Here is a 72089-nt window from a genome sequence, read left to right as displayed (position 1 = left end):
CTTTTGCTTTGTTTTATACTTTAATAGTTAATGCGTTTAGCTATTTCAATTGTTTTGTAATAATTAGTTAACTAGGATTAGTTAATTAATTTGTTGTGTAATAATTAGTTTAATTAGCTTAGATTAGCTAGTTAGCTTCTTATTCGGTCCCTCCGTCGAGAGAGCATAATGTTGTAATAAGCGTGTGTGTGTGTGATGCATCTCTTCCAACCCCCATTTCTTTCTCCCTTTTACTTAACTGCTTACGATGGTTAGTTTTAGGGCATATTTCATTTAGCATACCTTATGCTTGCATGCGTGCATCCATTCATCTATATTGCATGCATCGGGCTCGGCTCATCATACAAACCAGCATTGTATTTTCAATACCTATTTGAATACATGTACCAAGTTGCATTTCACATGACACTCTTAGGATAGCCGAGCCTATCTTAGTCGCATTTTCGCATGTGTTGCATTAGCCATCTTAACATGAACTAGGATCATGCATGATTTCTAACTAGTTCCTTGTTTTGGCTCGGAGTACACTGTGAGTGTTTATGCTTTAGCATACTGCATGTGTGTTATCGATTACCATGAAAGCATGCTTGCCATGAGGCTAATTGCTTATTTGCTATAACTGCCTGAATGCCTGTGGGTGAAGGTTGGATTGCTTGAATTGGAATAATTCATTGAAATCCTCGATTTAGCCTACTTGCGAGTAGCAAACTTCAAACCATTTCCAAACAAACGGATATGCAATGTTTTGTTCCAAATTAGGCGATCTAGTCTATACTTGTATGCTGTGCGTATCACATAGTAATTCTAGCTAATTAACCGGAATAAGAACACATGTGTTTTCAAAAACAAAATATCATGTTTAGTACAGGCCGATCTTTGATCAGGCGAGCGGGGGTGCTCATTACATGACCTTCCCCTCTCGTACCCAAGTTCCCAAGCCGAGGCAACTTTGGTGATGACGGACACGTGGCCTTAGGCACGAGTCAGGGTTTCCTAAATTCTCCCAAAATAAAATATTTAGGTGGTGACTCTGTATCTGGCAAAGCAGTCCATGTTTGGCACTTCTTTATAAAAATCAGTTTTCCAAAACGATTTGCCGGATTTGGACTCTTTGGTGATTTATCGGTCTTACATCGCACATTATAAGATTAGATTCAGAACCGTGACATTTGAGTCCGAACTGTAGTAGCTCAGAGAACAAAACGAGATTCGCGCCGCCTCGTCGCACGCGTGGATGTCGAGGAGTTCCTGAGAGTGCGTCTACAATGGTATGCTATGCATGTGGAATCCACAAATTTTTGAGCTAAGTGTTGTAGTAACAGAAACTTCATACTATTATCAGGTATGGCGCATCATTCTTTTAGTTGTGTTATCATAAATGCATATGCACCCAAAGAAGTTTTGAAAAGAAGACATATATGGGAGTCCTTAACTAAGCTTAAACCCTTATTTTCAAGTCCATGGTGTATAGTAAGAGACTTTAATGAAATAAGATTCATGAGTGAAAGAAAATGGTGCTCTTGAAAGGAAAGAATAATGAAGGACTTTAATGAATTGATTGAAAATCAAAAGTTGATAGATATACCAATGTTAGATAGAACTTTCACTTGGTGTAATCCGATGGATGGAGATAGATGGAGTAGGATTTATAGATTCCTAATCGATCCTAGGTGGTTAGAAGTATTCAAGTTTAAACAGTGAGGGCTGCCAAGAAGCATTTCTAATCACTACCCAATACTTCTTACGGAATATGAGAGGGATTGGAGCCCAAAACCATTTAGATTCATCAATGTGTGGTGCTTGCATCCTAAATTCAAAGCAGAAGTAAAGAAATGTTGAGAAAGATCACAGTTTAGTGGTTGGGCCAGCTACAGGTTATTGAAAAAGCTAGGAAAACTGAGAGCACATCTGAGAAGGTGGAATTGAGAAGTTTTTGGAAACATTGATGAGCGGTTGAAAAAATCAGAGGATGAACTTCATGAATGGGACTTAAAGTTGCAGAAAGGATTCTACAGGATTCTGAGATTAAAAGAAGGGCAAAGGTTAGAAGTTTAGCTTGGGATTTGAGCAAGAAGAAGGAATGATTGTGGCATCAAAAGTCTAGAATGGTATGGGCTGAAAATGGGGATAAAAATACCAGGTTCTTTCATATAATGGCAAGTAAAAGGCAAAGGAAAAACTTATTGAACTCAATTAATGAGAATGGAGTTCTTCATGATCAGCCTGGAATGATTAAATAGGTAGTGGTAAATCATTTCAGTCAGGTGTTTGCTGAAGGAAGGAGGTGTAGACCAAAGTTGTCAAGTGTTTTTGCCTCAATTAGTCATACTGAATCAACTGAATTGCTGGAGGCAAAGTTTCTAGAGGATGAAATTTGGAAAGCTGTTAAAGACTATGAAGGTAACAAAGCTCCAGGGCTGAATGGTTTTAATCTAAAACATATTCAAAAATGCCGGGACATCATGAAAAGGGAGATTGTGCAGATGATGAATGAGTTCCACTCTAATGGTAAGTTAGCCAAAGGAATGAGTAGTTCCTTTATTACCTTAATTCCCAAGAAGGAAAATCCTATGAGGTTGAGTGACTATAGGCCAATCAGTTTGGTTAGCTCAATGTACAAAATAATAGCCAAAGTCTTATCAAGAAGGTTGAGGCAGGTTTTACCCAAGATCATTAGTGAAGTACAAACAACATTTCTAAGTGGAAGATATATTTTAGATGGGGTACTAATTGCTAATAAGGTGGTGGATTGGTGGAGAACATCAAAAAAGAAAAGAATCATCCTAAAGTTGGACTTTGAAAAGGCATACGACTCAGTAAACTAGGAGTTCTTGTATTCGATGATGACCAACTTTGGTTTTGATAAGAAATGGGTGAGGAAGACTTGTACTTCTACAGCTAGAATACCAGTGCTAGTGAATAGATCACCTACATTAGAGTTTTCTCCAATGAAAGGCCTTAGGCAAGGTGACCCATTTTCACCTTTCCTCTTTAACATTGTAGCAGAGGGACTTAATATTCTAATGGAAAGAGCAAAAGATGTGGCCCTAATTGGAGAACTTGAAGCTATCACACCTTCAGTTTGCTAATAATACTATTATATTTTGTGAAGCTAATTAGGAGGAAATTGTTGCTATGAAAAGAATATTAAGATGCTTTAAGTTGATGTCAGGACTCAAAATAAATTTTCATAAAAGTAAAGTGTGTGGGGTAGGTGTCCAAGATGATCTAGTGAAGGTTAAAAAAAAAAATCTAAATTGCCTCAGTCAAAAGTTGCCTATGAACTATCTGGGGTTCCCATTAGGAGCAAACCCAAGGAGGATGAATACACGGAAACCAATGGTGGATAAGTTCAAGAGCCAGTTAGCTTCATAGAAGAGAAGGTATTTGTCTTTTGCAGGAATATTAATTCTAATAAAGTCAGTATTGGCAAGTTCGCCAGTCTATTTCCTATCCATCTTCAAGATGTCAGTGGGTATTGCAAAATCATTAGACAGAATTCAAGCTAATTTTCTTTGGGGAGGATCTAAACTCAAAAGAAAAGTGCACTTAGTTAGTTAGAAAGAGATTTGTTTAAGCAAATATCAAGATGGGCTAGGTGTGAGGAATCTAAATGAGGTTAATGATTGCCTATTCATTAAGTGGTGGTGGGGGTATGGCAAAGAGGAGACAACTTTGTGAAAACCAGTGGTATGCAGTAAGTATGGAGGGTTGGGTGGCAGTCAGAGTTGATGTCTACTCTATGGCAGGACATCCTATCAGTGGCTTATCAAGTCTTACTTCGAGAGATTTCTTTCTGCAAAACTTCAAGTTAGTTATTGGAAACGGCAGAAGAATGCAGTTCTGGGTTGATAGGTGGTTTAACAATCAGAATCTTAGTGTGGTATTCTCCAGATTATTCACTTTGTCAATTGGAAAAGATGGCAATTTGTTTGATTTCTTCCATAGAAGAGGAGTGGATAGAGATTGGAATCTAACTTTTAGAAGGCCTCTCTTTGCTTGGGAAGAAGAGGAAGTGCTGAAATTACAAAACCTATTATAGAATGCACCTAGGCTAACTGACGGGGTTGACGACTCTTGTTCTTGGCTAGCCCATTCCTCTGGAGATTTTACTGTGGCATCAATCTAGAAGTGGGTGAAAGCATGTAAAAGGCCAGCTATTACAGTCACTAAGAGTATTTGGAATAATATAGCCCCTCCCAAAGTACAATTTCTGACTTGGCTAGCTTAGAGAGGTAAGATTAAGTCCTCTGAATTTTTGCAAATGATAGGAGTGTTGAATTCAAATGTGAGTGCACTCTGTGTGTTTTGTAAATCTAAGGTGGAGTCTTTGAACCATGTTCTACTTCACTGTTCTATGATCTGGAGAATCTGGGCCACTATTGTGAATTGGTGGAATTTGAGTTGGGTTATTCTTGGTTCAATGGAGACACTATTACATTGGTGGTCAGGTATAAAAGTGAAGAAAAAGGTGAAGGAGATTTGGAAGACAATCCCATTAGAAATAATGTGGTTAGTGTGGAAACTTAGGAATCAGTGCTTGTTCAATGAGGCACAACTAGATTTGGCTAGTCTAGATGAGCTAGTAAAGGTTAGAGTTGCAATGTGGGCTACTTTATTTTTGAAAGAGTTTAAGTACTCATTGGATGATGTTGTTTATAACCTGAAGTAGGTCTATTACTGTGTATAGCAAGGAGTGACACAGGGGAGTTAGTTCTACATGCAGAGTTATTTCTTGGCTTTGGGTGTGATATTGTTTATTCTTTTTACCTGCTACTGTGATGTTGCCTTGCTGACGTAATGTTGTTGTTTGTTTTTTCTTTCCTTGGTTGCTCTTGATTGGTCTCTCACCAATGTTGGGTCAAGTGCTAACATATGATTGTGTTTGTTTTGTTGGAAATGGTAGAAAAATTCTGGGTAAAACCAGAATTTTTTCTCAAGTTTGGTCTATTTTTAGGTGGGCCCCGAGCGTCGATTTACTCGGGTCAAAGTGGTAACGCGTTCTATGCCACGTTGTGATTCACGTGGTATATTTGGTTGCTCAAAACCATTACTGAGTGAATGGGAAATTGAAGCCAAAGTGTGCTCCATGGAAATGGAGTTTTGGTGGAAATTCCTTAAGGTTATAAATTGGCTTGTCCCACATTGATTTGGTGGGAAGTTTTCAAAGGGTTTATAAGGCTTGGGTGAGATACTTGGGGTGTGCCCCAAGGGGTACCCAAGTGTTTTAGAGGGAGAGGTTATGGGCAAAATGGGCTAGACCCATTGGACCCAAAAATCACCACACACGCGCGCGCTGCCGCCGCCGGCCGTCCGGTCCGGCGGGCGGGCTGGGCTGGGCCTGGGCTTGGGCATGGTGTGTGGTTTTGTTGGGCTTCTAATCTTTTTGGGCCAAAAACATTTAAATTTTATTTTATTTTTTGGTAAAATAAAATCCAGAATTCAAATTAAACTGATTTGGATTTATTGTTCATCCAAACAGGGCCGTTCCCGTTTTCAAACAAAATTAAACTGGTTTGGATTTACTGTTCATCCAAACAGAGCCCTTCCCATTTTTATCTATTTGATTTATTAACCCAACATATTCAAATCTGTTTAAATTTGAAACTAACAGGTTTCATACCTGTTCAATTCAAAACCAAGAGCCACCTTTACATCTATAAATAGACTAGCCTCCCATTTGGATTTCACTCCAATTTTCATACTCCATCCTCTGCTTTAAATCTCTGCATTTTGCTGCATTTTATTTCTGAAAGAAAGAGTGTAAACACTTTGTGTATTCGACGAACGATTAAATTGTAGTGCTGCTTTTATTCGTTGATAAGATCATTTTATCCTGGGAGATAGACGTCCAAATTCTGAAAGCACCGTGGAGAGGACGAATCTGTCTTAAGGACACAGTGTTAAACACTGGACTTAATCAGAAAAGTTATTCAGATAAATTAACCAAGTAAGTTGTTTAATTTTATTCAGTTTTTATTTGTTTATTTAATCAGATTTTATTTTTATTTTTTGTAACAAAATAAAATCTGTGGTTTTATTATTTATTTATTATTTCAAGTTTGATTTTTGTAATCAAACAATTTCTCTCCTTTTCTTTATTTCTTTAAATTCTAATTGTTGTTGTGTACACAATAGAATTAAATCTTTTAAATACAGTGAAGATTGTCCAACAATCTTAAGACAGAATCCTTTTTGGTATCTTCATTGTATTTAATTTTCTGTGTTTTCAAACTAATATTCTGGTTGGAAAAACAAATAATGATTTATGCTATTTGACAGATAGTAGTAATATACTGTCTCTTTTCTTTGACAACTAGTAGTAATATACTGGTGTCATTAACAATTGCATAATATTATTTGGTGTTACAGAAAATTATTTTGGTATTTTATTTTTCTAGTTTTAGTAACAAAGAAAAAAAAATTATATTATTTTCTAGTTTTAGTAACAAAGAAAATAAAATTATTTTGTGTTTTAATTTATTTTCTGGTTTTGGTAACTAGAAAATTATTTTGTGTTTGTTCTAATTTTTGTAATCAGATAGTTTTGTGGTATTTTATTTTCTAGTTTCAGTAACAAGGAAAATAAAATTACAGTATTTTTCTAGTTTTAGTAACACGAAAAATAAAATGATTTTGTGTTATAATTTATTTTCTGGTTTAAGTAACTAGAAAATTAAGTTGTGGTTTGGTTTTCTGATTTTTGTAATCAGATATTATTTTGGTATTTTATTTTACTAGTTTTAGTAACAAGGAAAATAAAATTATTTTGTTTTGTAATTTATTTTCTGATTTTAGTAACTAGAAAATTAATTTTGTTAATCAATTATGTAACTTTGTGACTCGGTCACAATCTATTAATTTTGTAAGTAACTTATGATTTCATTTGGTAGACCACTTATTTTTTAACCCTTTGTGAAAAGGTGTTAATTATTTTAACTTTATCATAGTTCATCGTGAGTGTGCATGGAAGAATTTGTTTCTAGAGTAAAATATTAGTTTTACAAACTAATTTTATTTTTATTACAATGTGGATTCATAGTCTTGAATTGTTTCTGCACTTGAGTTGGAAAATATATATATATATATATATTCACAAGAACATTTTAATGCATATTTAATTTGTTTATTTATGTACAAATCAAACTTATTAAATGAAGGTATGTTTTGTCATTTTGAAGTTTAAAGTTTAAATGCGTTGGATTTTATTTATGAGTTGAGAATCCTTTTATTTCATGATGCAAGTGATGGGATCGTGCATGATTAATTTATTTTGTTAATTCATTATTTTTAGTTGATGCGTTTGATATGCATGTATGATATCAACTCAAGTTATTTCTTAACAATAATTTCAAGTGATTTGGAATGATAAATTGTTATGTCGACTTTGGACATAAGCATGTTAATTTGAATATTTCTAATCAATTTTGAATGGGTGTTTAAACACCAGAGAAATTTAAACATAAAGATGTATGTAATTATATCGGTCCGTTTAATTGGCAAGTAATTTAAGAAATCTTTTATGTTGATTATTGAATTATGTGACATGAGATGTCATTAATAATTATTTTACTTACGTAGTAAAATTTGTTAAACCATGAACCATTTTATTAATATGGAGGTGTATCTCTTGCATTGTTTGAGATAATTTAATTTTCTTCTGTCACAAATATTTTTATGACAGTGACATTTATTTGTTATTGAGTTGCAAGAATGTATACAATCAAATGGGTTTTTGAATTGTTTGATTCTTAGGCAAAATTTTTTGTGAGAATATGATTTTGTCAAAACATTAATTCTGACTTGAGTAGTCATAATTATTTTGGTTTTTTCTTGAATTTGTTTTAAAATTCATTGATTTATATTAGAAGTGATAGGGTGGTGAATATGATGCACCATTAAATGAATTTTGTGCACAACATGGCATTATTCACCAAACTACAACCCCTTATTCTCCACAGCAAAATGGAATTGCTGAAAGGAAGAATAGAACCCTCAAAGAAATGATGAATGCCATGTTACTAAGTTCAGGTTTACCACAGAACTTGTGGGGGGAAGCAATATTGTCTGCTAATTATGTTCTTAATAGAATACCCCACAAGAAAACCAACAGCACTCCTTATGAATTGTGGAAAGGTCGACCACCTTCCTACAAATACTTAAAAGTGTGGGGGTGTTTGGCAAAAGTTGAAGTTCCTGTTCCTAAAAAGACTAAGATTGGACCAAAAACAGTAGACTGTGTGTTTATTGGTTATGCTCAGAATAGTAGTGCATATCGGTTTCTGACTTATAAATCAGAAATACCTGATATAAATGTGAACACTATTATAGAGTCAAGGAATGCTGTGTTTTTTGAACATGTCTTTCCTTACAAGAAAGGACAGGAATTAAGTTCACAGAAAAGAATTTATGATTGTGCACCAAGTCAAGAGACTAATGACAATCAAACACAAGAGACTAGTAATAGTCTCGACCAACAGGATTGAACTAATGATGAACCAAGACGAAGTAAGAGAGCGAGAACATCAAAAACCTTTGGTCCAGATTTTCTGACATACTTGTTAGAAAATGAACCTCAAAGCTTTAAGATAGCAATGACAGGTCCTGAAGCACCTTTGTGAAAAGAGGCTGTTAATAATGAAATTGAATCCATTATGCAAAATCATACTTGGGAATTGGTGGATCTTCCACCAGGTTCTAAACCTCTTTGATATAAATGGATATTCAAGAGAAAAATGAAAGCAGATGGTTTAATTGACAAGTATAAAACAAGACTTGTTGTTAAAGGTTACAGACAAAAGGAAGGTCTGGACTATTTTGACACATATTCCCCTGTGACAAGAATAACATTCATTCGCATGCTTATTTCTATAGCAGCGTTGTTTAATTTAGAAATATATCAAATGGATGTTAAGACAGCTTTCTTAAACGGTGATCTAAATGAAGAGATCTATATGGAGCAACCCGAAGGGTTTGTAGTATCAGGACAAGAAAAGAAAGTTTGTCGACTTGTAAAATCCCTTTATGGATTAAAACAAGCACCTAAGCAATGGCATGAAAAATTTGATCATGCAATGCTTACTAATGGGTTTAAGATAAACGAATGTGACAAATGCGTCTATGTTAAAAACACTGACCAAGGATATGTCATAGTTTGTCTTTATGTGGATGACATGCTTATCATTGGAAGCAGTCAAGACATGATCAAATCAACTAAGCAAATGCTTAACAACAGATTTGATATGAAAGATATGGGGGTCGCAGATGTTATATTAGGAATGAAAATTACTAAAACATCTGACGGATATGCATTATCTCAATCTCATTATATTGAGAAAATTCTTGATAAATTTATCAAAGATGATTTGAATTTAGCTAGAACACCTGTAGACATCAGTCTTTATTTATCAAAAAATAAAGGTGATGCAGTGTCTCAGTTAAAATACTCCCAAATCATTGGAAGCCTAATGTACCTAATGAATTGTACTCGTCCTGATATAGCTTATGCTATCAGTAAATTGAGTAGGTACACTAGTAACCCTGGAGAAGACCATTGGAAAGCGATCATTCGGGTTCTTAGATATCTAAGATTTACTCGTGATCATGGTTTGAACTTTACTCGATATCCAGCAGTACTCGAAAGTTATTGTGATGCCAATTGGATATCGGATACTAAAGATTCAAAATCCACTAGTGGATATGTCTTTACTCTAGGAGGCGCTGCTGTTCCTTGGAAGTCCACGAAACAAACTTGCATCGCACGATCCATAATGGAATCTGAGTTCATTGCTTTAGACAAAGCAGGTGAAGAAGCAGAATGGCTTCGTCACTTCTTAGAAGACATTCCAATGTGGCCAAAACCTGTGCCAGCTATTTGCATTCATTGTGATAGTCAATCTGCAATAGGCAGGGCACAGAATCACATGTATAACGGTAAGTCACGACATATTCGTCGTCGACATAATACCGTAAGGCAATTGTTGTCAAACGGAATAATCTCAATAGATTATATAAAATCTAAAGAGAATATTGTGGATCCGTTAACAAAAGGTTGACAAAAGAGCTAGTGTATAGTTCATCAAAGGGGATGGGATTAAAGCCTATTACATAAGAGTCGTCATAATGGTAACCCTACTTATATGACTGGAGATCCCAAGAACTAAGTTCAAAGGGACAACTAAGTTATGTATGGCACCCCAGAAATCACCAAGGGATTAAAAACTCCCTACCCATTCCTATGGTGAGAGTGATATCTGCAACATATGTTGTCTGCAGGGGTATAAGGATAAGCTTTGCTTTTAATGATTACTTATATCTTGATTAAGGCATAAAATCAAGATGAGTATAAGGGGATACTCACAATAAGAATCACCTATATGAGTGTTGAACTGGGGCCGGTTCTATGAGAATGAAGAGGCTAAATTCTCTAGAAACACTTATGAAAACCAGGCGCGTTTAAGGCCAAAATGAACACAACAGTGAGAACCATGATGTGTTAGAAGATATTTTGTGTGAAATCTATTGTCTTGGCTTACACAAACGGCTGAACAATTCAAGGCATCGCGTCCATTGGTTAGCTAGTAAGTCTGATAGGTTATCACTAGGGAAGGTTCAAGGCCGAAAACTACCTATCCTGATGCAAGATATTTTTGACTTATACACTTTCGTTAAAGTCTGCATATTGTTGCATTTCCGTTGTCATCAAATTCCATTCATGTGGGGGATTGTTGTAAATGGTAAAAAAATTCTGGGTAAAACCAGAATTTTTTTTCAAGTTTGGTCTATTTTTAGGTGGGCCCCGAGTGTCGATTTACTCGGGTCAAAGTGGTAACGCGTTCTATGCCGCGTTGTGATTCACGTTGTATATTTGGTTGCTCAAAACCATTACCGAGTGAATGGGAAATTGAAGCCAAAGTGTGCTCCGTGGAAATGGAGTTTTGGTGGAAATTCCTTAAGGTTGTAAATTGGCTTGTCCCACATTGATTTGGTGGGAAGTTTTCAAAGGGTTTATAAGGCTTGGGTGAGATAGTTGGGGTGTGCCCCAAGGGGTATCCAAGTGTTTTAGAGGGAGAGGTTATGGGCAAAATGGGCTAAACCCATTGGACCCAAAAATTACCACACACGCGCGCGCCGCAGCCGCCGTCCGGTCGGGCGGGCTGGGCCTGGGCTTGGGCGTGGTGTGTGGTTGGGTTGGGCTTCTAATCTTTTTGGGCCAAAAACATTTGAATTTAATTTTATTTTTTGGTAAAATAAAATCCAGAATTCAAATTAAACTGGTTTGGATTTATTGTTCATCCAAACAGAGCCGTTCCCGTTTTCAAACAGAATTAAACTGGTTTGGATTTACTGTTCATCCAAACAGAGCCCTTCCCATTTTTATCTGTTTGATTTATTAACCCAACATATTCAAATCTGTTTAAATTTGAAACTAACAGGTTTCATACCTGTTCAATTCAAAACCAAGAGCCACCTTTACATCTATAAATAGACTAGCCTCCCATTTGGATTTCACTCCAATTTTCGTACTCCATCCTCTGCTTTAAATCTCTGCATTTTGCTGCATTTTATTTCTGAAAGAAAGAGTGTAAACACTTTGTGTGTTCGACGAACGATTAAATTGTAGTGCTGCTTTTATTCGTTGATAAGATCATTTTATCCTGGGAGATAGACGTCCAAATTCTGAAAGCACCGTGGAGAGGACGAATCTGTCTTAAGGACACAGTGTTAAACACTGGACTTGATCAGAAAAGTTATTCAGATAAATTAACCAAGTAAGTTGTTTAATTTTATTCAGTTTTTATTTGTTTATTTAATCAGATTTTATTTTTGTTTTTTGTAACAAAATAAAATCTGTGGTTTTATTATTTATTTATTATTTCGAGTTTGATTTTTGTAATCAAACAATTTCTCTCATTTTCTTTATTTCTTTAAATTCTAATTGTTGTTGTGTACACAATAGAATTAAATCTTTTAAATACAGTGAAGATTGTCCAACATGTTTTGCGGTGCCAACCTAATTGGGATTATTGAGGTTAGCTATGATACTCATTGCACTTTCCTGCTTTGTTGATGTAAATCTTGCATGTATGTTGCTTTTTTCATCAATAAAGCTTTATTTTTGTTGATCAAAAAAATGAAGATAAAAGTGCTTATGGGCAACAAAATGGACACCAAATGTGCTAGTTATTTATTTATACTAATACAAAAATATTAATGACAAAATATATCAAAAACACACTACAACAAAATGCATGTTTGGCGACTAAAATTGGCGACCAAACCAATTTTAGTCGCCAAAAAGACCACATTCATCGACCAAATATCGGCTTCGGTCGGCATTCATTGAAACCTTTTGCCGACTAACGTATTTTCGTCGCCATATAGTATCATTGGCGACCAACTTTCCATTTAGTCGCTGTTGTTACCCACTTAGGCTACCAATATTTTATTTTGTCGCCGTATGGTTTAATTTGGCGACTAAACATTTTTGTCGCCAAAAAAAGGGTATTTTTGTTATCACTTTTTGACGACCAAATCTGTATTAGTCGTTGTATATTCAGTATTGGCGACGAATTTTTGAATTTAGTAGCCAAAAAGGAATCTTTAGCCGACCAATTTTTTGTCGCCAAACATGAATTTTGGCGACAAATTGTCGTTTAGTCGCTAAATGTTCGAATTTTTTTTTTAGAGGGAAAATAAATAATTTTCGCGCCCAGTACATATATATTGCACACAGTGTTTTGTTCTCTTTTGTCTCCCTCTCACACACCGACATCAACATACCAAACCCGTCCCTACCAAACCCGTCGCTCACCACCTGCGAGCATCACCATCGCAGGCCACCGGCGCTCGCCACCAGCACCACTGCAAATCGGCGATCATCACCATCGCAGGTATGTTTCTGTCGTCTCTCTCCCTCTCTGTCGAGCCGGTTCTATCTGGTTGTCGATGTCTCTCCCATCCCCTTCTCTGACGATTACTTTTAGGGTTTGACATGTTTTTGTCCTTTCATTTTCCATTTATTTCGTACACAAATTTTTAGGGCTTTTCCTGACTTCGTGAATGGGTGTGGTTGACATTGTAGATTGTCCATTTTGATTTTGGATTTGGATTCTTTTTGTATCGTTTAAATGTGCCTCCGTTTTGGAGAAATGTTCCAAATCGGTTCGAAATGTGCCTCTGTTTTTTTAACACACTTGTTGATTTTGGATGCTTTTCCTGATTTACTCTTATCATTATAACTGTGCCTCTGTTTTTTGTATCGAAAATGTTCGAAATGTGCCTCTTTTTTTTGTATCGAAAATGTTCGAAATGTGCATCTGTTTTTTGAACACACTTGTTGATTTTGGATGCTTTTCCTGAGTTAGTCTTATCATTATAAATGTGCCTCTGTTTTTTGTATCAAACATGTTTCAAACGTTCCGATGGTGTGACTCAAATTCGAATTAAGTAAAAGAAATTGTTTTTTTAAAAAAACCACAAATCGGTTCGATTCAATCCTAATTATTGACAGTTAGGTCCATGATTTTATAGTTATGATTTTTATTTGAAATTTAGTTCCATTTATGTAAATATATTTATAGAAATCGTAGTTCCAAATTGAAATGAATCTCATTTTCATAGTTTGGTTGAAAACTTTCAATATTTTCAAGATTCAGTTTCATTCCAAATTTCATAAAACCATAGCTAATAATTCGATGTTAGTTTACTTCAAAACCAAACCAAATTCAACCTTGCTCTCCCCTAACTCGAATCGTAACCACCAAATCAGTTGAGAATAAGCCTGATGATCATAGTATGAGATCATCTATCCCAATTCCTATCCACCAAAACACTTCAGAATAAGCCCCTGACCACTTTATTCAAGAGACGAAAGACAAGTGATATACTCCAGCTCCGCATCTACAATGGGTTAGGTAGTTGTTGTTTGGAACACCTCAATTCAATATATATTTCTTGGACCTTAAAGAATTGCAAGTTTAACATTATAAACTATTTGCATTCTCCTCTTCAAACAATTAGACACATCCACATTCGTTTGTTTTTGTAGTCTATACTCTTCATGACCCTTAGATTATTGTCTGACTTAAAACTCAGATATTTCAGTACTTCTCTCTACACATTTCAAGAAGAGTAAGACAAAGATAGTTCAAAAAATATGGAACTACCTTTGATGACCGCAACGGAGAAACATATACATTATGAACACATACCCCATCACGGCGTGTTGATGACCAATCAAGAAACACACTACGAAAAACTTGAGGTTTACACTGTCGTCCATTTTTATAGTTGAAAATTATTTCTTTAAAAGTCAATTTTAGTTCAGAAATATGTGGCCGTCACATAAGAAATTAGGATTACAAAGTGTGATTACTCAATATCCTAATTACTCTCACATTTTTGCACTGCAAACCTTTGGAACTCCATAGAAACAATAGACGATAATCTGGTCAATATGACGATTACAGAACATGGTCGTCCTTTCACTCATAATTTGTTGAAAACAGATGACAAAAAATCTCTCGGATCTCCCGAGATATCTGTACCCTTTCAACCATACCGTTGATTCTGGAAGCACCTAACTTCACAATCTAAGTTGCACAAGAAGTTGCACTATCTTACTATAGAATGGGAACAATAATAGAATGGCAATGGCCAATGTAAGGCACCAAACCATATTCTAACTACATTTCATTTGTCTAGGCCCTCAATAGGCTTGGGCCATCTCTACTTCTTGAGTGCTCTTGTGATATTGTTTAATGTCAAAATTAGAGTGAAAAATGCTAAACTCTAGTTGTTGACATATTGTTTCATATCAAAATCAAAGTCAAAATGTTTTGAAAAAATGTGACAAAGAGTTTTCAAAGTTAAAGACAAAGTGTTTATGAGATTGATGAAATATGTTGTTTTTTCTCTTTTTGTAATTTTTTTGTGGCAATCTAAATTGAGAATATGAGCTATGCCATAATAAATAAACCCATTTTATAATGAGAAGAGAGTGACAGTGGCCATTGTTGGTGTTCCTATCTAAATGTATCAAGGGTTCAAGCCTTCTTTTTGCAAGATACACCTCAAATGTACTTGACATTAGTGCATTATTGTTTCTTTAAAGAAAAATCTTGATGGTTCAGATTAAAGTTGTGTACATTTGGTTTGTCTGAAAGGGATAAAAGGTTACATTTTACAAGCTTCCAGAGAAAAGGAGCCACAGATTTGAAAAAGCTAAAGTGAGCAGAAAAATTGAAAAAGATTAATGATTTCTTATGATCATCCATGAGACCGATCTGTTATTACTATTTTCTTCACTTCAAAAAGCAATGCTAATCGAGCCCCTAAACTTACTTAAGCTCTCTTCCATTACAGAGTATTTTTCCAATTCCCTGTCGATTCCCAGGTTCATCTTCGCTTGATGGGTACTGTTCCAAGAATGGACAAGAGTTGGATGATGATAACAGATAGGCTAAAAAGCAAAGAGTATGTACAAGGTGTTCAATCATTTTTGGAGTTCGCTACGAAGAATTTAGGGCCGCAGGATGAAATCCGTTGTCCTTGTGTTGATTGCTTGAACGGCACGAAATTACCTCGACATGTTGTACGGTTGCACTTGCTTCGAAGAGGAATCGCATGTTCTTATTGCACTTGGGTCCACCACGGGGAACGTGTCCCCCTATTTCGTGGTCATCCTACTATGCGAAACGATGACACTCAAACCGACCGAGCTGGAATGACAACCAATCACGAAAATGTGGATGAACTTCCAACCATGTTACAAGAGATTTACATGAGTGGTCTCATGGATGATCCTATCGACGGAGAATGTACTAGTTCGGAGAGGCACAATTTGTTTAAGTTCATGAAGTTGTTCGATGATGCTCAACGTAAAGTATATCCAGAGTGTGAAAAGTTTTCCATCTTGTCCTTCGTAATTAAGATGCTTCACGTGAAGGTGTACAATAAATGGAGCAACAAATCTTTCGATATGGTTATGCAAGTTTTCAAAGTCATTCTTCCAAAGTGTCATGAAAATGTTCCATGGACCCTTTATGAAGCGAAAAAGTTCTTACGTGAGTTGGGTTTGGGATATGAGCCCATTCATGCATGCAAGAATGATTGTACTTTATTTTGGAAGGACAACGCCACATTGGAGAATTGTTCTACATGTACGGAGTCTAGATACAAGTTGAACGACAAGACGGGTAAAAAAATTCCACAGAAAATACTGAGGTACTTTCCTTTGACACCGAGGTTGAAGAGATTTTACATGTCGAAAAAAACAGCTGTAGATATGAGATGGCACAAAGATAAGCGTGTGGATGATGGAGTACTGCGACATCTAGCTGATGGTGAGGCATGGAAGGACTTTGATAGGTTGCATCCTACGTTCTCTGCGGATCCTCGGAATGTACGACTAGGGCTTGCGACGGATGGTTTCAATCCATTCGGACATATGAGTACATCGTACAGCATGTGGCCCGTAATCTTAATGCCTTACAATCTACCCCCATGGAAGTGTATGAAAGATCCATTTCTCATGATGTCATTGCTTATTCCCGGACGATCCGCACCCGGCAGGGACATCGATGTTTACTTGCAACCATTAGTAGAAGAGTTAACTAATCTGTGGGAGCATGGTGTGGAAACATATGATGCCTCTACCGGCCAAATATTTACAATGCATGCAGCAGTCATGTGGACCATCAATGATTTCCCTGCATATGGTTCGTTGTCTGGTTGGAGTACAAAAGGTTACTTGGCCTGCCCTAATTGTAACGTGGATGCATCATCTCAGCGTTTGCGCAATAAGATAGGGTTTATGGGTGCTCGACGGTACTTACCTGAGAACCATAATTGGCGTAGAAGTAAGCTATTCAACGGTGACATTGAGAATCGGTCCAAACCTGTCGAGTTATCGGGAGAACAAATACTGGAGCAAGTTAATTTGGGTACGTACAGGCCATATGGAAAGCATCCAACCAACCAAAAAAGACAAATGACTGAAAATCCAACTCCGAACTGGACAAAAAAAAGCATTCTTTTCGACCTACCCTATTGGAAAACACTTAAGCTTCGACATAACCTTGATGTCATGCACATAGAGAAGACTATATGTGACAATCTGCTTGGGACACTATTGAGCATTGATGGCAAGAACAAGGACACCGACAAAGCACGTTTGGATCTAGAGGACATGCGAATACGAAAGGACTTACACTTGATAAGGCATGCGAATGGCTCTTTCCTAAAGCCTTCGGCATCGTACACATTGTCCCCAGCAGAACGAATAGGGTTTTATGATTTCTTGAAATCAATTAAGTTTCCTGATGGCTATGCGGCAAATGTATCCAATTGTGTCACCGCGAATGGTTGTAAGTTAGTTGGCCTCAAGAGTCATGACTGTCATGTCCTTCTACAACGACTTCTTCCCACTGGGATGCGAGGATACCTTCCTACCGAGATTGGGACCACATTGTTTGAGTTTGGAACTTTTTTTAAACAGTTGTGCTCGAAGACATTGAGGGTGACTGATTTGGAGAAATTGCAAGAACAAATCGTACTTATACTTTGTAAGCTTGAAAAGATTTTTCCTCCAGCTTTTTTCGATGTGATGGTCCACTTGGCAATTCATTTGCCTTACGAGGCTAGGCTTGGAGGGCCTGTCCAATTTCGATGGATGTATCCTATTGAGAGGTATAACAACGAGTCAGGAATTTTTTCTTGTAATTATAGTTCAATATGAACATACTGACGATCACGCCGATGTTTATGTGTAGGATGCTTGGACTTCTTAAACGATTTGTGGGCAATAAAGCTCGTCCAGAAGGATCCATTGCGGAGGCCTACATATCCAAAGAGTGTACGATGTTTTGTTCAATGTATTTGCATGGAGTTGAAACGGTGTTCAACCGGGAAGAAAGGAACTACGATGGGGGTGCCAATGGCCCGGGGTTGGCGATCTTCACTCAAATTCTTCGTCCTTTTGGTCAACTCCCCAGGGCTGTTGATGTGTCCGTAGCTGACCGTGAATTGGCTCATTGGTTTGTCCTACACAATAGTTTGGAAGTGGATGAATATCTAGAGTATGCTTCTTCATCATATATGCAACATACCTTTCCTTCATGGTTTTTATTTTTTAAAGTCTTCATTATTCTAATTACTTATCATGTACTTCGTATTAACTAGGGAACACAAGCTCGTGTTGCAACAAAAATATGGAAGTTCATGCAACATTGCAACGCGACAATGCAAAGAATTTCCTAAATGGTTCAAAGCTCGCGTAAGATTATGTAACGTGTTACTCTAAAGTGTGGACCTAACGTTGAATTATTCTAACTTTGAATTGACATGACATACTTTCTTCTGTAGATGAACCAGTTGCGAAATGAAAACTCACCCGAAGCAACCGATGAGATGTGGGCATTAGCCAATGGACCTAATGCATTAGTCAATACATATTCGGGATGCATTTGTAATGGCGTCCGATTCCATACTATCGACCGTGATAACCGTCGTAAATGTCAAAATAGTGGGTTGGTAGTGGAAGGCGACCACCAAGGCCAGTTGATCAAGTTCTACGGCTACCTTTGTAAAGTGTGGGAACTGACATATTTGTTTGGACACCGGGTTGTTTTGTTCCAATGTGAATGGTATAACACCGGTAGTACTCGAACTTTGCGTGTCGAACCACATGTGACAACTGTTGATGTAAGAAGTCGATGGTATAAAGATGACTCCTTTGTGTTCCCAGGCCAAGTTCAACAAGTTTTCTACGTTCCTGATACGAAGTTAGGGCCGAATTGGCGAGTCGTAGAAAAGTTTCAACATCGACGAATTTGGGATGTGCCAGAGTTGGATGTGCCAGAATTTGATGAAGTGTTGCAAGATGATGAAAATAGTACTGTTGTACCAACTGAGCCTATTGATGATGTTGTTTTACGTCGGGATGACATTGAACCGCAAATTATTTCAATGGAAGTTTCTCAGTCCAATAAGCGTGTACAACTGGAGGGTGTTATGGACAATGATTTCATCTGCGATGACGACGATGACCTAACAATCTCGGGTGATGACGAAGAACATGAGATGGAAAGTGATTTTGATGCAGATACGGACCTAGAATTTTAACTCAGTTTGTTTCTTTGTTTGGCTTGTTTTGTTGATGTCATGAGGGCAATTAAGAATATTGAAGAAATTGTAATTTGAATTTCATGCCTACTCTTGAATTTCATGTAATTTGAACCTTCTAATTTTAATTTCCTCTACACTTTGTATGAACTGTTAGAGCAAATTGAGGATCAAATTCATACTCAGTTCAGTTTTTCCAGTCGGACACCTGTGCTGTTTGGCTGCTTTTCCCACAATTTGTGCTGGTTTGCACATCTGCTCTGTCTCTGTTTGCTGAGTTTGACAGTTCGCCGCTGTCTTTGTCCACTTTGGCTGCTTCATGCTTCACTGATATGCTTAGGTGCTAGGTCCCTTATATAGAATGTAAGTTCTTTATATTGTTACTACATACTAGCCATAATGGAAATTATGAACCATATACTATCTCAATGGTAAATCACAAGTTATAGTAAATCATGTGTTCTTAAGACTAATTGCTTCATGCTTGTTTAATCTGTGATAATTGCGTTTGCAGGGTTACAAACTTCCATTTCTTTTAAGTTGCCCACCAAGTAGTAAATGTGTTTTTGCAAACATCACATTTGTTCCCATCTATGAATTTTCTAATGAATTGGTTTAAGTGTGAGGATCTACTGACATCATATGCAAATAGTGAGAGAGAGGTTTTCCCTTTGATATTAGTATAATAATAATTATACTAATAATTACTATTATGTAAAATTCTGTGTGGTGCTCTAGTCAACAAGCCTTCAAAGGATGGCTTAGGAAACCAGAACTGTACATAAAGCTGAAAATGCAGCCTTCATGTGAAGAACCAGTGGTCTGTCAATGGTGCTGCATAATTATGTGTGGTGCTCTAATACAGTTCAGAACATCACATGCACACAAACTCTCACGGCTGCAGCTATTACTCTCAGTCGGGAAGGTCCAGAGTTGTCGTCCAGTCCAGCAATTGCTCAGTATGGGTGTCTGAAAGTCAGTCATGTCGTCGTCTTCATGTTGCAGCGGTTTGTCGAGTTACTTACTGTTGCCTTATCACGATCTGTGTGTCAAGTTGTATTAACTGGGATGGTATTTTTGTGGTCTTTATGGATCCCCTATTCAGCTGCATTATTGTGTCTGCCAGCTTTGTCTGGCAAGATTTTTATGGTAGGTTATGGTTACATTTAGATAGGATTTTGTTCTATGTTAAAATATGCATTTGACCTATGGTTTAAGTTGTGGAAGGTCCTACTGCAGCCCTCTGTTTATTTTGAGTAGTAGTCTCTGCTCTAGCATCTCTAGCAGCAGATGCTTCTCTCCAGGATGATAATTAGATTTATGTGTCCCAAAATTGCGCGGGGCTGCAGTCACAACTTCATATAAATGTCAAGGCTAATGACTGAGAATTTGTGCTAGGTGTAGGCCACCGCCAAGTTTGAACCAGGTAAACAGGAGGGGAATCGAACCCTTATTGGTAGCGTGGGAGCATACCCACTTTTGCTTTGATTGTAGTTGAACTCTCCATGTTTGAGGATCTGCTATGCTGGCTGGGAAAGTGATTGCTTGAGCCAAAGAAGTTTAGCCCACTGCACCTTAGGGTGCTGGGTTCTCCACAAATTCGAAGCAGATTGAATAGAGAAGCACCCATCAGAGGATGCCAGCCAAATAGCTTTATCCTCCATATTAGTTGGGTTACCCTGAACATTAGCCTTAATGTCATCTAATTCCCAAGTCTGGCACACAGGCCATCTCCATCTCCCATCATCTATAATGGAAGCAACCTTAGCCTAAGCTAGAGAGCCTACATCATAAATAACTCAATCTGCAAATCGTTCCTTCAAAGGACCAAGAGGATGCCAATTATGAAGACAAAGAAAAGTGTTCTGCCCGTTACCCACTTTAAACCAATATGCTGGATGAGATCATTTGTAAGGGGAGTATGTTGCTCATGTTTGTTCTTGTTTTTGTTCGTATTTGACATGATCACAAACCATTAAAAAAACTAGGAAGACAACACTCTATGAATGCTGCTGGAGCAGATTTAGGCTCAATGAAAGGTGTATGACCTGATTTTGGGGTGTATTGTGATTGTATAGTTGCATGTTTTGGGATGTGATTTATGGAATGTTGTATTTTGGGGAGTATGTTGCTCATGTTTGTTCTTCCTTATTATGTCTCAGTTTGTTAGTTACCATTGATCGTATCTGACGAGTTCCATTTCTTCCAATGCAAGGAAGTTTCCTACCCTTGTCACGCATCAAGAACCTGTCGCGTCTAAAGTTAATGAGACAAAAGTGACAGTCAAATTCCAACTGAAGAAGGTTCTCTGCATGGGAGTTGCTGTTTTCCAACTGTGCAATTCAGTGTTAATTTTCTGGTTTCATTGTTGAAGAAGAACTGGCAAAATGTGAGTTTCGTGTCTTTTCAAAAGTAAAAGAAGTAAGTTGCCATGAATTCATGATTAATTTTACTCAACTGTTACTAGGGGCTGTGCAGCAAATCTGGCACTGCTGTTACTTTTCTGTGATCCTTTCTTCATAAATAATGTTCATTTGTTTACTGCTGTGCGTAAATTTACATAAATAACGTACATTTGTTTTGGTATGTATTGCTTGGTTCATTTTAATTTCATTAGATGAACAAAATGTGCACTTCAAAACCATCAGTTGAAGGTTTAGGTCTATATATTACTTATCTCTTCACTGTGCACCTCTTCACTACTTTGCCGGCTACCACTTATCTCGGAGCCGCAGTCATCCTTATCTTTCCCCACATTACCTATCTTCTCCAACAACTTGGTCATACAATTGCACGGAGCCTGCTCTGTTACTGCTGTAGAATCAAAATTCTCGCAGACTCTTACTGGATACACTTTTTCCTTGCAAAATAGCTTCACCGTCTGGTGAATGAAGTCTAGACTCTTGGTTATAATTGTAACTTTGCCACAGTGGAATGAGACATTATTAATAGTATAATCATCAAATTGCATGACTTCTCCCCATATCACACCAATGCTTCGAAATGTATCCACACTCCACAAATTAAAGGGTATACCATAACAGGTTACCCATACACATCTTTCATAATCAACTATGTACCCCGGATGCCACTCCTCCATTGAACTACACCATTTAAAGATCCATTCCTTTAAACTCTCCTTACTACTCTTCAATTCCTGAACTGATTGAAATGATAACACTGCTATCCTTCATTCCTTTGCTCTGACTTGCACCTTCATCAAGCCTCACTTCTTGCATTCCTCCTTGAAAGCTGGGAATGAGAAAAATTTGTGGAGTTTGACAACTAGGCTTTTATACAGCCACCTATTTCCTACTTCTCTAACCTGAACAATTGCTTCCTCCTTCCCATAGCTGCTGCCATTTCTAACGACCTCAACATAGGACTTACTCCCTCCATAATCTCGCCATCTCAGTATGCCAACCTTTTGGACGCCTATATTGACAGTCTCACTGTCCTTCAGCATTCCTTGAGGATTTCCTCCTGGTTGATGGCTCACTTTATCCCCCCTTGTAATACTTCTCTCCTCTTTGGTAAACTTTACTCGTTTGACCTTTATCTCTTTGTCATCACACCATAACCCATCTGCTCTTTGCACTGCTACCTCAGCAGCTACTGGACAATCGTACCGAACAAAACCGAATCTCAAACCTGTTAGCTTCCTCATTTTCACTGGTATAAACATGTCCTTAACAACACCAAACTTGGAGAATAAGCCAAATAGACCTTTGGGGTTCATGGACTCACGGATGTTGTCTACAAAAATTGTAAATAGACCCCCTCCCCTACGATCCCCTGAATACCTTACCGGTCCTTTTCTTCGTACAACTGGTTTCCAGCCTCTGTTATCCATTCTGCCCTCAAGATTGTTTCTTATTACTTAATTAGCTAGAGTTTATAACTGCGAATGCCTTTTTTTTTTTTCGTTTGCCATAGAAATAAGACTATAATTATGAACAAAATACTGCATTAAAAATAAGTAGCTAAATACAAGCTAATGATTAATTGTTAAATATATATAACCTATCACTCCATCATGATAATTCCATACAAACCAAGAATACTTGAAAAGTTTCGACCATTAAACCTATGTTAAGTAGAATTTCACTTCATTGTATCTTCTTTAATACGTCGCTTTGAGTGAATTTCCATGATCTATTTGGAAAATGTAATATAGATATGTTTCTATGCATTGAAAATGCCAAGTGCTATGGAAACTTGAAGAATCCATGTTTAAACTCTAAGCAAACACCAAAGTATAACCGACCACCCTCCCAAATCTAATCTTAATTATAACCGACCACCCTCCCAAATCAGCACATTATATTGCGTACATGTTAAGCTAAATTTAGCTTTAACATCCAATCTCAAATCAAACACAACCACATCCATGTCATAATAACAAAATTTAATTGATCCATAATTTGTCTTCATAGATATTTGCATCCAATCTCAAATCAACCACACCCATATTTTTGCATCAACATGCGATACATGTTAAATGTTTAGTGCAATACCAATTGACTAAGGCTATCAATTTCCTTAATGGGCTTCCAAAACAAAGCTATCAATTTCCTTCTCTCATTTTCAGTTCAATCTCTTTATTTCTTATTTTTTATTTTATGACACCCTTCCCTTCTTAAAATTGGAACTAGGACATTTGATTCAACTGTTGTAGTATTTGAAAATCAAAATCAACATACTGAAATATAGAGTTTTGGTTTCAAAACCAACATTGTTGGTTGAGGAAAAATCTGGTTTTGTAATGTTCTATAGTTAGTTTATATATATATATATATATATATTTATTTTATGTTTTCTTCGAATTTTTTTCTCATATTTTGAAGCTACAATATGATCCCCCCCCCCCAAAAAAAAAAAAAAAAATTCTGAAACCCTTCTTTTCTTGAATTCAAAATTAGGGCATTTCACTGGATTAGGATGACAATATATTTGAAGATTGCATTTTTTTTTATAAAAAAAAAAATTGAATTATTTTCTCATGTTCTGAATCTACAATTTGATTTTTTTCCCCTTATCTAAAACCACTCCCATTTTAAAACGCGGAGAACCTTGCAATCCCAGGTGTTAGAAATGATGTAAGTTGCCCTACACTAAATGTTTTGTTTAACCTATAACAATAAAAGAGCATACATTCCATTGCATAAATTTCATTCTGTACTTTTGGGGAATCAAGAGTAGAATGTGATGACACCTGTGCCTTCCATTTGATTTTCTTTTCTTATTTTTGCAAGATGTAAACCATCGTAATTCATAAATATTATATTCTCCATGAATTTGATTTCATTCAGTCATGCAGGCATCTTTTCTCTTTACGGTGGTAGGGACAACAGGCTTTTTCGGTGTTCTTGCCGGGCAGCTTCCTCGGGTAACTTGACATAATATCCTTTCTCTCCGATTGAGTTGATATTATTTTGTTCCTTGAGATTTCCACTAATATGAAATTATAAGATAGTAAAAAATATATATTTATTAACTTATGTAATTGATTAGTTAATAAAATTATTTTTAAACAATAAGCAAATATACAAAAAAACAAAATTACATGTATAGCTATGGGAACCTAATAAAAATAATTACAAATCTATTTTTAAAAATTTCAGAATAAATGGGTTTGAGTAGGAAGGACATTGCTAGATTAATGTGTATCACCATCATGTTCTCTTAGTTTACCATTGCTTAACGAGCATTTTATTATTGAGTAGACAGTGTTGTGTCATTATTGCAGCAATTACACTACTAATTTATGCGATGTTTATTACTCATGTATGTTTGTTACGTAATGTAGGTACAATGGTTCCGGGAGTCAAGACAGGCCGACGGAAGAGAGCAACAAGTGGCAACGTACTATCAACATCTGAAGCATGTCCACAGGAGAGTGGCACCCCGATGATGTTCTCTGATGAGACGCAACCACCAGATGATACACAAACTGTGGTGGAGGAGACGCAGCCAGGTGGAGTGGGTAAGAGCATACTATTTAGTTGTTTAAAAATAATTTGGTTTTTTTTTTGGGGGGGGGGGGTGCATAAGTCATCAAGTAAGGCAATGAAAACCCCATAAAGGCAAATAAAAACAAAGGAAAAAAAAACTAAACATTAATATACACATAACAAGGACACTTACACAAGAAATAAAATATTAGGTACACAACCTTCCAAGTTGGTAGCAACAGTCGGCATAACAATTTACGAAGACTTTATGCATAATTTACCAACACTTTATCCAAGTTGTCGCATAATTTTCCAAGATTGTATGAAGCCAAACAGTAGCTGCCAGCAACAGTAGTCATAATTAACGTCCGATTTTATATCCACAAACAGTAGCTGGCAGCAACAGTAGGCAGCAAAAAAAGTGACAGGACTTTACGTGCAGCATTTTCTTTTTGTACTCCATTAGCAATGTTTGTAATGTTGACAACGTTCCCCTTTTGTAGTAGGGCAAACGAGGTCAACTCGTGTTCGAGGACCTACATTAGGCAAAGGCGTGCAGAAAAAAATTGCTAGGAAAAAGGGGGAGAAATTACATGTCTACGTCAATCGGGTGTTGAACGCAATCACAGGAGGGAATGCAACCCCAGCGACGAATGAGTTGGGCCTTCAAATTAGACGATTGTGCCCTCTTCAGAGCGTGAAGTCATGGATAAAAATTGATCAAAGTACCAAAGATGCGGTCATCCAAGCGGTGCTAGTATGAGATTCATCTTGCCATAATGTCTTTATTATATAATTTGTACTTCGTTAAATTAATTGTTCAACTAATTCTGTATCTATGTTTGTAGGACAAGTTTGTTATCGGCGATGATTTTGATAACGATGAACAAGCTCAACAGATCCTCGATAGGAAGGCATATTTGCTATACAAGGATTAGAGGTACAATCTAAAGCAAGAGTTCCTCGAACTTGAGGAAAAGGGTGTTGATGACCCCTACAGTCGTCCGCCTAGTGGAGTGAGCTTGGAGGACTGGAAATATTTGATTGATGTTGCTTGGAAAGACGAATCTCACCTGGTAACAAATAAATTAGAAAGGCCATTATTGAAATTAATTTATGTGTTAATATGTAAAACTTCTTCACTAATAGATGTACAACTTCTTCACTGAAACTTAGTAAAGCATGTTCTTTTTTTTTTTTTCTTTTAATATTTTTGTAGAAACGGTCTACGGCTGGTAAAGCAAATAGGGGTATGCTCCCCTATAATCATACAAGTGGATCGCGATCATTTCCTATAGCAATGTCGCTAATGGTGAGAAGTTAATTTAGACATGTAATGGATGATTAATTCTTCTTGATTGTGACTATTACCATGTACTAATTCGTCAATGGATTTTTCCCGAACATAACAGGCAAATGAGGATGGGGATATAGATTTCCCCGAATTTTATAAGAAAGCACACAAGTCTAAGAAGACGGGAGATTGGATTGACCCCAAATGTGGTGAGCTACATGTGAGTATTGAATGTTGAAACAAAGTGTGATGCATATCAATTAATAAAGTTTTTTTAAATTCCTTCTCCCATCTTCACTTTATTGTTTTGTTGGCATTACAGGATGATATGGTGAATCTACAAGTGACAGCCACCGTTGCGGGGTTGCAATTGACCCACGAAGAAATATCAAGGCAAGTGCTCGGGGGAAAAAAAAATTACTTGCGTGGATGTGGGGTAGGCCCACAACCCTCTTCCACAGCTTCTAGTGCGGCACGAGCACATGATAAACATATGGAGTTAATGAGAGCGGAACTGGAGGTTCTTCGTGAGCAGCGTCAAAGTGATCACGAGGAGTTGCTGAAGGAGAAAGAGGAGCGGCAAAGGGATCGGGAGGAGCTATTGAAGGAGAAAGAGGAGCGGCAAAGAGATCGGGAGGAGCTATTGAAGGAGAAAGAGGAGCGACAAAGAGATCGGGAGGAGCTATTGAAGGAGAAAGAGGCGAGCGAAAGAGATCGGGAGGAAATTACGAGGGAAAGAGAGCAGCTAATCAAACAAGTTGATGAAGAAAAAAAAGCACGGGAGGCACAACAACTACAACTCAATCATCTAAACGACGTGGTGTCACGGCTCACAACCCTCTTGCCAGGTTCAGACAGTCATCCTACTATTCGGTAAACATAATTTTCTTACTATTCGGTAAACATAATTTTCTTGGCACTGCAAGTTGTACAAAAAAATATGGATCATATTTTCATAGAATTGTCTTCTAAAGTTGTTATGCAAATATTTTCTTTGTGATGTGCTTCGAATAGGTTATGAGGCATCATGTGAGTAGACATTGCAGCAGCCGACCTGGTGTTTTGATACATTACAGAAAGGACCGTACTCTGATTTCTATAAGGTAACCAACTCCAATTGAATGTGATTTGAGATTTAAGACTAAAGAGAAATTAGAATGAATTTTGATTTACTACAATATAATGAGTGCCATATAACTACTGCAAAGGAGCTTTGATTTCAAAACGCTAACTGTGAAGAATGAATATGTGATTCTTAATAATAAATTTGTAAAAATAAAACCAACACTAATTTGAACTGAATAATGTGTAAAACAAAATTAAAATTTGTTTGGATTTTTGAAAAGCAGTTCTTAGGATATTACTCTGGTTTCCAATGGACACAATGCCACCTAGTCACATCCAATATATATTTGTTGCAAATAATTCTTCTCCATAGTGCATCTTTATGTACACCAAACACACTCCGGGGATGGCAGTGGGGACAGACGAGACAGACGGGACGTAATTAGCACGTGTACGTTGGGAGCATACCCGAAAAACGCCATAAACTTAGCCAAGAAAAGGGCTTCGAGGGCCGAAAATTGAGAGCAGCCCCCGACGCACTACGGGGATGGCACGAGTAGCTTCCTCATGTAAAATAGGACTTGTGAGGACAGACGGGACGTAATTAGCACGTGTACATTGGGAGTTAGCGTGAAAAATGCCATAAACTTAGCCGAAAAAAGGGCTTCAAGGGCCGAAATTTGAGAGCAGCCCCCAAAGCACTATGGGGATGGCACGGGTAGCTTCCTCATGTCAAATAGGACCTGTGGGGACAGACGGGACGTAATTAGCACGTGTACGTTGGGAGTTAGCGTGAAAAACGCCATAAACTGAGTCGAAAAAAGGGCTTCGAGGGCCGAAATTTGAGAGCAGCCCCCAAAGCACTACGGGGATGGCACGGGTAGCTTCCTCGTGTCAAATAGGACCTGTGGGGACAGACGGAACGTAATTAGCACGTGTACGTTGGGAGTTAGAGTGAGAAACGCCATAAACTTAGTCGAAAAAAGGGCTTCGAGGGCCGAAATTTGAGAGCAGCCCCCAAAGCACTACGGGGATGGCACGGGTAGCTTCCTCGTGTCAAGTAGGACCTGTGGGGACAGACGGGACGTAATTAGCACGCGTAGGTTGGGAGTTGGCGTGAAAAAAGCAATAAACTTAGCCGAAAAAAGGCGTTCGAGGGCCAAAACTTGAGAGCAGCCCCCGAAGCACTGCGGGGATGGTACGGGTAGTTTCCTCGTGTCAAATAGGACGTGTGGGGACGGACGGGACGTAATTAGCACGTGTACGTTGGGAGTTGGCGTGAAAAATGCCTAAAGCTTATACAAATATATTAAAGCTTAGCAATATATATATGTTCTATAACAATCTCTATATACGTACAGTTATGAATAAAATATATGTATGTTTACACATTAGAGTAAACTTGAGTTGGGGTTGACTTACAAATTTGTTTGCACTTTAAATACAAGTTAACGTGTACAAAAACTATATTGAAATACCTAAATTCAAATTATATTTACATACAATTTCAATTACAATTGACATCCTTGCAATTTGTGTTTTGTAGATGGCTATAACTTTTTGTTTACAATGGAACTAATGGGTGTAATTTTTGTTGTGTAGATGGCTTTTGGCATTGACATGTGGATCTTCTAATTTTTTCTCGGAAGATACACAAGCTGGGAAAGTTGGGAAGTTTTTTGTCGTCCTATACTTTTTGCTGTGGACTATGGATGCATCGAACATATAATTTTTGACAGGGTACAAAGTATTTTTGGAGCTTGTATTAATTAATGAACCGTGGAATTTGGATGCATCGTACATATAATTTATGGTGGGGTACATAATATTTTTGGAGCTTGTATTGCCTTTTGTCGTGGTACATATTACCATAGTAATTTGTACCTTGTCAAATGGTCATTACAATGCATAGTATAGTAAAAATGTTGTGTATAGAGGACATAATTTTGGTAACGTATTTGGAATGTATGATGTTATTATTTGTAATTGGAATATATATAGTTCGTTCGTACATAAGTTTACATTATTATTTGTAATTGGAATATATATAGCAGGTGTTCATTTTTGTTTTATGGTTCTAAGTGAACCATGTAGGTGATACATACAGGTTGTATACGTATTACAGGTTGCGATGGATACATACAGGTTTGGACAAAATTTAGTAAAATTAAACAAACAAAACAAAAATATAAAATGATGCTTTTGGTGAGAAATCAATTTGTAGTTAAAAAGAAAAATCTTTTGGCGACTAAAATTTTAGTAGCTAAAACGAATAAAAATAGTTATGGCGACTAATAATTTAGTAGCCAAAAAAACTGGAAAATAGTTATGGCGACTAAATGTGTAGTGGCTAAAGCTGAAAAGACTTTTGGCGACAAAATTTTTGGTAGCCAAAACAACTCCAAAACAGCTATGGCGACAACTTATTTTAGTAGCTAAAACCCCAAGAAAGTTTAGGCGACTAAATTTTAGTCGCCAAAACATAAAAAAATCATGGGCGACTAAACATTAGTAGCTGAAGTTTCACTATTAGCGACTAAGAATATTGCCGCCGTAGATATTGCATTTTTTAGCGACAAAAACATTAGTAGCTAATAGTTGAGTTAAAATATTTAATGAAAGGTTTCGGCGACTAAAGTTTTAGTCGGCAATGTATTCTATCGGCGACTAAGAATTATTTCGTCGCCAATACCTGTCTTTTTGGCTACCAACATGTTAGTCGGTATTTTGTGATACTTATGGTGACTAAATGAATTTTAGTCGCTAATGCTTTCGGCGACTATGTATGGCCGACAAATCCAACGACCAAATTATTTAGTCAGGAAATACTTTCGGCGACTAAAATATGTACTTTTGGCGACGAATGTTTTAGTCGCCAAAAGTGTATTTTCTTGTAGTGACAGTATTCAAAAACTTGACGAAACAAAGCCCCTTGTTAATGTGAAATCAATTTGTCTATGCCAATGTCAACACACACTATACATAACCACACACACATATAACAAAGTGATTAATTAATAACCACAAAACAAAGATTACATTCCTCAAATTGTGCGCAGCACAGATTGATCGATATCAGTACACCATCAAAAATAAAAATAAAAAAAACAAATGGCTTAGAATATATGGAGCTACAAGTAATATATATATATTAGCCTTGCTCTCCCACATATGATATATCCCATTCTCCCATACATATGATACATCACCAAATGCATATACATTTATCTAACCATATATATAATATAAAGCAGTAAAATGGATTGTATTGCCGAGTGTAGTAGACAGCCTGATACTGATTACACCGAGACGGTGTAATGGATTAGGGTTAATCAAGGGTTTTCCTACCACCACCACCACCACCTTTGGTTTTGGGATTGTGCTGGGAATTTGCTGACGCTTCATTGTAGTCGTTAAGATTCATTGTCAGAGACCTTCCTTCCATGGCTTCCACCACCATCGCTACCTTGTCCTCTGCAAATCACCCCCCCACCACCACAATATCATAAGGACTTCAATACATACATCAACAAAACAGGCACAATAATACAAAAAATAAACTTAACTTCTAGGTTGACTAGTTTTTGACTCATTATATAAAAGAGTTAAATTTGAATAAAATTTGCAATTTTTATTAAGTTTCGAATGTAAATTTGAATACTTTGCTCACACTCATTTATATGTGTTAAAAAAAAAAATCAAATTACCTAAAACTTGACTTGATTAAAGAGAAATCAATGAAATTTAAATATTATTTAAAATTCAGTTCCAATTAACTTGCTTACCACCCTAATTCTTGTTGACGTGCATTTACTGGAATTAAATTTTAAAATTCTTAAAACAAAAATCAAAAATCAAAAAAAAGAAAAAGAAGTCAATATAAGAAAAGCAAAGCGAATCCTGCTACTCTTCGGTCTGTTGGGCCGTGGTGGGCCCAATTCCAGAACCATTTCGATAATCTAAACTATTGAATGAGTAGATTTCGTTGAGTATATTATTCATATACAAAATCATATTAATCAAATATCGATAATCACTCGATCAGCATATATTTGTATTTGCGATTTATTTTTAAAATCATAATCATGGTTAAACAAATGTAATTTTATCAAATCGTTATTGATATCTAATTAACATACTTTTTTGCAGGAATAAAATATTTGATAAATGATTACTCGAGAAGTTATACACATTAAACAGTTTGAATTCTTAAAATGAGCTTATAATGGGGCTTGCAACGGCCCAATGGCACCTTCCCGTCCAATTCGGACAGAAGAGTAGCTGGTGGCCAAGCGATAATACACCGTTGGATTGCTGATAAAAACCTGACATAGATAACAGGGCAGTTTTCTCTTTTGCGTTTGCATTTGCATTCATTTACATGTGAAGCAGCACTTTCTATTCACCCATTTGATGATGATGATACATCTGGCACAGGACACGCACTACAATGCTATCGCATTTTGCTTCGATTCAAACACCCCCCCTCCCCCAAAAAAAAAAAATCCAACGGGGAGAGAGAGCCTAAAACTCGATTGCACCATCACCATAGAAACAACTAAAATGCATTTATGTATATCTAATCTATGTTTATTATACATATATATATCGCATGTAGGTGGGTAGGTAGGGATCTATATTGAGAAAGATGCATATACATACAAATACCTGAGAGAGAAATGGTGTTTCTGGCAGAAGAGAGTATCGCAAAGCAGAACAAGAAGCACAACCACAGTCGAAGTCCAACACCCATCTCTCTCTCTCTCTCTCCTCGTGAGGATGGAACCGCTGCAGGGGAGTGCGAGAGTAAAACCAACCTGTGAATGCTATTTATAAGGCAAGGGGTGTGGGGGATCCTGCGAGACTCCTGACACGTGGCGAACTGCGATTGGATGATGGAGTTGACTTTTGAGAATTCGTGGGTGAAACGTTGTTGTTGTTCATAAAACCAAATGATTCCTTTTTCTGGTCTGTTTTGTGACTTCGCCCCGTTTTAGTACCAAATAAAAAATAAAATAAAAGGAGAATTTTTTTAAAAAAAAATGGAGGGGGGTGCAACAAATTAAGGTATAAGATTTATTTGTATAATTAAATATATAAATTACTTAAATTTTTATTCTTTTGTAATTATTTTTTCATTCTTTACTTTTTTTTAATATTCTCTGTGGGGCCGAATAATGATGTGTTAAGGAAGGTCAAAGAATTTGAAGACATCCAGCCTTTGTCGATTCGGCTAAAATCTAAGATAGAGTATAGTCGGCCATATGAATAGTCGAATAGGAACCAGCATGCAATCAAAAGGCCGAGAAAGCCATCAAGTGCGAGATTAAAGGTAGGCCTAACCCATGGGCCCAAAGGGTAATATAAAAAGAGGAACGTCGACAAAAGAAAGGTATATGAGAATAGATCAAATAACTTGAGATAGAAGTAAACCCGACAGCGTACTAACTTGACCGTCGGAGTGCAAATTCTGGCACCCCTGATCGAAGTGTTCATCCCTTTTTCAGGTAGCAATCAAGGGATCAAGAATGTCTGACTGGATACTGGAGTATTTCCAAACCACTTCTCCACAATTGGCGCCGTCTGTGGGAATACTCAAGCACATCTATGGCTGGCGTAACAGATGATCCTCCGATAGTCGCTAATGACATTACTCTAAGGGATGACATCACTCCAAGAAACATGCTTGGACTGAAGAATATCACCGCACGATGGGTCTTGAACTTTGACCCAATTGCTCAAACCTCACCCTCAACATCGGTGCAAGAGACAATGCAGATAATCGTGGATCAAGCAAAGCAAAATGAACAGTGTCTGAAAAACATGATGGCTAAGAATGAGTGCCTGCACCAGGAGTTGGCCCTGGAGTTAGCCAAATCCTAGTAGGCCGCATGCCACGACCAGGGTCGACCTTTAGGCAAGAAGGATGATCAACGACGTCGACTTCGGAAACACGATAATGATAGTGATTCTGACTCACCATCCCCGAAACCCAGAAAGAAGGGACTAGCCGATGTATCCACCTCATCCAAAGGAAGTCCGTATGTACGACACAAGCGAGGGAGGAAAAGTGATGATTCGAATAAAGAAGACAAGCATAACCCTTTTGTGCGACGAATTGCGAAGGCTGTGCTACTCAAGAAGTTCAAAGCACCGTCATTCATCCTGTATGACGGAAAATCAGATCCCACTGACCATATTCGTCATTATAAACAAGCAATGACACTACATGATGACGATGAAGCCCTTATGTGTCGATTGTTTCCGAGCAGTCTAGGACCGTTGGCCGTCAGATGGTACCATAAACTGGAGCCGACATCGATTAAAAGCTTCCATTAACTCTAAAAATCCTTCAGGACAAGATTCATCACTAATGAAATCCAACCAAAGCAAGCCAACTCTCTCTGGGCAATGCAAATTAAACTAGAAAAAACCCTTCGTGAATATTCGGCACGCTATTGGGAATGCTTTAACCTGGTAGACGATGCCTGTAATGACTCCATGGCCATCACCGCCTTCAAAATAGGATTATATCCTAATAAACCCCTCCGCAGTTCATTGACCAGACGGCTCCCAAAAATAGTTTGGGCATTATTGAAGAAATTTGAAGAATATTGTAAGGTAGAAGACGATGCCCTGTGAGTCAAAGCCGAACAGAAAGCCGTTAAGACGGCTCTGCGTGGAACCGTTCAATCGATAAGCGTCGCGCCATCAAGGAGCCCTGAAATGCGAATCAGGCTAAACGAGACAAAAGACGTGACTCGCGCTGATCGAGTGATCAGTGTTCACACCAATTAAATGAACAATATCAGGTGGATAACAGGCACACAAGACGCTCAGACAAAAAGTACACAGAGTTAGCAGAGCCGGTCAGCAAGATTTTGTCGAAAGTTCAACAATTTCTGTTCTTTAAATGGCCCCCCAAAATAATGGGACCTCACGATACAAAGAGAAGGGACAAGCGGTGTGAGTACTACAAGGACCATGGTCATGACACCAACAGTTATTATGCATTGAAGGACCACCTGGAGGAACTGGTATAAGACGGCCGGCTGGCGCAACACGTCCAAAAGAATAATATCGAACACGATAACCCTACATCCGGATTCACCTCCACTTGGTGTGATTCACATGATATACAATCTGCCGTCCTCAACTGAGATACAAACAATTCAGTTGTAACCTAGCCTGCATAAGCCGATCACACCAGCAAAACGGCCCATGAGACTAGAAGGATTAGTTTTGACGACACTGACTTAGTCGGGGTAACTTTCCCCCACACCAATACCCTCGTCATCGAGTTACATGTGAACAGATTCACCATTGAACATGTTCTTATTGATCAGGGAAGCACTTCGGAAATAATGTATTACAAAACGTTTGTTAAACTCGGATTCACCAACTCGGATTTGTCGCCGGCTGATTACCCATTATTCGACTTCAATGCTAACCCCAAGTATCCTTTTGGGCAAAATCACACTACCAATTCGGGCAGGCACCAGATCAGTAAACGTAGAATTTTTGGTTGTCAAACTTCCTTAACCATACAATCTCATCATAAGAAAAACTTCGTTGCATACCATGCAAGCTGTGCCGAGCACTTACCATCAATTACTTCATTTTCTGACTGAGTATGGCGTTGAACAAATTTGGGGTTCTCAAAAATCGGCACAGGCATTCTACCTTGTTGCTGCTACAAGGAGACCCAAGGAACTAGAAGTGAATTCGATTGAAGTACCAGATCGGGAGAGCCTCGAGGATATTGGGAAGATCCCCAACGAAAAGGCAACTGAAGACCTGGATCGGGTCGAGATTAATGGGAGTCCTGACAAGTTTTTCATGATCGGCACTTCCTTGAACAAAATTGACAGGCACAGGCTTGCATCCTTCTTACTTGGAAACCTCGACATGTTTGCATGGACACCATACGAGATGCCAGGGATGGATCCATTTGTGGCCTAGCACCGCTTAAACGTTGATCCAAAATGTAAGCCAATCATTCAGAAAAGTCGGTAGTCAGCCACGGAGCATGCTTCAGCCGTTATTGAAGAGATTAACCGATTGTTGGAGGCCGGGGCAATTCGCAAAGTAACCTATCCTACATGGTTGTCCAATACCGTCGTTGTAAAGAAGAAGAATGGATCTTGGCGTGTTTGTGTGGACTTCACGGATTTAAACAAAACTTGTCCCAATGACTGTTTTCTCCTTCCCATAATAGACCAACTTGTAGATGCAACGGCACATCATCAACACATGAGCTTCTTGGACGCCTACAGAGGCTATCATCAAATTGTCATGCATCCGAAGGATCAAGAAAAGACTGCATCCCTCACCCCGAGAGGAACCTATTGCTATAAGGTCATGTCTTTCGGGCTGAAGAATACGGGGCAACTTACTAGAGACTAGTTGCTGCCATGTTCAAGGAACAGCTCGACCGCACCATGGAAGTATACATCAACGACATGGTGGTCAAATCTAAGGAAAAGCACGCCCACTTAGCCGATTTTGTAGATACATTCGGCATTCTTCGAAAGTACAAAATGAAATTGAACGCCTCAAAGTGTGCATTCGGCATCGGATTCAGAAAATTCCTAGGCTACATTGTGAACCACCGTAGAATAGAGGCCAACCCGAAATAGATAATAGCAATTCTAGAACTTGGCTCTCCTCAGTCGGTTAAAGAGGTTCAGAAGCTAATGGGACTGGCTGCTGCTCTCAACAGATTTATCAATCATTCCACAGATCGCTGCCAACAATTCTTTCACACACTTCGGCAAGGCAAAGCTTTTGAATGGACTCTTGAGTGCCAGGCCGCCTTGGACGGCTTGAAAACTTATCTTCAATCAGTACCACTCTTGGAAAACTCTTCGGCAAGTGATCCACTCATTTTGTATCTGGCGGTATCTGACCGAGCGGTCAATGTTGTACTTTTAAGGGAGGAACTCAGGGAGCAGCAACCAGTTTACTATGTAAGAAAAGCAATGGCTGACGCTGAAACACGTTATCTACCAATGGAAAAGCTCATCCTTTCTCTCGTTATGGCTGCAAGAAAACTAATGCATTACTTTCATGGGCATACCATAGGTGTACTAACGGACTATCCCCTCCGGTCGGCGCCCTGTAGCGCAAAAGCATCAGGACGTGTTTCGAAATCCCCTAAGACTCTGAATTCGGAGCACCCTTCGTGGATATCACGATTGGCCAAGACAATAAGACTCCGAATTTAGAGCGCCCTCTGTGGATGTCACATTTGGGCCGAACAAGTCTCCGAATTCGGAGCGCCCTTTATGGATATCATGATTGGCCAAGACAATAAGACTCCGAATTTGGAGCGTCCTGCGTGGATGTAACGTTTGGGCCAAATAAGCCTCCGAATTCGGAAGGACCGAATTTGACAATAAATGGCATGGATCAATATACGATTGTCACAAGTAGATACAAACGTGAATCGAAATAATAAAGTAGATAGTTATTTCATTAAATAAACCAAATACATGACTTTTTGACGAAATTCAAAAGTACAAATAATATACTGATATCTAATTCGATTCGGCACTTTCTTCATCGTCGGATTTCTCGACGTCATAACCCTCGAAGGGAAATTTGTAATTCTGATATAGAGGTGACGCCGAATCGATACCCGCGGCCAACAGTGCCTTGATCCATCCATGCTTAAATCCATGATTTTCGCACCAACAGACATCCTCAACTAATTTTTCCTTTGTCTTGTCAATACCAATTTTTCGGCCATCATGAAAACCTTGTTCATAGGCCTTTATTCTTATTGTTTCTCTTGCGAACATGCTCGCCTTATCTCAGTTGGCAATCTAATGATCCAACAGACGTTGGTTTACTCTTTCTGCCACAATCGGGTTCATCTGACTTGCCGACTGCGTTTCGGAAGCCTTAGCTTTTTCCGCTCATTTTCGACTTTCTCTGCGCGAGCTTCCAAGCTCCGAATGTGGCCGTCTTTCTACTCTATATCTCTTCATGCAGCGTGAAGATGCATGTCGATTCATAGGAGGTGTATAGTCCCTTTACCGCTCCATGGACTCCCTCTCGAAAAATTTCATAATCGGGCTGACCGACCATTGATTGCTAAACTTCGGGCAGAAAAATCTATTGAGCGAACTCGACTGCCACATTTGGATCGCGGATAATCGAATCTGCTTCTGTCATCGGTTTATTCCCAATGAAAACTAAAAAACTCAACAGCCGTGGTGTCCTACTGGTTTCATTTCACGAGTGGGGGGAGCTCCCCCGCTACTGCCTCTCCTTCCTGGATGACTTCCTTGCCCCGTCCCCTCTTGGAGATCTACTTCGACGATAAAGGGAGCGGCGCCTTTCACGCTCTTCTGAAATCCTGTTTCTCGTTCGCATAGGTTCGCCACCTCGATTCATCACTAAGTCCAACTCAGCCAGTGTCCTATCTTCCCCTCTACTATTGAAGAATATTCTTCTTGACATCCAATTTTCCTCAGTTTGACACACTGTTTTTTTTCCTTCTCATTCGATTGAATTTGAAAACAACATAGAACTCAAGCGTACTTAGCCCCCACCCCACTTATTAATTACGGGTGCAGCATTCCCAAAGCGATCACCTCAAGTGCCAACAAGTGTGCCCCATCCAATCCATGAACCACAAGTATTCGGCGATTCGGTTCATTGATCAGCTGGAGCAAGGGCAGATTAATAAATCTATTCAGCTTAAGTGCAATGCATTATGCCAACAACTGTGCCCACCCAATCCATGAACCAAAAGTACTCGGCAATTCTGTTCATTGATCAGCTGGGGCAAGGGCAGATTAATAAATCTATTTGGCTTAAGTGCAATGCATTGCGCCCACAACTGTGCCCCACCCAATCCATGAACCACAAGTATTCGGTGATTCTGTTCATTGATCAGCCGGGGCAAGGGCAGATTAATAAATCTATTCGGCTTAAGTGCAGTGCATTACGCCAACAAGTGTGCCCCACCCAATCCATGAACCACAAGTGTTCGCCGATTCTGTTCATTGATCAGCTGGGGCAAGGGCAAATTAATAAATCTATTCGACTTAAGTGCAATGCATTGCGCCAACAAGTGTGCCCCACCCAATCCATGAACCACAAGTGTTCGGTGATTCTGTTCATTGATCAGCTAGGGCAAGGGAAGATTAATAAATCTATTCGGCTTAAGTGCAATGCATTACGCCAACAACTATGCCCTACCCAATCCATGAACCACAAGTATTCGGCGATTCTGTTCATTGATCAACTAGGGCAAGGGCAGATGCAGTAGGATATTCAGCCTCTAACAATACCCCTTATGATCGGCAGATTATATTCTTTGACATTACAAGCTGTATGTTTTATTCGGCTCTTCAATGTTCAAACCGACACAAGACATGATTTTTCGGCTTTGAAACGACTTATCCATATGACTACATGGCTAATAATTAGCATATGCAGAACATAGACATGCAGAAAGATTATTTTATAGTCGATTATGTTATTGCCGAATTAAGTTACATCACCATACTTGGCTATTAATTAGCACATGCAGAAAGATTATGTTATAGCCGATTATGTTATTGCCGAATTAAGTTACATATGCAGAAGACAAACAAAAAGGCGATTTTCATTGATAAATTGAGTACAAACATTTGTCATTTTACATATGAAAATTGCCCTATATTCAACTTCTGAACAAAATAAACAAGCAACAATCTACGAAAACTACGTACAACAAAACATCAAACAAAAAGCAAAAAGCAAAATTATATTAACATATGGAGCTCATTCTTTAGGGTCAGACTCCAGCAGCTCAACCTCTAGCTGCTCGTATGGAATTGGCTACTCCAACGTCACATTGGCGGCAGCCAAAGCTTTGAGCCAGCCGTGTTTGAAGCCCCGATTTTCGAACTTAGGCACTTCCTCTATGTATTTTTCTAAAGTGGCATTCTCTCCAGCTTGGAACGCCTACGAGATCTCGGAGTCGGTGATTTCTTTTGCCTTCTTCGATTCTGCCAAGTCAGCCTCCAATTTAGCAATCACCTCCTTGGCCAACTTGAGCGCATCCTCGCTCGCATTCGCCCTCTCTTCGGCAGCCTACCTGAGTTGATCTGAGCATTTAGCCTTTTCTTCCTGAGCCTGGGCCTTGGCTCACTTTTCGACCTCTTTTCCCACCTCGAATTCGGCTCTAAAGGAGGTCTCTTCAGCTTTGCCCTTTTCAACTTCAAGTTCGGATTTGAGCAAGCCGATTTGCTCGATGATGTCATAATGACAGCGGCCTATTTCTGCGATCATGCCCGCCGCCTGTAAACAAAGGATTAATAAGATAGCTGGCATAAAAAAAAGAAACAAAATATTTTGTCCAAGTTACGTACCAAAATTACCGATTGAGCAACTAATGCTATTGATACTATATCTGGCTCTGCACGAAACGCTGCTCTGTCAATCGGCAGAGAAATCGACGAGGCCATGCTTAAGGCCACGGCGGCGTCCTTCAAAGCCGAAGCATCTGAAGCAGCTGGCACCTTCTTTATTTTTGGTTGTATGATAAACGGCGCAACCAAGTCCTGTGACTCTTCTACGCACGACCGTTTATCATTCTAGTTTTCTAAAGAGTCTTCATGCTCGGCGGGGCATTTTTTCCCCCTCTGTTCAGCCACAAGATTGTCCGGCTGATCAATGATAATTTGTTCCATTTTGACTATAACAGTCTATTTCGTTTCTTTAGCAAGAGTAGGCGGAGAAGACTTAGCCATAACAAGTGAGGGTTCAGACCTGGCTGCTTCGGCCCTCCTTCGGGCTGCCATTTTCTTAGTATTCTTTCTTCTGGCCATTAGTGCGAGCGACTCCCTCGCCATGTTCTCACGATCTGTACCGAGAAGATCTGCTAAGCCGGTGAAAATATCATCTTCAAATGACACATCGACCCAGCCTGAAACGGACGGAAAGTTCAAGCCGGCTTCCTCAAATGCCAAATTAAGAGCCGCTTCAACTTCCTCCCCTAGACTGTCAAATCTATCCAAGTTGGACTGATCTAACTATTCAACAACTTGTTCGGTGACTTGCTCAGCGACTTGCTCTGAATCCGAAACTTCAAGACCAATCTCCCTAAGGTTCTTGAAATTTGGGAAAATGAGTGTCGTAAGCTGCTGTTCTCCCTTTGGAATCGGGATGTGATCAACGGTCGAAAAAGTAGCGTACGTTAGCTCGTACCGCAATAAGATATGAGCAGCCCTCCCTTGCTTTTGGAGGTTTGGATGGACGAAGAATTGGACGGCAGTTTTGACTTGTTGAAGCACAACGTCGTCGACCGAGACAAATACTTTTTTCAAATCGTTACCTGCACAAATGAAACAGTAAATATGCAGTTTAAGCCGAATAAATTTATAACAAATGCGCATAGAAATGGGACTACACGACCACCTGGTTCGCCTTTTTGTCTAGGCACAGGATCTAGGCGATCTTCGCCTTCACCGAATTCCCAATTGCCTTGGACAACGACCATTACATCGTCAACATGATTACCAGAGCTGGCAAGCATAGTCACCAGATGGTGATCAGTGTCCTTGCCCCTGAGAAAGTAGCGTCATTGCCAACCAGATGATTTCACCAAGGCATAACAATGTCGAATAGCAGGGATACCTAGATTAATCCTAAGTCGGCGGTTTAGTTCTACTATTCTCATTATGATTCGGTAAAAGTTTACGTTGGGTCATGAAGGGAGTAGACCCCAGTAACGAAGGACGGCCCTCAAAAATGGGTGAAGAGAGAAACGGACTCCACCCTCAGCGATTGACAGGAAAGGAAAGATGATCGTACTCTCATCGGTCCTCTCCATGTCGAGTATGCTCTCTGCCACAAGTGATAGATGAATGTCATCTAGAATGGAAAAATGACGTCGAAAAGCAGAGATACGGTCCACAGAAAGAAGTGCTTTCAAATGTTTCGCCATCCGAATCAGAATGGAAAATACTCTAAACTAAAGACAAACAAGAAAATAGAAGTTAAAATGAGGAAGAAATGCAGGGAAGAGAAAAACTTATAGGGTAGAGAGAAAAGGACAATGGGGAGCAGGCGAAAGTTGCAAAGGTCGTGAAGTTGCAGAGGTGAATTTGAAGGAGCTTTGCAAATTCAAAAAATATCCAAAGGGATAGTGCGGCTTCATATCGCATTAAATGAACAACGCGTAGGAAGGGGCGAGAAATTGTAATGATTTCTAAACCATGGTCGTTATGACGCTTCGGTATTGGAAGGAGTGCAAGCGCCGTATTTTTTATTTTCCACATTTTAAAACCAAACATGCCGAATAATTGGCTTTAGACGGATGTTTGGGGGGCAATTGTGGGGGCCGAATAATGATGTGTTGAGGAATGCCAAAGAATTTGAAAACATCCAGCCTTAGTCGATTCGGCTAAAATCTAAGGTAGAATATAGTCGGCCATATGAATAGCCGAATAGGATCCAGCACACAATCAAAAGGTCGAGTAAGCCATCAAGTGCAAGATTAAAGGTGGACACAACCCATGGGCCCATAGGGTAATATAAAAAGAGGAACGTCGACAAAAGAAAGATATGTGAGAATAGATAAAATAACTTGAGATAGAAGTAAACCTGAGAGCGTACTAACTTGACCGTCGGAGTGCTAATTTCGGCACCCCTGATCGGAGTGTTCATCCATTTTTCAGGTAACAATCAGGGGATCAAAGATGTCTGACTGGATACTGGAGTATTTCCAAACCACTTCTCCACATTCTCTTATAAATAAATATTAAGAGTTAATTTGAATTAATTCTTTTTATTAAAAGACGTATAAAATAACAAAAAGTGATGTGATTTGATGGATTAGGAGATTCATTTTCCTTCCCAGTTGAAAAGATTTATTTGGTCTTCCTCATCTCAAAAGGCTGGAGGAGATTATAGAAGTTTAGGTTTTCACCTACATAGTGTAGTGTCAGTCGCACATTCAACATAGTGTTCAGACTTATGTGGGTGTTGATTTTTGACCACACAACTAAATCGAAAAACTCAATTGGAGAGCACCGGCAGAATAAATTAAGCCTAACAACCTGCATAAGAAGATAAGAATCCGGTGGTGGTTCGTCCACCCGGGAGTACTCCGACGATCTAGTCAGTAATCAATATCTCTCAAAGATAGCAAACTATACTTAAACTCACAAGAAAAAGCTTACTTTCGACCCACGATGGTGCCTTGCTTTTATAACTAGCAGTAACCTGGTCCTTTTAGAAGCCTTACTTCAATGGACTCGGGCTCAATGCTCGTCCTGGACCCCAGCTTGATAGGGATAAACTCTCCTTGAGCTTTATCCTTATCTAGACTAAGGTCTTCCCCTGTTCTACGACTCTTGTCCCTTATCTGTTTATCTCAGATTCTGGCATCTCTGTGAATAACCTTGGCCTAGCCGAGATCATCTTAGCAACGTAACCAAGCCATGTGGCACCTCGACTAACACTTCGGCGTCACTTTTGCTACGTGTTGTCATTCACAAAATACTTCCCCACAACTGCCTCCTAAGTTCTATTACCTCGGCAACCTGAGGTGATGGAACCTACACCGTTTGTCATTATAGCATGTTGGCTAAAATTCACTCTTCTCTTCAACCGAGATCATGACTCGTCGGCTTCATATAACCAAGACTCAACTGTCCCTTTACCAAGGATCAAAAACCAAAAATCAAGCTCTTTAAGCATCTCAACTGAGATCGCTTCTATATCCGAGGTTATGGCCTCACTACTTCAAGAGTTTCAAGAGTTCTAACTGCGCATGAGCTGTCACGCACAATCTCCACAACCATTTCCTCCACATGTCATTTCCTCATTGGTTCGTACTTGACATGCACTATCAAGATACGTTGAGTCTACTCACGCCGCCTAACAAGCACTTCGCCCAAGGCACATTCATTTCATTTTGCCGTCTTTTCACATTTTTGACAAAACTCTGTCTCTTCTCTCTCCGTCGTTTCACTTTTGCAATCACAACCTCTCTCTACTCTCAAACCTTCTCTCTCTACATTCCACCATTGTCAATCTTTCGAAACTCTGCAACAGTGCTCTGTCATTACCTCCAGCGAAGCAGTCACTGTTCTACTCCATTCATCGTGGTCGTTAGATTCCGATAACACCTACTTCAGCGTTCATTTCCTAGGCCCCTGTCGGTAAGTCTTTAATTTCATCTTTTTAATTTCTGGACATGTTCTTCAATATAACTTCCTTTAGAATTTTGCCATATGTTTTCATTGTATCTGTCACCATTAAATTTGTATTCATAACTATACTCTGTTTTTCTTCATTCATCCCCCAATTTTGGTTGCCATTGTTATTCTTGAATCTGTTCCGTGCTGTTCAATTTGCCCATGTGCCTTCATACTCTGCTCATGGTTCTTGCACACAACTATGCACTGTTTTACAAATTTTGGTTGCTCTGTGTATGCACATCTATTTTTTGTTTCTCTATTTCATTTCTTGATTTCTTAATCATGTTTCTTTTCTGGTCTTCTTGCTTGGTTTTCAGATTCTTGCATTCGATTCTTGTTTCAGATCCTCCTTCATTTAACCGGGAGCTCGGCTGTCAACAGATTTCAGCCTTTTTGGTGTGCTGCTCCCGGTGTCATTGTGTGTCCTCTTGGACTTCTCTTCATTCACTGTATCAAAACAGAGGCCCATTCCGTGGACATGCCGAGGTTCTCTAACATAAATTCCCTTGGTACAAGGCGTCTTCTACGACCCACCTTTTACTGACTCTGCTCGCTCGGCATCCCGTGAAGGCCGATGTGAGCGCTCCTTTTCCTTGCCATGTGGTGTAACGCCCTCAAAATAATACATAAAATCCATCACTTTAGACATACATTGATATAAAAGAAACTAACCATTTCTATTTATCAGAGTAATTCTTACAACTGTATTACATGTTAACAATAAAAGCAAATGCCCTATGGACTTACAGCTTTCCAAGTTAACACTTGGTTACAAAAAAAGGAGTGCTAACTCATTACATATTAAGCCCTTGGCTTGAATTTACAAGTAATATATCAAAAATAAACAAAAAGAGTCTTCAACTCTCATCATCATCCAAGCTATGTCCTTGGAGGTGGCATACTACCTGTACCTGAAAATAATGTCCCATAAAGGGTGAGCCAACGCGCAGTAGAGATATGCTAAACACAGTATGAGCAATGACTAAGACATTAGCAATTGATAAATGTTCAATTTCCATAAACTAATTCATAACCCATTTCCATTTCATGACCACTATGTTCATGTTTCATTTCAATTTCCATTTCTTATCAATTTCACAATTTACATCAACGGCTCAGAACCTGGCTAACCACTTATATGAGATAATGGCTCATATTAAGCACTTCCCATTTTACAATAGATAAACATATTAGTTGTATCAACATCTCAACAGATAAACATACAAGCTGTATCCACATTTCAACAGATATGCATATTAGCTATATCAACACTTCCAATGATAAGCATATGAGCTGTATCAACACTTCCAAAGATAAGCATATGAGCTGTATCAACACTTCCAAAGATAATCATATGAGCTATATCAACACATTATCTGACAAGCATATGAGCTGTATCAGTGGAGTCCATCCCCTATCTCCTCCCAAACAACATCTGGTTTAGAGGTCCATCCCCTATCTTCCCCTAAACCGTGGAGTACATCCCCTATCTTCTCCCACACACACAACGTATATACACAAAGGTCATATACACAATCAATCAATACATAACGTTAATGTATTCTATCAACCGTCATACTCTATGACATATCCAATTGATTAGTTTTAGTTTGCCTAATCATCATGCATTGTCTACAACAATCAAAACTACCCTCCACCGGTAGCCCAAGCAATTATTTCTAAACAGATAATAAAAGCTCCAACAGATAAAATATCAATGTTTTCAAAACTGAGCGATTAATAAATCTAACTCCACTATTCAACCATATAATGAACCAATTTCATTATTTCCAACTCAATTCCATATAACCATCATTTTCTCAAATTAATCATACCAATTAATTTATACAACCAATTAGGGTTTTCTACCCCATTTCCCAATATTGACCCAATGGTCTAAATATCAACAACCAACATCAATAACACCATTTTGAAACCCAAAATACATATTATGAGCCCAAAATCACAAAACCCCCTTTAACACATTTTGAAACCCTAAGTCCCAAAATTACCCAACTTCAACACTTTATCAAAACAACCAAAAATCTATGTCAAAGACCATAAGAGTGAGTAGGAATCCTTACCTCAAATTCGGAGCTCAAGGAAAGAAGGTGAAGAAACTCAACGTGCTCCAAAACTCAATATTCTCGGATCAATGTGTAGCCTCGACGATCAACCCAACTTTTACAAAGGCCGAAGGAAAAGAAAACACTCTAACTAGATCAAACCCTAGAGAGAAAAGAGTTTCTAGAGAGAGGAACTCTCAAAATGGCTTTTTAGAAAGTAAGAGAGAGAGAGAGAATGTAAAAAGTGATTTTAAAATGCCCAGCTGCCAACTGATATACGACATTCCCGCTCGAGCGGAGAACACAACGCTCGAGCGTCAAGAACAAAAAACTAGGCCCGCTCGAGCGCAATAAGGCCCGCTCGAGCGCCAAGACACAAGAATAAAGTACATCCGCTCGAGCGCGAAAACCAGTTCGCTCGAGCGTAGATTTCCCCCTCCCAGAACTTATACCCAAAGGTACTACCCGCCCGAGCGCCAAAGTACCCGCTCGAGCGCCACCACTCGAGCGTAAAAATCACACCTGCAAAAGTTTTGCAGGGACACGAAAAACTGGGAGCGTGCAATCTCCGCTCGAGCGCAAGAAGACCCGCTCGAGCGGACCTCCTAAAAACTGGGCAACAAAGAATTGAAACCAAAGCCTAACCAACCTGTAACAACTCTGCCCAATACATCCTAAAACTCAATCAAGTGGAATTAAAGGATGACAACAAGGTATACCACCACCAAATCACGGAACCGAGTCCGGAATACAACAAAACAGTAAAGGGACAACCAGGATCGCTTTAACCTCCCCCCCTTAAAGAATTTCGTCCCCGAAATTAAATACAAGTTTTTCAAAAACAAGATTTTCTCAATTCTCAATAATATTACAACATAATATTAAACAACCCGACCCAATACCAGTCAATCCCATCTCTTTTCAAGAGGCATAACACATTAATCATAACAACCTGCATTATCAACATGCATTCTTTTGAAATTTACCAATTTCAACTCATTTTCCACAATTCCATAATACATGCAACATTATCATTGTGCTTGCATTTCCACGATATACTTAACATACGCAATGTTAAAACAAACTTCCATTAACCAAAACGTTCACAATGTTTTACAACTTAAGACATATGTAATGTTCTTAAAGTTCAACGATATTACAAAATCACCATTACATGGTTACACATCAACAAACAAGTCCGGATATTTCTCGCGGACTTTCAACTCACGTTCCCAAGTGGCTTCCACCACTCCGTGATGTTTCCACAAAACCTTCACCAAAGGAATGGTCTTGCCACGCAGGATTTGATCCCGCCTATCCAAGACCCGAACCGGTCTCTCCTCATACGAGGCATCCTCATCTACCTCCAAGTCGATCCAATCTAACACATGGGACGGATCCGGCTCATACTTCCGAAGCATACTCACATGAAACACGTCATGCACTCCGGACAACTGCGGCGGTAAAGCTAAACGATAAGCAACCTCGCCAATCCTCTCAAGGATCTCAAAGGGACCAATAAACCGAGGGTATAACTTCCCACTCTTCCCGAACCTCATCAAACCTCATCTAGGTGATACTTTCACGAAGACATGATCACCTACCTCAAACGCCAAAGGCCTCCTCCTACGGTCGGCATAACTCTTTTGGCGACTCTGGGCTGTAACAAGCCTCTTACGGATAAGCTCAACTTTCTCCGTCGTCTCCCTAACCAACTCCGGACCCAACAAAGGTGCATCACCCACCTCGGCCCAACACACTGGAGACCTACACAGTCGGCCATACAAGGCCTCAAACGGTGCCATACCGATGCTAGACTGAAAACTGTTGTTGTAGGCAAACTCCACCAAGGGCAAGTGCCTCTCCCACGTCCCACTAAAGTCAAGGACACAACCTCGAAGCATATCCTCAAGGATCTGAATAGTACGCTCGGACTGCCCGTCAGTCTGAGGGTGATAAGCCGTACTAAAAGTCAACCTAGTGCCCAAGGCACTCTGCAAACTCTGCCACAACCTAGCAGTAAAACGAGGATCTCTATCTGAGACGATCATCACTAGGATCCCGTGCAATCTCACTATGTCCCGAATATACAAGTTGGCGAGATGATCTACCGAATCTCTCACGTGTATAGGAATGAAGTGCGCCGGCTTAGTCAACCGGTCTACAACCACCCAAATGGCATCACTACCCCGCTGAGTTCTCGGAAGACCTACAACGAAGTCCATAGTGACATGCTCCCACTTCCACTCGGCAATAGGCAAGGGTTGCAACAAACCCGCTGGCCTCTGATGCTCGGCCTTCACTTGTTGACAAGTAAGGTACTTCGATACGAAAACAGTCACATCTCTCTTCATATCCCGCCACCAAAACTGGCGACCCAAATCCCGATACATCTTAGTGCCTCCCGGATACATCGCAAGACGTGAATGATGGAACTCTCGGAGTACTTCCTCTCGGCAAGACTCCGGCACAAACAAACGGTCTCGGTATCTTACACTCAAGTCGGGATACACCGTCAAACCCTTTTCAACCTTCCCATTTGAGATCTTCTCTTGGAGGGATTCTACCTCAAGGTCACCTCTCTGTGCCTCTAACACTCGGGTCACAAGTGTAGGCTACGCAACAACAGAAAACAAGGTCGCAGCCTCAGCTGATTCACTCAGAAGCAAGTCAAACTCGCCAAGTGCACCCAACATTTCCCATTCCCGGATGGCTATACAAGCTACATCACTAATGGATTTCCTACTAAGGGCATCGGCCACAACATTGGCCTTTCTCGGGTGATAGTGCAACTCAAAATCATAGTCCTCAATGAACTCCATCCATCTCCTCTGCCTCAAATTCAAGTCTCTCTGTGTAAACAGGTACTTCAAACTCTTGTGGTCCGAGAACACCTCGAACCTCTCACCATAAAAGTAGTGCCTCCAAATCTTCAAGGCAAAAATCACTGCTGCTAACTGTAGGTCTTGTGTAGGGTAATTCTTTTCGTGTATTTTCAACTGACGTGAGCCATAAGCTACCACTTTCCCCTCTTGCATCAACACACAACCCAAACCCTCTCGTGAGGCATCACAATAAACCGCATAACCCAACCCTCTCTCCGGAATAATCAAAACCAGAGCGGTGGTCAATCTAACCTTCAACTCTTGGAACAACTTTTCGCAAGTCTCACTCCACACAAACTTGACCCCTTTTCACGTCAATCTAGTCAACGACGAAGCTAGCCTGGAGAAATCCTTCACAAACCGACGGTAATACCTAGCTAATCCCAGAAAACTGCGGATCTCAAACACACTCTTAGGCTGTGCCCAATCTTGCACTGCCTCTACCTTGGATGTATCAACAGACACCCCTTCCCCGGATACCACATGGCCTAAGAATTTGACCTCTCCTAGCCAGAACTCACACTTCCCAAACTTGGCATACAGCCTATGGGCTCTAAACAACTCAAGCACCACTCTCAAGTGTTCCTCGTGCTCCTCCTCAGAAGGCGAATAGATAAGAATGTCGTCCACGAAAACGACTACAAATCGATCTAAGAATTCCCGGAAGATCTGGTTCATCAAGTCCATAAAGACTGCCTGTGTATTAGTGAGCCCAAACGGCATCACCAGGAACTCATAGTGGCCATACCGCGTAAGGAATGCCGTCTTCGGAATATCCTCCTCCCTGACCCTCAACTGGTGGTAACCCAATCTCAAGTCTATCTTAGAGAAACAACGGGAACCCTTCAACTGGTCAAATAGATCATATATACGGGGCATAGGGTACTTATTCTTGACCGTAGCTCGATTTAACTTCCGGTAGTCTATACACAATCTCAAGGCACCATCTTTCTTTTTAGCAAAGAGGGCCGGTGCTCCCCACGGCGAAACAATAGGGCGAACAAAACCCTTATCTAACAATTCCTGGAGCTGAATCTTTAACTCACTCAACTCGGTTGGGGCAAAACGATAAGGTGCCATAGAAATCGGCGTTGTGCCGGGCACTAAATCAATAGAGAACTCTATCTCCTAGTGAGGTGGCAAACTAACGAGATCCTCGGGAAAGACATCCGAATACTCACAAACCACCATCGGCAATACAATCTGGGTCTCATCACACTCACCACTCAAAAAGCTAGCAAGTAGACCACTAAGCTCACTCCACCCTCACGGATCATACATCGGTGGCAACACACTACCAACCCAATCCCCCAAGAAATGGAAACACTCCCCACTCAAGGTACAAACCGTGACCCTCTGGCGGTAGCAATCAATAACAGCCCGGTACGACGATAGCCAGTCCATACCCAAAATAACATCAAAACCCTTCATGGGCATGACAACAAAAGGAAAAGGAAGCCTATGGTTGGCGACCTCTATATCACAACCTCTAACACCTTGTTTCAAGATCAACTCACCACCAACAGGCGATACTACACATATAGGAGATGCTAACTGTGCCAACTCCAATTCCAAAACAAATGCAAATGCAGCAGATACAAAAAAATGAGATGCACCCGTATCAATCAAAACACTAGCAACTGAGTTGCAAAACAGAAAGGTACCTCTCACCACTGATGGAGCCGGTACTAGGTCCTGCGCGGTAATAGCATACACGTGCCCTGTAGGCCCCTGATCTACCTGCTCACCTCTAGGAGCAAAAGACTGCTGCACTGACTGGGATGACGAAGCTCCCGGATTGGCCCTCGAGGCCTGCACAAACTGAGCTGGTTGATAACTCTGCGTCTGCCTAGAACCAGACGCTCCTGAAGTAGCACTCAACTATGGGCAAAACCTCTTCAGGTGCCCAGGCTGACCACACTGATAGTAAGACAAAGGCTGGCCCCTGCCCTGACTCTGGCCCTGAGGTCTAGCTGAAGAAGAAGCAGCTCGCTAACCCCCTCCCTTCTGCGGGCAAATCGAAGACTTGACCCAGCTGGCCACACGCAAAACAAGTCAAGCCTCCCTGACTACCTCTCCCAGAGCCCGCGCTCGGTACTGTAATGGTCGATCTAGCCAAACCACCCTAAGACTGCTGAGGGTTAGAACCCCTCTGTCTCCTGCCGTCACCTTGACCATCTTGGCTCCTCTTAGAGCCTCTCTGCCCCTCGTTTTCCTCCTGCATCATAATCTCCATATGAGCAGCAGCATCAACCAAACGTCTGTACTCTCGGATAAAGGACCCTCCAACCCTCAACTTGAGTCCACGCCTCAACTTCCGCTCAAATTCAAAGCAACGGCGTTCCTCGGACGCCACCAGTTCAGGTGCAAACCTGGACAGACTAGTAAAAGTAGCCTCAAACTCGGCCACTGACAAGCCCTACTGTCTAAGCTGGCAAAACTTCTCTCTCAGCTTCTCCCTAGCAGCTGAAGATAAAAACTTCTCTCAGAAAGCATTCACAAACGCCTCCCATACACCAACAACACTGCCCTTCTCGTACTTCCACCCTTGACCCGTATCTCCCTTCAGCTGGAAGGATGCCAAGGTCATGTAGACACCCCATTTTTGACCGTCCTCAAGACTTGGACGTCACCGTTTGAACACTCGGTGATTATCCATGTTTGTGTTCGTTTGGAGTTCCCGGAGGTCTCGGCTCGCGCGCCTTGCCTCAGGATCTCCGAACTTGACTGTTTAGTGTCTGGTTTTACACCAAACACTTGTGTTTTGCCTTGGAGGGGCAGGGAATGCCTTGTGAGGCATCCCCACACATCACCGGCAGTGGCTAGAGGCCACCGGCTGGTTTTTGCTTCCATCGGCACTTTTTATTACCGGTCGGCACTATTTGTTGCCGGTTAGCACTATTTAGTGCCGGTCGGCACTCCTTTTGGCCAAGATGGCATTTTTGGCATGCCGACTACTGTGCATCTGCTTTTGCAGATATTTTAAGACAGCTGTCTTGCTTTTGCTCCCCTCCATACACGTGTATGGAGGGATCTCCCTCTTATGAAGCTTGTCTTGTAAGCTTTACAAGACAAAAAAGCTTCTATATAGAGAGGGGCTCTCTCTTGTTGCAAAAGGTTAGACACTTGAGATATTTTGGAGAGCTTAGACAGCCATTGTTAGGGTTTGAGTTCTAGGGTTAGGGTTAGATACACATTATCTCTCTCTTTTTCCCTCTTGTGTGTGTTTTAGTGTGTTTAGTCCATACTATTGCACACAAACACCTAGTGTTTCACCTTCACTTAGCTACTGAGGTTCTAAGGGACTGATTTTGAAGTTTTGGTGTTGGATTCAAGCCAAGGGAGGCAATTGGAGCACCATTGTTGAAGGGGTCATCAAGGGCAAGAAACTAACACCTTTATTCTCCATTTTTGCATTGATTTTCTACCTATCTTAGAGCTGTTTTCGTGCTTATTGTATAACACAAAAAAGTTCTGTTTTTTAGTCCTCTTGATTGTTTATTAAGGGTGTTTTGTGGTTTGAGGGTGTTTGACCCCTCTTAGGCCTTGAAAGGCCTCATTTTGTGCTATTTTGTGCTAGTTTCGGGACTTTGGTGTTTGGGCCTCTTCACCACTGAAATCTTGAGGGATTTCAGTGGTGGAGATGGTGCCCTGAAGTCTCTAAAGGGAGAGGGCCACCCCCTCTCCTTGTTGTCCTTGAAAAGGGCATGTTTTGGCCTCTAAAGGGAGCCTATGTTTGAGTGTGTGTTTGAGCATGTATAGACTGTTTTTCATGCTTATCTTTCCATAATATAACATGATTTTAAATTGGTTTTGGTACTCCATGCATGCTTAGCATAGTTACCATGTAATGCCTTGTGATCCCTTAACATGTCTTAGGTTGTGTGCCTTTGTTTCTAGCATGTTTTAGGCTTACATTTGTGAAGCTTTTGTGCATATTTTGCCATGTTCTAGGTCTGTCCTAGGTTGTATAGGTCGGATTTGGCACACATCATATATCCCCTTTGCATTTTGGCTTGTTGGCCTTAAGTGTGTGAGTGTGTAGCATGCCATTCTTACATTGATTTGGTGATTTGGGACCATCCACCATGTCATTTCAGACCTTATAGTATGCTTGCATGCTTGCTTTAGTTGTCCCTTTAATGCCTTGTAAGGTTGTCATCTCATGCTCCATGTTTTGGTGATTATGCATGCCTTTGTTTTTGAGTCATTTGGATGCCATCTAAGTGATCCTTAGGCCTTGTATTAATGTCCTAAAACTCTGTTTTTGGTCAATGAGTTCATGCCATGTTTGGTCTTGCTAAGTGTAGTTCAATACTCCATTGGTTTGTTTTGAGCACTTAGGCCATTTGTTGCATGCTTGGCTTGATTTATTGCTTGGTTTGGCACCATGTTTTAGCATGATTTTAGAGCTCATGTTGCATGCTAATTGTCCATGAAATCCCTTTGCGAGTGTGCTTGAATGTTGCTTGCTTAATGCTTGATGCTTGGACCATAACATGTGTATGTGTGCATGTGTGTTTAGCCTCCATTTTTAGGCATTTTGGCCACTGTTTTAGGCCTATTTAGGGCTGCCTAATTCATGTTTAAGTCCACCCTCTATTTGGTTTGCATGGCCTCATGCTTGCTTGTATGCTTGCATAAGTTTGTTGCCATGCCATGTTGCATCCTTAGCTTGCATGCCTAGGTTGCATTGCATCTTGCATGCATGCCTTGTTCCTTGACTTGATGATAGGAATTGGGCCTTAGTTTGTTTGATTGGTTTGCATTTCATTTGACATGAAAGTTACATACTTGATTCCTTGGGCCATCATGCATGGAAATGCGTGATTGGTGGTCCGAGAATCGAGGCACATGCCCCTTTGAGTCATTACCATGATAAGGGACATGGTTGGTGCATATATGCCTTGAATTGTGCTGCCATGCTTTGCCTTGCCCTCTGTTGCTGTCATTTGCAGATTCTGCAGGAACACTCTGCCGACTGGCAGTGTAAAGTGCCGACCGGCAATCATTTCTCTGCCGACAGCTTCACTTTGTGCCGGTGGCCACATCCCACTGCCGGTGGCAATTCCATGCAGCCGGTGATGTCTCCCAGCATCCAAGGAAGCAGTCCTGAGGTTTTGACAGCCTCCAGGGGAGTGAAGGAAGGAAAACAGAGGCAGCCTATGCATGGCGGTGCATTTCCCGAGGCGGTTTTACTGCTTTTCTTAGCTTATTTAATTTGTTAATTAATTAGGCAATTTGTAATATTAATTAGCTTGCGTAGTTAATTAATTTGTAACATTTATTCGGTTCCCTCTAAGTGAGGGCAAATCTGTAATAAGTGTGTGTGAGTGGAGTGTATGTCTTCCAATCCCCACTTCTTTCTTCCCTTTTATTTACCTGCTTATGATGGTAGATTAGGGCATCTTTAAAATTAGCATACCTTATGCTATGCATGCGTGCATCCATACATTTGTATTACATACATTAGGCTCGGTACATCACGCTAACTGCATCTGTACTTCAATTCACAAATTGAACATGTGGTAGTTGATCGCATTTCACATGCCATGTTTAGGGTTAGCCGAGCCTGCCTAGATCGCATTTTTGTATGTGTTGCATTAGACAATTTAACATGAGCTAGGATCACGCATGTTTGCTAACTAGTTTATTGTTTTGGCACGGAGTACGATGTAAGTGTTTATGCTTTAGCATCCCGCATGCGTGTGAATGTTGCCATGACAGTATGCTTGTCATGCGGCTAAATGCTTATATGATAAACTGTTTGAAATGCCTGTGGGTGGAGATTGGATTGTTTGAGTTGGAAAAACTCGTTGAAATCCGTATTTTAGCCTACTTACGAGTAGCAAATTCCAAAGCACTTTTCAAAACCGAACGGATATGCAATGCTTATTTCCAAATTAGGCAATCTAGTCTATACTTGTTTGCTGTGTGCATAACATAGTAATTCTAGGCTAATAAATGGAATAAGAACACATAACATCTTCAAAATCGGATATCATGGTTAGTAGAGGCCAGTCTTCGGACCGGGTGAAAGGGGGTGCTCATAGCTGACCTTCCCCGATTGTACCCAAGCTCCCGAGCCGAGACAACTCCAGTGATGACGGACATGTGGCCTTCGGCACCGAGTCAGGGTTTCCAAAATTTCCCCATTTAAAAAATATTTAGGTGGCGACTATGTATCTGGCAAAGCAGTCCATGTTTGGCACTACTTTTTCAAAAATCTGTTTCTCAAAACGATTTGCCAGATTTGGACTCTTTGGTTCAGATTAAGAACCGCGACAACAAAATCGCGAGTCCGAACTGTAGTAGCATAAGGCCCCCCTCCGCGGGCGCGTCTACAGGTCACCTTTAAAGCCCCGTCCTCGATGCCAAGCATCTCGAACGTCTTCTCCATCTGTTCCAACCACTCGTCAACCTTAAGTGGCTCCTTGGATCCCCAACAAACTCGTCCGGATTGGACCGGAAGAATTCCCTCTTCAAGAATGAAGGCCCTGCCTCAACAACCTGGGCCTGAACTGGAGCCTGAACTGGATTCTCAGCACAGAAAATACCCACTGACTCCCTCAAAGCATCGGCTATCCCTCGGGCTAAAGCGCCCATAGCCTCCTGACCTGCTGGCTCGGCCACATTGGCCTGGCCAACCCCCTCCTGCTGTGCCGGAATATCATCCGGTAAAGGCATCTCCTGCCTACCACGTCTGTCTCGTCTACCACATCCTCGTCCTGACATCCTAATAAAGGTAACGAAGAACGTTAGCACATTCATAAATGTGCCAAAACTAAACAATCGTGTCCTAATACATGGACAACTGTAATTCACTCCACGTAAGCACATAAACACATAAGCACTTACGAATTTCATTTCTGGATAATGATAGTCCTGAGGCGTTACTAGAGTTCCGATTAGAAACAGCATTGATCAAGTGCTTTTCCAACAAGACTCCTAGAAACCCAAGGATCCAATCAACATCTTAGAAACTACATTTCATACTCACATAGTCACATAAGCATGTTATCAATTAAGCACATAGCATATGACACTACATCTAAGTCTCTATCAAGCGAGACAAACCCATTGTGATCCTAATCACTTCCCACGTACCCAAAGTATTTGAACCCGGTACGCTCTGATACCAAGTTGTAACGCCCTCAAAATAATACATAAAACCCATCACTTTAGACATGCATTGATATAAAAGAAACTAACCATTTCTATTTATCAGAGTAATTCTTACAACTGTATTACATGTTAACAACAAAAGCAAATGCCCTATGGGCTTACAGCTTTCCAAGTTAACACTTGGTTACAAAAAAAAGAGTGCTAACTCATTACATATTAAGCCATTGGCTTGAATTTACAAGTAATACATCAAAAATAAACAAAAAGAGTCTTCAACTCTCATCATCATCCAAGCTATGTCCTTGGAGGTGGCATACTACCTATACCTGAAAATAATGTCCCATAAAGGGTGAGCCAACGCCCAGTAGAGATATACTAAACACAGTATGAGCAATGACTAAGACATTAGCAATTGATAAATGTTCAATTTCCATAAACTAATTCATAACCCATTTCCATTTCATGACCACTATGTTCATGTTTCATTTCAATTTTCATTTCTTATCAATTTCACAATTTACATCAACGGCTCAGAACCTGGCCAACCACTTATATGAGACAATGGCTCATATTAAACACTTCCCATTTTACAATAGATAAACATATTAGTTGTATCAACATCTCAACAGATAAGCATACAAGCTGTATCCACATTTCAACAGATATGCATATTAGTTATATCAACACTTCCAATGATAAGCATATAAGCTGTATCAACACTTCCAAAGATAATCATATGAGCTATATCAACACATTATCTGACAAGCATATGAGCTGTATCAGTGGAGTCCATCCCCTATCTCCTCCCAAACAACGTCCGGTTTAGAGGTCCAGCTCGTAACTTCCCCTAAACCGTGGAGTACATCCCCTATCTCCTCCTACACACACAACGTATATACACAAAGGTCATATACACAATCAATCAATACATAACGTTAATGTATTCTATCAACCGTCATACTCTATGACATATCCAATTGATTAGTTTTAGTTTGCCTAATCATCATGCATTGTTTACAACAATCAAAACTATCCTCCACCGGTAATCCAAGCAATTATTTCTAAACAGATAATAAAAGCTCCAATAGATAAAATATCAATATTTTCAAAAGTGAGCGATTAATAAATCTAACTCCATTATTCAACCATATAATGAACCAATTTCATTATTTCCAACTCAATTCCACATAACCATCATTTTCTCAAATTAATCATACCAATTAATTTATACAACCAATTAGTATTTTCTACCCCATTTCCCAATATTGACCCAATGGTCTAAATATCAACAACCAACATCAATAACACTATTTTGAAACCCAAAATACATATTATGAGCCCAAAATCACAAAACCCTCTTTAACACATTTTGAAACCCTAAGTCCCAAAATTACCCAACTTCAACACTTTATCAAAACAACCAAAAATCTATGTCAAAGACCATAAGAGTGAGTAGGAATCCCTACCTCAAATTCGGAGCTCAAGGAAAGAAGGTGAAGAAACTCAACGTGCTCCAAAACTCAATATTCTCAGATCAATGTGTAGCCCTCGACGATCAACCCAACTTTTACAAAGGCTGAAGGAAAAGAAAACACTCTAACTAGATCAAACTCTAGAGAGAAAGGAGTTTCTAGAGAGAGGAACTCTCAAAATGGCTTTTTAGAAAGTAAGAGAGAGAGAATGTAAAAAGTGATTTTAAAATGCCCAGCTGCCAACTGATATACGACATTCCCGCTCGAGCGGAGAACACAACACTCGAGCGTCAAGAACAAAAAACTAGGTCCGCTCGAGCGCAATAAGGCCCACTCGAGCGCAATAAGGCCCGCTCGAGCGCCAAGACACAAGAATAAAGTACATCCGCTCGAGCGCGAAAACCAGTCTGCTCGAGCGTAGATTTCCCCCTCCCAGAACTTACACCCAAAGGTACTACCCGCTCGAGCGCCAAAGTACCCGCTCGAGCGCTACCGCTCGAGCGTAAAGAAACCCGCTCGATCGTAAAAATCATACCTGCAGAAGTTTTGCAGGGACACAAAAAACTGGGACCGTGCAATCTCCGCTCGAGCGCAAGGCGACGTCCTAAAAACTGGGCAACAAAGAATTGAAACCAAAGCCTAACCAACCTGTAACAACTCTGCCCAATACATCCTAAAACTCAATCAAGTGGAATTAAAGGATGACAACAAGGTATACCACCACCAATATCACGGAATCGAGTCCGGAATACAACAAAACAGTAAAGGGACAACCGAGATCGCTATATGCTGCGAGACTACTAGGATTGTTTTTTGCCTCCCTTTCTGGGCGTCAGTCTTTGCCGCTAGTACCGGCGTGTTCTGCAACGGGAACAATGGTTGCATCACGTTGTTCTGCATCATGAAGTTGACAACCAACTGTAGGTTTGCCAACTTGTTCGTCATCCATTTCATCTCGTCGTCCCTCCTCAGGCATCTATCATTCCATATCTAGAGGTCGCTTTCATTGTAGTACTCATCTCGGCCAACTTTCTTCAGGGCATTCCCCTCTTTGCCGACGTCCTTCTCTCTAGGATTCGAATCATGTGCTCCTTCATTACAGTTTTCTTTCCCGACGTTAGGGTCAGCATGTTCACAACTCTCACTGTTAATGTCATCCCCAATCTTTTCTTCTTGTCCGTCGTTAGCTATTTATTCTCCTTAAGTTCCCACAGGCAGTGCCAAATTATGGGTGTTGATTTTTTACCACACAACCAAACGGGAAAACTCAGCTGGAGAACACCGGTAGAATAGATTAAGCCCAACAACCTGCACAAGAAGATGAGAATTTGGCAGTAGTTCGTCTACCCAAGGGCACTCCGATGATCTAGTCAATAATCAACATCTCTTAAAGATAGCAAATTGTGCTTAAACTCACAAGAAAAAGCTTACATTCGACCCACGATAGTGTCTTTGTTTTATAACTAGCAGTGATCTGGTCCCTTTAAAAGCCTCACTTCAATGGACTTAGGCTCAATACTCATCTTGGACCCCCAGCTTGATAGGGATAAACTCTTCTTAAGCCTTATCCTTATCTAGACTGAGGTCCTCCCCTGTTCTAGGACTCTTATCCCTCATCCGTTTATCTCGCATTCGAGCATCTCCGCAAATAATCTTGGCCTAGCCGAGATCATCTTCGCAGCGTGACCAAGCCACATGGCACCTTAGTTGACACTTCGGCGTCACCTTTGCCACATGTTGTCAATCACAAAACACTTCCCCACAGTGTTCAGACTTATGTGCCTTCCAGAAATCTTCGAGCCTATTGCATACGATTAACAAATTCATAATAGGCATATAAAAAATATAATACGTCGAATAACAGCAAAAGTGTTGGTTTGAAAGATTGAGGGGGTGTTTGGTTTATGTTTTAAGATAAATTTTAAATAAATAATTGGGGAAAGGGTTTAGAAATTTTTTTGATTTGTTTAGTTGTATATTTTGAAAATAATTTTGAAATTTGGGAGTTTTGAATGATTTTTTTTTTTTTTTTTTTTGTAATTGAATAGATGTGTGTGAGAAAAAAAGTGATTGAGAATAAGAGAGAGTGTGTGTGAGTGATTGATTAATGTGTAGGAAAGAAAAAGGGATTTTGAAAAAAAAAATTAAAAATTTGAACCAAATAAAATTTTGAAAATTTTTTTTAACAATTATATCTAGAGATACAAACCAAACAAACCCAGAATGTCTAATATTTTTTTATTGAGAAATTTTTTTAAATATTTTAATCAAAACGTTAACATGTCAAACACTCCTAGATAAATCAAATGATAAGAATGAATCTGGGCCATTCAAATTGGGTCAACGGGTTGAGAGGCTCGCTTACATTACCCGAAAAAGAATAAGAAGAGCAAATGCAATAATAGGAGTGTTTGGTAAATGTTATTTTTTTGATTTTTTGGATTAAAATTTATAAAATAATAAAATAAGTTGTAATAGTTAATAATACAAAATATCACATTAAATTTAAAATTATTTTACTTTTTCTTTTATAAATATCACATCTAACTATAAGAAAATCTAACTATCTTTCTAAACACAAAAAGTTTAGCCAATTAAAATAGTTAAAAACTAAAATAACCTATTAAAATAGTAACTTTTCAAATATCCACAATATATGAGCCTTATTTTGGAGTCCGAAAAATGTTTAGGAGTTCTAAAATATAAGTTCTAAAAAAACTCTAAGGGTGTGCGCCACTTATTGATGTAATATTTTAACCATGATTTTTTTTTAAAAAAAAATTTATATCATTAAAATTTAATTAGAACTCCAAAATTTAATTAGAATTCCAAAATTAAATAAATGTATCATTACTGTTCGGAGTCCTAGGTCCCAATCATACACCTTTTATCTTGAGCTCCTGTCAACCACACATGTAAACGTTAAAAATTTACATAACCAAGGATTGGTTATAGTATCTGTCGCCATTAATTCTATCCTAAGGCTTAGATTGGTTAGATAGAGAATTTTAAAGGTTAAAAAATAATAATAATAATAATTTTTTTTATATGTTTGTTTCGGTAGATAATCTTAAAACAATAATAAAAATTAGGTTGTGTTTGGTGTAGAGGTGTAATTATGATTTTACACATATTTAAGTGTTGTGTTCGGATATAATTCTCAAAAATTAATTTTACACTCACATTCGAAAACTCTTTTCAAAATATGGGTAATAGATAGAGTACTTGAATTTTGAATTTTGAATTTCGAAATTTCGTCTATTCAGTCGTTTGTTCGGATAGTTTTTGAATTTTTGGATGCACCCGGTCGTCCTTTTAGACATCCTCCCAGATGTTCGACCAGAACAATGGTTTTTTTCTTTCTTTTTTTTTTTTTTTTGCAGCTATTATGTGAAAAAAAAATTAAATAAAATTTTTCAATATTTTTTAGAATTGAATTTTTTTTTTTTAAATTGGTTATGAGTTTTGAGTAGAATTTTTAATAGAGTTTTGAGTTGTGTAGTTGACTATGAGCTATAATTTTTTTAATTAAGTTTTGAAAACCCTTTTTAAAACTTATAATCAAACAACTTTTCTTATTTAAAACCCATTTAAAAAATTCAGCATTCAATTCAAAATTCAATTCAAAACTATTTTCAAAACTCATAACCAAACAAATTTTCTCTTTTCAAATCATAATTCCAAAACTCACAAACTCAAAATACAACTCCATTCTCAAATTATTATTCTAAAGCTAAACCAAATGCTACCTAAAGTTTTTTACACAATTCAAATTAGCTTGTTAGTTAGGCTTACGATTTCTCGCAAAATACATAGGGAAATTTATTTTTTCCCACAAAATTTGATAATGTTTATTTTGTTTCTTTCTTTGTCTATATTTCTCTCGACAACTCTCTACTATGCGGTAATTACATTTTTTTCCTATCATTTCTTGCAAAATTTTCCATTTATTCAAATACAAATTTTCATTTCTTTTTCTTTTCTTTTACTTCACGTTCTACTATTTTCACTTTCTATCATCCATTTCTTTCTAAACAAACGGAACCTAAGGGTCCTCATTTATATTTAGTGTTAGGTTAGGTGGAATTGTTAGTGCGGATATTGTTATAGTGAAGAATTTATTAGTGAGGGAATTAAGAAAATTTGTCTTTATTTGTGATATATTTTAATGAGGAGATTAACTATATGAAACACATAAATACTCTTTGGTGTTTTTCTATATTTTAATATTAAAAATTATAGTTCATAAATATTTTTTGTACTATATTTTTTTAATATTTATATATATTAAAAAATAAAGTAATACCAAAAAACAACATCACACACAAACACAACATAAGTAAAATAGTCTTTTTCCAAGTTAATCATCTCACTAGTTTTGAAACACAGCCCTTTGAGGCCTTTGTTAATCCCCTCCTCCAAGACTAATGCTAGTCCAAATGGACTACCAATCCCATGCTTCGTCTCGCAAAACAAAGACCTAAAATGGTCCCTACTCACTATGAATCAAATCTCCTTCTTCATCTCTCAAAACAAACATGGCCTAAAATAAAATTTTGAGTTTTACTCTTAAAAGTAAAATGGAAGCAAGACTTTAATAGCTTGTAAGGAGATAAGTTTCCCTCCATATCTTATTCTCTCCATACCATTCATGTGAGCTCCAATTCAAAAACCACACCAATGATTTAAATCGTCTATCGCGTAAGCCCTATAATAAAAGTCATCCATGATTCAAATCATCAATGCAAGTTTAGATTGACGCCCACAATAGGAGCATGGAGATGTATTTAACTCCTCTTAGATATTTAACAACTAATCACTAACTTTTGAAAATTTCTATTTTCACACACCTTTTGATATCTGTACACATCATATCTCAGTTCACATATTTATGAATTTGATTATATGCTATTATTCTCATTCCGTACACCAAATGTTCTAACTATAATCCTAACTGATAATATGTATACACCACCCAAATAGATTTTTCCACACACTAGACCTTCAAATCCCTAAAATGAATTTCGAGTGTTTGGTTTCCACCATCCTACTAGTGTGTGTTTGGTTTCGACTAAATTTAACTAAATAAATTGGATTTTGAATTTTTAAGGATAATTTTTTAGTTTTAGTTCAATGTTGGTTGGTGGGTGAAGAGACAAAAATAATCCATTGAATCAAATAGGTTTATTTGGTTTTGTACTTTCGAAATTGTTATATTTGTTTGATTCTGTACTTCTGAATAAATTCCGTCAGTTCAAAACCAAATTAATTTATATTTTTGAAAGTTAATTTATGAAATCATGAAATTATCTCGATTGTTGGTTTTCGAACATAATGAAAAATTTTAGCATTGGTTTGCCGAATGAGAATCGCAAACAAAAGAAAAAAAATCAATTTTTACACATAAAACTCACATTTTCATCGTTGCATTAGTTATAATGGGACAATAAAGTGTAGTATCGGAAGAAGTGAGAAACAATGGATGAGCAATATAAGTTTAAATTTTTTGTTTTTCCAAAAGATGTGCACCGAGAATTATTTTTCAAAACATGTGTATAAAGAAAGCTTAGTTTCAATATTTAGTGTGTATATTGATGTCCATTATGGTCATTTTGTTTTATGATTAAATTATAATAAAAAAAAATTCATTAAAAGATGTGTGAAACAAAATTTCCCTAACTTTTGCAAATAAAAAAAAAAGTGTAAATTACAAATATACCCATGAGGTTTACTTAAAATATGAGTTGCCCCTGTGTTTATGAAAATTATAGCCCACCCCTTGAAATTTCTAATTTCATAGGTCCCTTTTTATTAATAAATTTCAAAGTTAATTAATAGTTTTTAATGTTATCAAAAATTTATTTGAATTAATAATTTAGGTAATTTTATTGTTATATAGAAGAGAAGTTAGAAATTTTATTTTTTCAATTAATAATGTTAAATTAAAAAATTCTAACAAGAGGATATTTGTAATTTTTCAAACTATAAAGAACAATTCGTATTTTAAACAAATCTCAAGGGTGTTGATGATACAACTCCTCTCTAATAGATCTTCAGTTGATGATCCAATTACAAGAGTGTTGTTGGGTTTAGTAACCCATCTTGGAGGAGTCCAGATCCTCTACCATGGCTTCTTGCCATGGTTCCTACAGTGGAACAAAACGACATCATTTTGTTAATTTTTTTTAAATTTTTATTTTATTTATTTATTTATTTTGCAGCCTCTTTCCTTTTTATCTCATTTGTTCCAAAACCTTGACCCATCTTTGAGAGAGACAAACAGAGAAGACGACAAGGAGACGAAGGCGAAACCTAGAGAAGGGCGACCGACGTGACTTCGACAGCGAGGCGAGGGGAGGCGACGTGACTCCATCTATCCGATTGCTTGCTTCTAGTATAATCTTAGCTACCCATATCTGTTTATATCTTATGGTTGCACTTTGGTAAAAAAAAAATAAAACATAAATAATTAAAAAAAAATACTGTTCCAGACAACCGGATACACTTAATCCCCTCACTATTTTTTCAATCTCATACCCTCTCTAGCTTTGTTAATCCGACTGTGCAATGGGATTGCCAACCCAGCTGGACAAATAATCCACTCACAAATTTCCTCAACCAAACATGCTTTGAGAGGCCCAACCTCACTATCACTCTAATCCCACCACTCTAACCCAAGAAATCATATATATATAAAACTGCAACAAATGAGAATGATTATGAACAGGATCTCGTTGTAGCCGAAATCTTGCCTTGCCACCGTCACGTCGTCACTGGACTCACCGCCGCTCACCATCCTCTGCGTTTCTCGTTCATCTTTGTGTCCCTCCGCTTATACAAAAGATAAAATAAAATGGTCGAATATCAGCAGCCAAATCATATTTACTGCAAAATTTTATAAATCATATATTATACATATTCAATCAATTTAATCCTTTATATGAATGATCTTTTAATCAGTCTTACAAATAAAAGGTTTGAATCACCATAGTGACCCTAAAGTAGGCCCAATTAACCCAAGAGTATTGTTGCTCCAATCGGTAATCTCCTAATGAAATATCTATATTATATAAACATATATTATTCAAGTGATTCATAATGTATATCTTACATAGAATAGTTGAACTTAGCATACTGTTTTAGGGCAAGGATAAGGTTAGCACCCAACTTCAACCCCAAGTATAGTCCCACATTTATTTGCATTTTGCAAAAGTCAACCACACGGTTTGTGAAGAACATTAGGTTTGTTTTTCATATTTATTATTGCATTCTAGATCAAAATAAGATATGGTGTTTAGCAAGAAAGAGTAGCATTTAGTTAGTTCCCCTGTTTGGTTGGTGGGAAGAAACAGAAAATTAGTTTGTTGACTTTAGTTAATATATAGGCCAATTAATTCTTCAGACCATATATATACAACATGGTTTGTACTTATATAGTTTATGACAAGGTTAAAATTTATTGCCACATTTAATATGCATATAGAAGAATTTGTATTCCAATAAAAGTAGGTCCAAATTAGGACAAATAATTCAATCATAAATTGAAATTTCGTAAAAAATCAAAAATCAAATATCAAGCAAGCATAAGAGTCAACTAAACTTTCAAAAAAATTGGAAAATTTGGCAACCAAAAAAAAAAATCCATATCCAATCTTCATGTTACAAATTTAGCAGAGTAAGCAGCTTTCAAAACCATCCAATTCCAAAACTATTTATCATGTTCCACTTCCAAAGTCTAATAAAATGTCAATGACAAAGATAGCATCCACCTATTATTACTCGATTTGACTTCAACATAACAGAACTTGTCCAATAATAGAAAATAAAACATCATATCGAAAATATTATCTACAAAACATGGGTGCCACCTTCCCATTTAATTTTTTTTTTTTGCCTTGGGCTATTATTTTCTTCCCTGCCTACTCTAAGCAGCTACATGCTGAGGGACACATATATATCTTGTTTGCAAACAAATCTAATGATTTGCAAATTTAACCTAAATGTACACCCCGTCATTCTTAAAAGGGCTATTTTCTTACGTTGTGTTTGGTTGGAGGATTTGAGGAGGGATTTGGAAAGGAAAAGGAAAAAGTTAGGTGAAATGTGAATAAAATATACCTATATTTCACCTACTTTCACACACCTTTTCCCTTTTCCTTTCCAAATCCCTCCCTAAATTCCCTAACCAAACACAGCATAAAGGTTATTTACAAAAATAATAAAATAAATAAATTTGGTAAGAAGTAATATACAAATATCATAAGCATCTTACTAAGAAAGTCTAACAAGACATTACAACAACCATCCAGCATAATAAGAAAGTCTATCAAGACATTCCAACAAATATACAACATAACAATACTCACACAAGAAAGACCTCCAAAAAAGAATCCACACTTTCTAACTGAGAATAGTCAAAACCTCTCCTCCGAGTGAGGTGCATAGATTATCTACCTAAGAAGATAAGTTAAAGTTTGGGCCAACGGGCTAGCCCCATTGATTGGCTATTTTCATATTTTCACAAGATAGAGAACTCAAAAAACTCTAATGATGGATTTTATAACTATTGTGAAAATAATATCTTTCAAGAAACTCTTAAGATTAAAAATCTATGCACAATAAGTAAAGTCGGATCAAAAGGCAGGCACCTTGTGGGTTGCCATGGCAAGCAGCAGATGATTATTGTCAACATGATATCGCTTTCATTTGACTTTGGTGCACTAACTTTAAATTTTCTTTTTGGTAATACAGGCAAATAATACACTGATAAAGAGCTAAAAGATTAGGGTAGATAATAATCGACTCGATTCATCATACTGATCACGCATTACATGATTTGTTCCAAAATTATCTTCTTTTATCTTCAAAGTCATAATAATATCATGCTATTAGGGTCAAAATAAGCATGGTGAAGCCATCAATGTTGTCGAAGTATAGGATTCACAATAATAAATCATCATAAAATCCAAAATAAAACACCAACTAGCATATATAGTCGTTGATCAATAGATTTTGTAATGCCAATTCTGTTCAATTATGTTAGTGTTAAGCAAATACTGATTACGAATTCAAGACCCTCTTCAACAAACATATACACTTTATCCAAAATGAAACTAGAAATGGTTCAATGAACAACAAAGTGAAGTTCTCATGGTCTTTCGGATCATCAAAACACAGCCAACATATTGATTTAAATGCCAAAATCCTTCACAAAATTGCGCATACATCTATATTCTATTATATAATGTACACACCTCAGTTAGCATGAAAACTTATGTCCGTCTTTTGTCACCTAATTTTTATTCCTAAAATAGGCAACAGCAACTACACTATTTCCACACGTCTACCTTTTTCTATCATCAATTACTAAAAGAAAATAACGGTAAACTAATAGTTCACATAATGGCCCATGTTAGTCTCCCAATACACAAATTCTCTCCCTCCACTTTCCCTAAAAAGTTGATTAAGAATTGGAAAAAAACAATTTAAAAATTAGAATACAAAAAAATAAAAATAAAAATAAAACACTTCAAACATTAGAAAAAATGATAAATTACAACTGCTTAGCCTATTAAAGAGGAGAAAGAATGCATAGTTAAACAAATGAAAAAATAAAAATTCAAAATAACTAAAGTGAATGATTAAAAAACAGCTGAAAACTACAATTTAAAAATTAGAACACAGAAAAAAAATCCCCATAACAACAATTTAAAATTTTGAATACCAAAAAAAATCATAAAACACCCAAAACTTTTGCGGGCAAAAAAAAAGGGTTGAATTAAAGCTGAAAAAATAATTGACTTAACAGTTGAAAACAAACCATAAAAACAACAAAATACCAGCTGAATTAAACAATTTAAAAATTATAATACCAAAAAAAAAAAAAATCCAAAAAAACCCAAAACATTAGGGGGGGGAAGTTGAATTAACTGTTGGAAACAACAATTTAAAAATTAGAACACAAAAGAAAAAAACCCATAAATAAAACATCTATAAAAACAGTAAAATACGAAATGAATTAAACAATTTAAAATTTTGAATTTAAAAAATAAAATAAAATAAAATAAAACATAAAACACCCAAAAGATTAGGGTGAAAGAAAAGCTGAATTAACAGCCGGAAACAATTGAATTAACAATTGTAACAACAATTTAAAAATTAGAACACAATATAAGGTACCAGCTTTAGTACAATTTAAAAATAGAATGCAAAAAAGTTAAAAATTAAAAATAAAATAAAATACTCAAAACATTAAAAAATGATACATTCCACTTTCTTAGCATACTAAAAAGGAGACAAAATGCATTTGTTGTTAGATGAATGAAATAATAAAAATTAAAGTTAACTAAAGTGAATTTTCTCATCTTGGAATAAAAATAAAAGCACAATCAAATGAACAATTAGAAAATTGCTGAAAACTACAACTTACAAATTAGAAAAAGGAAAAAAGGGCCCCATAAAATACCCATAAAAACATTGAAAAACCACTGAAATAAACAACTTAAAATTAGAATTAAAAAAAAAAAATCTAAAATCTAAAAACACCCAAAACATTAGGGGTGGGAAGAGTTGAATTAACAATTGGAAACAACAATTTAAAAATTTGAAAACAAAGAAATATCCGACATATAACACCTATAAAAACAACAAAATACAGCTCAATTAACCAAATTAAAAACTAGAAGAAAAAAACCATAAAACATCCACACATCGAAAAAAATGATAAATTCCAATTGCTTAGCCTAGAGGAGACAAGCATTGGTTGTTAAATGAACGAAATAATAAATAATAAAACTTAAAAATAACTAAAGTGAATTTGCTTAGTTTAGAATAAAAACAAAAAACACACCAAAAAATATTTAAAAAAACAGCAAAAAGCTACAATTTAAAAATTAGAACACAAAAAAATGCCCTCCATAAGACACCCGTAAAAACAATGAAAAAAACAATTGAATTATACAATTTAAAAATTAGATGGGGAAAAATGATTGAATTAACTTGAGAAGTATGGATACAAACTCGTGACACGATATAAATACAAGACAAACAAAGACATGCCGACACGGCAATTTTCGAAAAATGTAGGAAACATGTGGTGGGGGACACGCACAAAATATATAGTTTTATATATTTATTATACGCCATTTTCTTAATCCAAGTAGCTATGGAGTATGGAGCCACATCGCTTTCAAGTATAGCATGTGTGTTAAGCAAACAAAAAAGTACACCGCAGTTTCTGTTGCTCTCTAGGATAATTCCACCTTAACTGCTTCTCTTATGAATAACACCTTAATAACCTATGGAATGGAAGAGAAATATACATTTTAAGGTACTCTAAAGAGTAATTCAGACATGTATGTAAAAAATTGATTACTCTTTGTCCATAATTGGCATATCCTCCCCGGAAATCAATCCTGGCTATAACAAATATATATATATATATATATATGTATATATGCATGAATATATCATTGAAAGACAATTTTAGAAAATGCAATATTACACTAATTTCTATAAATTTACACTGTTTTTTCTTTCATTATTGTATCCTAATTTATTTTGTTGAAACTTATAATTAGTTTCGTGTGTGCCTAATCGATGAACACGTATTTAAGTGATAGACGTGTGTTGTACAAGTGTCCAAAGAGTGTCTGAGTCTAAAAAATCTTTCAAAAATAGGACATATTTTGAGAAGTGTTGGATGTGTGTCGGAAAGTGTCCGACACAAACACGACATGGACACGCCATCCTTTAAGAAGTGTCCATGCCTCTTAGGAATTCACAATTGGAAACAATTTAAAAATTAAAACACAGAAAAAGCCTCCATAAAAACAATTTTAAAAAAAATAAACATGAATTAAACAATTTACAAACTGGAATACAAAAATTAAAAACTATAAATAAATAAATAAATAGCAATAAAACACTCAATCCATTAGAAAAAAATGATAAATTCCACTTTCTTAGCCTATTTCATTTCACATAGCTACAAATATGAATGACATTAAAAATTTTGCTGCATCTATATTATGTGTTTGTGTATTTCTACTAAACTTATTACACTTCTAAGTTTAAAACACCAAAAATATCATTCCTATCATAAATATTATCTTCTTTGTTGCAGCCTGGCTGCTAGTATGTGTATATGTGTGTGTGTGTGTGTGTGTGTGTGGAATACGAACTGGGTCAAACAGTCAGTGCATGAAACTTTATATGACAACATAACAAGTGGAGTACTTACATTGGTACCCATGCAATTGTGCCATTTGTTGCTCCCCCTTACTGGATTCTACTAGTCAAATACCAATATATGCATTCTACCATAATGGCTACCACATTGGGTCTCTTTTTTCTGTATTCAAGTCAAAACACTTCAATTAAGTTCCACCGGCAAACAAAACACTTCAATGTAATCCTATTACTAGTGCACCACTATAGTGCAGCCACTACAGGCTAGAGCAATGCTCACACCTAGTGACATTTGGGTACATTATGTAACATGAGAGAGAATAACATGAGAGAGAATAAGAGAAACCACAGTGAAGTGCATTGCCATGAGAGGACTTCATAGAGCTCTAATAAAGGCTTCAAAAGGTCATTTTTTCATGGTTTAGGTTGTGTTCAAAGAATCTAAGAAAAAGAGCCTTTTATGCGCTTATTCGTACAGAAATGAGGCTTTGCTTTAGAGTCTTATCTCAAACCGCACAACATATTATGTATTTTGTCATCATGCACTTCCAGAATTTGTCAGTAGAGTGACGTGTTAACAAATATAGAGTTAACAGATCTGTGTATCCACTACCCAAGACTTTCAAAATGCTCAAGCTTCCTACTAGGTTAATATTCTAGTTTTGAACTTTCCCACTGCATAACTCTCTGTTGGTAATTGATAGGTTCAAAATAAAAACATAATTCAATGCCTACGTCTACTATTCTCTCCCACTCAACTCGAATTTGGAACCCATATACAGTAGTAATTCAACAGCATCATATAGTATAATATTCAGTTAAGAGAGCCCTGGCACATAAAAACCCACTAGAAAAAATCGGTCATTGTTTCATTGAACAGTGCTTCCTACCCTAGCAGCAAATCTCAATTTTTGCAAATGCTAAAATACAACCAACTTTTGTTTAGACCATCCTGATATGTTTGGTTTGAGCATCATTCTGCTGTTAAATCATTAATTTGACCAACAAAATAAAGCAATTTATATTTATTACTCAAAAATACCATTTTTTATTCCATACTTGGAAAGTAATGCAAACAGTGTGACAGAGATGGATCACTTGCCTGGACAGCCTGGACAATAGAGAAGAAAGAAGTTGCTGACCTGAAGTTGTAAAGAAAGAGCAATTTTTTCTTGATAAATAAATTAGCAGTGGTTCAAGAAAAAAGCATATTTCAATGTATAATGCCCTCGTAGTGTGGATAATCATCATGCAGTCTAGTACTTCCCACGAAAAAACAAATGCATTACATAAACCAATCTGAAAAATTGAAACCGCAGCATAACCCAAACCAACATCATAACAACAAGAAGCACGAACATGTGGCACAGCACATATATGACACAGGCAGCCTGACACAAATTTTTTTTATAAAAAAAAGCAGGACACGGCTTGCTAGGAACAGGTACATCACATGTAATTTTATATATTTATTATATGTCATATATATTAATATTATATATTTATTCTATTCTATGTCAAATACTTATTCTCAACAAATTCATCAACCCTGGACATGCTATTTATTTTAGCAACTTTTTGGCTAAATTATGAGGTGAAAAAAATTAGTATGTTTGGGATGATTTATTAGTTTCTTATGAAAAAATGTGCAAAAAGTAGAGATGAAAAGGGATCTTCGACTTTTTTGTATAATTCTTTGACTTTTAAGTTTTTTCAGTGACTTTTGACTTTTTGGCTATTATTGTAATTTCCCAAACTTGTCCTCAAGTGAAGAAAAAAAAATTAAAAATTAAAAATAAAAAAGGTACAGTGTGTGCCCAACATGTGAACTTGTACGTGTCTGACATCTGTTGGACACCTAAGAAGCATGGGCACACGACATCACACTGACATGCTGACACACAAATTTTTAAAAAATGCAAGATATGACACGTGGGAGACGGGCACAAAATATATAATTTTATATATTTATTATATGTCATATACATGAATATATCATTCAAAAATAATTAAAATATATATATAATATAACACTTCATTTATAAATTTTACATTATTTTTTCTGTCATTACTGTATCCTAAGTTATTTAGTTCAAACTTATAATTAGTTTCATATGTCTAATCGGTGGACACTTGTGTTTAAGCAAAGGACACAGTCTCCAAAGAGTGTCCAGATCTATAATAAAATAAAAATAAATTAATTAAATTAAATTAAAATAAGACACATTTTAACAAATGTTGGGCACATGTCTGGAAGTGTCTAACAAGTGAAGATGTCCGACATGGACACGACACGGATATGCCACCTTCTTAAAAGTGTTCTTGCTTCTTAGTTGAACACTAGAACATGACCTCTAGAGAGGTGTCCAAAATTTAACTATTTACATCCAACCATAAATTGTCTTCAAAAAACAGTGCTTCACAAAATCAAGGTTTATACACAGGCCACACATACACCGATTACACACACACACACACACAAAAGTAATCATCTATCTTTGATTAACAAAGATATTAAAGCAATAAAGTGTAACAAACAATTGCTAATAAGTGTTACAAACACTGATTACTAACAAAAAGAGTAATCCTCTTTCAGTGCTAAGGGCAAATCTAGTTATAACATGTAGTTGGCTATCTTTTTTGTTTGTTTTCCATGTCTAGTTCCTAAATTCACATATAGCAAAGGAAAACATCTCTCTTGCAGAAAAC

At 38.0% G+C, this 72089-nt stretch overlaps 3 long non-coding RNA genes across 3 annotated transcripts; 1 reads left to right on the top strand and 2 right to left on the bottom strand.

Annotated features, from left to right (window-relative positions):
- The first annotated feature begins 21271 nt into the window (after positions 1-21271).
- LOC145821141 (uncharacterized) lies at positions 21272-25124 on the top strand. Its single transcript, XR_014363180.1, has 3 exons — positions 21272-21514; positions 24446-24514; positions 24935-25124. It is a non-coding gene; the product is annotated as an uncharacterized LOC145821141 (long non-coding RNA).
- Positions 25125-30437: 5313 nt separating this feature from the next.
- LOC114322710 (uncharacterized) lies at positions 30438-32238 on the bottom strand. The gene is made up of 2 exons (XR_003650839.2): positions 32107-32238; positions 30438-30912 (listed from the first exon to the last, which is right to left on the bottom strand). It is a non-coding gene; the product is annotated as an uncharacterized LOC114322710 (long non-coding RNA).
- A 31397-nt stretch (positions 32239-63635) lies between these two features.
- LOC145822806 (uncharacterized) lies at positions 63636-69571 on the bottom strand. Its single transcript, XR_014364520.1, has 2 exons — positions 69433-69571; positions 63636-64022 (listed from the first exon to the last, which is right to left on the bottom strand). It is a non-coding gene; the product is annotated as an uncharacterized LOC145822806 (long non-coding RNA).
- Positions 69572-72089: the final 2518 nt, after the last annotated feature.

The sequence above is a fragment of the Camellia sinensis genome, chromosome 3 (assembly GCF_055761805.1).
Source record: "Camellia sinensis isolate YWXY chromosome 3, ASM5576180v1, whole genome shotgun sequence".
Lineage (NCBI taxonomy): Eukaryota > Viridiplantae > Streptophyta > Magnoliopsida > Ericales > Theaceae > Camellia > Camellia sinensis.
The sequence above is the reverse complement of the archived record's forward strand: the minus strand, read 5'-3'. Positions and strand labels throughout refer to the sequence as shown.